This window comes from Oncorhynchus mykiss, chromosome 24 (genome assembly GCF_013265735.2).
Source record: "Oncorhynchus mykiss isolate Arlee chromosome 24, USDA_OmykA_1.1, whole genome shotgun sequence".
Taxonomy (NCBI): Eukaryota; Metazoa; Chordata; class Actinopteri; order Salmoniformes; family Salmonidae; genus Oncorhynchus; species Oncorhynchus mykiss.
Genome location: NC_048588.1, coordinates 22,923,124 through 22,995,212, shown reverse-complemented (window position 1 = coordinate 22,995,212; position 72,089 = coordinate 22,923,124). Strand labels below are relative to the sequence as shown.

The window sequence follows — 72,089 nt, the reverse complement described above, 5'->3', positions numbered from 1 at the left end:
CACAGTCAGCGAGTAGCCCCCCCCCACCCTCCCCCAGTCTGGCTTTCTTACAAACACACACCAGTCCCATGCTGGCCACCCCCTCAACTCCTGCCACTGCTGCCGCCCACCCCTCAAAGGCCCACAGTCCTCTCTCTTTCTGTTATGGACTCTCCACTCCCTAGCCCTCTCTATTCCCCCCTCGCTTGTAATGACTCCTTGCATTACATTCATGATGGGTATGATTTTTTCCATGGTTTGGATTTGAAAGCTTTCAAATAACCTTCTACAACTGAGGAAAGTGTTAATTGTGCAGCTTTGTCTGAGGTTCATTAAGTCTGTCAGCAAATTAAGCTGATTTCATTACATTTTATAAAGTAATTATTACAATAAATCAAAACAATATTATCTTCTAATGTCCTTGGTAAAAAATATAACTGGCTTGAGAGGAGATGTTTTCCATTGTGGGTGTGAGAGTTGTGGGTGGGTGAAAAGAGAGTGGATCAGATATGGATGTCTTAAATGAAGGTAAAGTGAACACAGACACCAACACACTAACACACTAACGCACACGCACACGCACAGCTGCATCATGGAACTGCTGCTCTCAGCACCCCACTCCCACCCTCTCCCTGAGAAAACAGAGTCAACCCTTTTCGTTCTTCACCAAAGCCCCATTGCTTCCACTCTCTGTCTTTTCTCTTTCTTCTTGTATGTAGCTTGCCTTTCCCCCTTTACTAATGCTTTCAACCCCCAGCCCCTCCCCCTTAATTAAACTACTTCAGCCTCATGTGTGGTCAGTTGTAGCTCTTCTTGCGTGACTTTCAACCATGCAGAGAGAGTCAATAAACAGTGAAAACCCTGCTTATCAAAGCAGGCACTTTCCATACATATTCAGAAATAAGCATGGTGAATCACTGTAGTCAAAGAAAAACACACAACCTAAGGAGCTCTTACTGGAGTTCTCAGCGGCGTTCGCAGGAGGTTGTCTCACTGTATTATTTCTGCCTCTGAGGCTTCAAGGCTAAACATGGGAAACAAGTTTCCTGGAGAGAAAAGTTAGTCAGAGAAAGGTTAAGGATTTTTCCAACACACACTAACATGTGCTATACAACCTGTACTGTGCAGTACATGTGCTGTTGACAAACAATGAATGTCAAATTCTGTACATCAATAAATCAAGGACAATGAACACTGTAGCTGTGATGCCAGGAGTGAACCACACACTACCATCACTTATTTAACAGCCACTGATAAAGGCTATAACAAACATGTTAGCTCTAAGGCACAAACACAAGTCATGGGTTTCTAGTGACCTAAGATGTAGAGACAGACTGTTCTTGAGCTTCCTTCCCATTGACCTTTGACCCTGAACATCATTGGCTCTCTGGCCTGCTCCTGCTGAAGCTGTTGTGATTTAGTGCCCAGTAGTGCTGACTGCTCTTCCTGGGTAATCCAGGGCCTGGCCTGGACCTGGCCTGGCAGTAAATCTACTGTCTCTGTCTAGGGAGATAGGGTTCAAACTGCAGACAGGGTTCTTAGGTTGTATCCTTTGCCTAAGACATTTTCTGGTAAATCGCATTGATTCAACCTGGACTGAATGCAAGTAAAACATTACGAGATATATTTTAATGGACCGTCTTCTTGCCTGTATTTCCTGCACAGGCACTTGTGAAAGTAGAAGAGTTGAGTAAACCTTAGGTTACCTCTGACTGCAGGAATTGCGGTCTCCTTGGCAGAGAGCAGAGCTGAGGAGGCAGTAGACAGCCAGGTCATGTTTGGTCTATGGTCTCTGGTTACAGTGGTCTCTCACCCCTCCACCTCTCATCACTTCACCAGTCTACTCTCACCATCCATCAGCCTCTCAGAGGTGGCTGACCAGGATGCAAGAGTGCAAGAGTTGCCATAACCAAAAATAAAAACATGGACACAGAACAAGCATGGGTGAATGTGTGTGACTGCAGCCTGTGCTAACTAAGCAGAAGAGGGGAAAAAGAAAATAAAGTCATATTCTGCACCTGCTATCCCACAATCCTTAGTAACTCATGGGGAATTGGTTACCTGCTTCTTGTCTTGATTCACAGGAAGGGCTCTATTCAATCCATATTGCGGAAATTCTACGCTAATGCCAAATAAGAATTTAAAGGCATTGTTCCCTCGTTGGCGGAGACGGCATTCATGGTAAACGCTGCATATGTCGGCTCAATCAGAAATTACCTTCCCATTTATATTGCAAAATCTGTAACGCTTCCGCAATAGGGATTGAATAGAGCCCTAAGTATTTTTCTATATTTTTAAGGCTGATTAATTATGTTAATTTATAATACATCTCTATAGCTACCTTACAAATGGTTCCTCAACTGAAGCTAAAGGACAAACCGGGTGACACTTTAAAATGTAAGCCGTTTAGAAAATAAAATGCAAAATGTTCACAAAGTCTTACTTTGATTTAAAACACTAGAACGTTACAGCAGATATTGTCCTTGTGAGGAATTCAACCCCCCGTCTTTCTTCCAATGGCCACACTGAGTTAAGTAATCTGTGACAACCTTTGGCATCTCAGAGGTTAAAGCTTTGTGGGAAAGGACAAGAGCATTTAGAGTTTGTGTGAAGGCAGACATACACAACATGAATGAACTCACACAACATTAATTGACACATTTTCTTGCAATAACACATTAAAATATCTCGTCTGCCTTGAGCCATAAACTAGGTGGGCGTAAACTTACACAAGAAAACATTCCTAAATTGATCGGTCTGCTGGCCGGTGGCTTTGCCAGTGGTTAGGGCAGCCAGGCCGGCAGGGGAGAAGGCCATTGGGACTTGGGAGGTGCTCTGAGTGGTTTGCTGCCCATGAGTGGGCATCTAGATGGACAGCTATGAGCCCTAAACTGGCAACAGATGGTCATAGGCAGAGTTGCATATCATTGCTCTTTGGGGCTGCAGTTGCTAATGGAAATACAATGTTCTCAAGGGAACTCTCAAGAGCTCCTAAAGGTCAGAGATGATAGTCACCCTTACGTTTTCATTTATTTATTTTCTGTATTTAAAATGTCACAACCTTACTGTTGGAAACATCTGAAGGAGTTGATAGACAGGTGATTATGGCTAGATAAGGTTTCAGTTTGGCAAGAACATGGAAACATGTTCTCGTTTCACTGTAGTTCAAAGGTTAACACTGTCTACATTTGGAAACAGAGGTTTCTTGAAGTCATTCCTGGAGTCGTTTGACCTCCAAGCTCTAAAGTTAGTCAGTGGCATATTTTTTGCTTGTTCAGAACACACAAAAAAATCATCATCTACCATGGCTATTTTCAGTGGAAGGCAACATTCCACAAACCCACAGTGTACAATACCTAGAATTAAGCTTGGTAAGTACCACCACTTCTTTCCAAGGAAGCTGAAATCATGCAATCAACTAAGCCATGTTGCCAGTAGTATTTTTCCACAGAATCGTTCTATATGACTAAGTAGACACATCAGCCCTCTCTCACTGTCTCAGTGTGATGTCACACGATGGCACTGTCCAAGATGACACTGTCCAACAAGATGACACTGTCCAACAAGATGACACTGTCCAAACTCCCTCCTACGACCTAGCAGTGCCTGCATGCACCCCCCCCCCCCTCCCCCGCCCAGGCGCTTAGGCCTACATGTGTGTATTTCACAAAAGCCAGAGAGAGAAAATGGGGGGGGAGAAATTAGGAAAAGTTCTCTGGGCCTGCTTCCCAAGCCTGCATTCCCCAGAATCAGGCAGCAATTTAAACAGGGCCCTCCAAGTGACTATGGCCTAATATAAACCAGAGTCAGGCGTCTGGGTACCACCCCGCTGAGTCAATGAAACTTTAAAAGACAAGAGAGAAAATACAATGTAACACATACCATCAATAGTGAGGGAACGTGAGGGGGAGGGTGGAAGGCAGTTTTTTACACGCTGCATAGGAGACAAACTCACCTCAGGTCACCGACTTTCCCATACAAGGATCACAGTGACATATGGACATTCGAGTTAGTGTTGCTCATCGACTGGAAGAACAGAACTTCCCATAACTTGTGTGAGTGCATGTGTGTCTGTCTGTGTATATGTGTGTTGTTGTGTGTATCATGTATATGTGTGTGCGTGTGTGTGACTGCCCAAAAGCAGCTATGTTCCAAGAGAAGGTGTAGGCGACGGAGGAAGTCCTCCTGATTCTCATAGCATGAATGCATATTATAGACTGAACAGGGATGTTGAAACCCCTCACTAAGCCCAGATGAATGTTGCTGGTCTAAGTTTGGCCCTTGGGTGGCCCTCAGTGTTCTCCGTGGGGGTGTGGTGTCTAGTGGAGAGGTGTTGGGAGGGGAAGAGTGGAGGAGGAGGGTCTAGTTTTCAGGTCTGAGCCAGAGCAGACAGTCCTGCTCTTTATCAGTGTAACATGGTGGCGCTAGACTAGAGATTAGTCACTAAACCAACCTGTAGTCTCTTCAGTTATGATAGTGGTTGTGTAATACATAACACACACTAACAGTCTGTTGAGTAGCTGGATCTGAGTCATAACACACACTAACAGTCTGTTGAGTAGCTGGATCTGAGTCATAACACACACTAACAGTCTGTTGAGGTAGCTGGATATGAGTCATAACACACACTAACAGTCTGTTGAGGTAGCTGGATCTTAGTCATAACACACACTAACAGTCTGTTGAGGTACCTGGATATGAGTCATAACACACAGTAACAGTCTGTTGAGGTACCTGGATATGAGTCATAACACACACTAACAGTCTGTTGAGGTACCTGGATATGAGTCATAACACACACTAACAGTCTGTTGAGGTACCTGGATATGAGTCATAACACACACTAACAGTCTGTTGAGGTACCTGGATATGAGTCATAACACACACTAACAGTCTGTTGAGGTACCTGGATATGAGTCATAACACACACTAACAGTCTGTTGAGGTACCTGGATATGAGTCATAACACACAGTAACAGTCTGTTGAGGTACCTGGATATGAGTCATAACACACACTAACAGTCTGTTGAGGTACCTGGATATGAGTCATAACACACACTAACAGTCTGTTGAGGTACCTGGATATGAGTCATAACACACAGTAACAGTCTGTTGAGGTAGGTGGATCTGAGTCATAACACAGTGTAAGTGTTTGTGATACTAGTAATAATTCTGACAGTTGTTTGTAGTAAGAACAAGAGAGGTGGTAACTGAAGAAAGAGAAACTATAGCAACGAGTTGAAAAAGGACAAAGGGCAGAAAAACAACTGAGGGGCATAAGGGGGAATAACATTAATCAATAACCCTGGAGTGACCATTTTCTGAAACAATGCCACCACGTTTACACACTGCTATTATATGAAGTCACAAAGAGGTCATAACCCCTGGAACCACTTGGCCGCATAGACTCCTGTACCAACCACTTGTGTGGCACTGTTGTTAAGTCTCTGAGGCAAGGCGAAACAACAGAAAAGAAAACACACACAGAGCTAACTATCTTTAACTGTACGGGCCGGGCTGGGTGCCTGAGTCTATTCAGTGGGACAAACTCCCTCCCTCTCTCCCTCCCTCCCAGGCTATTCCATTTCCCACATCGCGGGGTTGAGCGAGGAGAGGCAGACTCACTCCATGGCAATCTCCTGGGCCATGGCTGTTGGCTGGGAAAGGCCAGGGCCCACCGTTCTCACATTCTCCCCCTGCAGCACAGCAAGGAGGCTCGGAGCAGCCCAGAGGCAGATGTGTGGTTGGGGACTTGGCCCGTGCTCCCAGCCTCCAGCCCCAGTGCAGAGGAGAGAAGCAGGGAATGGGAGAGCCAACCAGTGCAGCAGGGGTGTGAGTAGTGTCAGGTGATAAGGAGACTAATATAGAACAGGACAGTCATTGACCGCAGTGTACAGACAAGTAAGAGGAGTTTTATCTTGTTACAGCAGCTTGGGTTGACAAGAACAAACTCTTCCTGAAATGTTCATGCTGATGAATACTTGCATTTATATACTCTGCAGACTACAAATACGCCAACTTTCCAAACTAAGACACTGCACTGCCAAAACACTGACAAAGGACAGACGTGCACCCAACAAGAGTACTACTTTAGCTCGAACACCCCGTCCCCCATTCCCCTCTGTGCTGCAAAGTAGATAAGGGGGAGGAGAGAGAAAAGGTCTGTTTTTGGGTCAATGACCTGGCAACCATTAGTGTTTTGCTGTGGAACTGTAATCAGGGGCTGTTAGAAAGGACACTCCTTCCCTGGGCTGGCCAGAGGATGTGCTCCGCTAATCAGACACACAAACACAAACACACACATACAAGCACACATACGCGCGCACACACACACACTGGATCTTCCCTTTCAGCTGTGATTGCACTTTTCACTATCTCTCCCACCTAAGTGGAGCAGTGGCAGGAAACCACCTTTATCAGACACACATCGCAGCGCTACAACACCCCAGAAGACATCTCTGCAGCGCACCACAAAACAGAGCGCTGTGCCCTCACCGGGTTTGAACTAAAACAAAAGCACTCTCTGGGACCTGCACCCCAATGTATTCTCAAGTCTGTTTGGACCGTAAGAAGCTTAAAGAAAATGTAATGCAGCTGTAAACATAAGTGTGTTACACACAAATTAATTTGCAGACTCCCATCTGCATCTCATAACTAAATCTCATATCATTTGAAAACCTACCCTGACTAACACCAGGACCATACATTGGTTGTGTAAACACATTGTGTCAAACCAAACTGTTCTCAACTTAAAGACGTTTGTTTATAGCACAGACTCTCCAGCGATGGGAGCTGCTTTGAAAGTAAACTCTGGGGCTTGAGGAGCTCCAATGAGACGAGTGTGTTGTCATTACTATACTGTAAGTGATGATTGTCAGTATGCTACCAGACCAAAGCCAGAGCTTCATATCTCCCTACACTGCATTGCTTTGAGAGAACATCTGGAGGGACAAAGGGTGTGTGCAGGTGGGGTACTGAACAGCATGCCTTGCTCATAGGAAACATTTTCAAAACTCACTTGGGCTTTTCAATAAATTGACTAAACACAGCTCTCTTGGATTCTTGAATATATCAGACCTTGTTAAATGTAATTAGGGAAGCCTTCCATTTAAGTAATTTACTCCATTTGAGTCATTTAGTCCTTAAAGGGAGTCACACAAAAACACATTAATTAAAACTCAGACCTTGTGTTGGATTTACCCAACCATGGCTAGATCGTTTATGAAGTTTAGTTACTAGCAAGGCTTATAGAAGCAAATTATGAGAAAAAAAAACGACTTAAAAAAACTTTTTTTTCTGTGCACTATCAACTCACTAGCCCACTGTCAATCTGAATAGCTTCTATATCTGCATCTCCGCTGTAACAGATGTGCTGTCACGTTCTGACCTTAGTTCCTTTGTTTTGTCTTTTTGTTTTAGTATGGTCAGGGCGTGAGTTGGGTGGGTTATCTATGTTGGTTTTTCTCTAACTTGCCATTTCTGTGTTTGGCCTGGTATGGTTCTCAATCAGAGGCAGCTGTCAATCGTTGTCCCTGATTGAGAACCATATTTAGGGAGCCTGGTTTCTATTGTGTTTTGTGGGGGGTGTTTTCACACAAGTGTGGCTAAGTCAGGTAGGAGACCTGAGCCAACTCCCGTGCTTACCGTGGAGAGAGAGGGGCCGTGTAGGCACCATGTTATGCCGTGAGCCGCACGGTGTCCCCGGTGCGCAGGCATAGCCCGGTGCGGTACATAGCAGCGCCTCGTATTGGCCGGGTTAGAGTGGGCATCGAGCCAGGTGCCATGAAGCTGGCTTAGCGCATCTGGTCTCCAGTGCGTCTCCTCGGGCCGGGGTACCAGGCTGGTGCGGGAGACTCTGGCAGCTCAGGACAGACGGGAGACTCTGGCAGCTCAGGACAGACGGGAGACTCTGACAGTACAGGGCAGGAGGAAGACTCTGACAGCACTGGGCAGGAGGAAGACTCTGACAGCACTGGGCAGGAGGAAGACTCTGGCAGCACTGGACAGGCGGGAGCAATCGTCGGAAATAGAGGAAAAGAGACAGCCTGGTGCGGGGGCAGCTCAGGACAGACGGGAGACTCTGACAGCACCGGGCAGGAGGAAGACTCTGACAGCACTGGGCAGGAGGAAGACTCTGACAGCACTGGGCAGGAGGAAGACTCCTGGCTGACTGACGGCTCCGGCAGCTCCTGGCTGACTGACGGCTCCGGCAGCTCAGGACAGACGGGAGACTCCGACAGCTCAGGACAGACGGGAGACTCCGGCAGCTCAGGACAGACGGGAGACTCCGGCAGCTCAGGACAGACGGGAGACTCTGGCAGCTCAGGACAGACAGGAGACTCTGACAGCACTGGGCAGGAGGAAGACTCTGGCAGCACTGGACAGGTGGGAGCACCTGTAGGAAGGAGACGGAGAGACAGCCTGGTGCGGTACGAGGCGCAATACGAGGCGCGCCCCCTGGGGTGAGCGGGGTCTCCGCACCAGGCTGTCTCTCCGTCTCCTTCCTACAGGTGCTGTCTCTCCTTCCTTCCTGTCCAGTGCTGCCAGAGTCTTCCTCCTGTCCAGTAATGTCAGAGTCTTCCTCCTGCCCAGTGCTGTCAGAGTCTTCCTCCTGCCCAGTGCTGTCAGAGTCTTCCTCCTGCCCAGTGCTGTCAGAGTCTCCTGTCTGTCCTGAGCTGCCGGAGTCTCCCGTCTGTCCTGAGCTGCCGGAGTCTCCCGTCTGTCCTGAGCTGCCGGAGTCTCCCGTCTGTCCTGAGCTGCCGGAGTCTCCCGTCTGTCCTGAGCTGCCGGAGCCGTCAGTCAGCCAGGAGCTGCCGGAGCCGTCAGACAGCCAGGAGCTGCCGGAATCGCCCTTCACTCCGGAGCTGCCGGAGTCTCCCGCTTGTCCGGTGCTGCCGGAATCGCCCGTCCGTCCGGGACCTGGGGCTAGGGTCCCCAGTCCGAGGTCGGCGGCGAGGGTCGCCGTTCTTAAGAGGCCACGGAGGCGGAGAAAAACTATGGTGTAGTGGGGTCCACGTCCTGCGCCAGAGCCGCCACCGCGGACAGACGCCCACCCAGACCCTCCCCTATAGGTTCAGGTTTTGCGGCCGGAGTCCGCACCTTTGTCACGTGCTGACCTTAGTTCCTTTGTTTTGTCTTTTGTTTTAGTATGGTCAGGGCGTGAGTTGGGTGGGTTATCTATGTTGGTTTTTCTATGATTTGCCATTTCTGTGTTTGGCCTGGTATGGTTCTCAATCAGAGGCAGCTGTCAATCGTTGTCCCTGATTGAGAACCATATTTAGGGAGCCTGGTTTCTATTGTGTTTTGTCGGGGGTGTTTTCTGTTTTCTGTTGTGTGTCTGCACCAGCCAGAACTGTTTTCGGTCGTTTCACTTTGTTATTTTGTTATTTCCGTGTTCATTTAATAAATATGGACACATACCACACTGCACCTTGGTCCTCACCTTCTTCCACCGAGGACGGCCGTTACATGTACATACAGTACATACATGTGCAACACACACCTATGCTCTCTCTCACACACACACATGCACGCACATACACACAAGCTAGCTAGCTACAGCTTGTTTTTGAGAAAAATATGTTGAACATTGCTTTTGATTTAATGGTCTGCAAAGCACTGTGCTATTGTAGAGATAAAACACGTCTGTTGGGTCTGTATGTAAAAACAGTTAATAAATTACAGAGCTACTCCAAGGAAGGCCAGGAAGACATTAATGTGGAGCATCTGTGGCACGTCAGACAGAGGATCAATGTATTTTTAACCAGGGCCAGGTTTTTTTATTTACCTGAGGATGCATAAAGAAATGATTTATCAATCCACCGTTTGGCTCCCCCTCTCCACAGGAGAATTAATCAGCTGTCAGACACATGGCCCAGGCAGACAGGGAGGCAGACAGAGGGAGGAAGGGATGAGAAGAGAAAGAGGGGAGAGATGGGGGAGGAGGAGGGTGGCACGAGTCAAATTGGAAACATATCCTTTCAACATGTCTAATCTACGCATATTATCTGTGAAACGGGCAAGGAGAGGCTGATCCCCATGGTTCAAAGCCAAGCTCAATTTGGAGATGAGACCGTGCAGACACTCCAGCCCAGTTGAGATGAGCGTGGACGCACGCGGCTGCCCACTGCTCCAACCCAGCCCTCGACCCTCGCCCCAGCTCTGTACCTTGTCTCAAGGGCTTTGATGTGCGGCTGGTGTGCCTTAGCTACGGCCCATCACCCTGCAGCCTCTATTTTTATCTACATGGGTCCAGGTGGGATTGGATCCAGATGGGCACCTGATCTCCTCCCCTGGGGTGGGCGGGGTCTCCTGCTGATGGAAGCAGTTAACCCCTTCATCACCAGTATGCAGTCTGAAGAGAGCAGAGGATCATGTGAAGTAAATCATGGACCTCTCTTAGGCTTTTGTGTGTTTTCTTCGAAAATAATATAAAGTGCATTCTTCCAGTAATTCTAGACGTTGCATTATGTGTAATGGGATTGCGTTTTTAATGAACAATGACTCAAAGATCTACCTTGGTGGTCTATGCTAAAGCAAAATCACCACTGAGACCTGTTGAGTGGTGAGTTTGCAGCCTTGACCACATAATGGACCCAGTTTAAGTGTGGGGGTCAAATGTGAGGATCTAGTGGCAGATCTAAAGTACCCTGGGCCCAGGGTTCCGGGGTTAGCCTAACAGGAAGCCTGGAGGATACACCTTATTAGGTCTCCACTTCCTGCTACTTTGAAGCATCCAGAATGTATGGCACTGGGGTTGGGTGCTGTGCTGCGGATCTGATGGATTTCCTCTCCTTCTCCAAAAAACTCAGCTGATTCTTTTCATGAAAAAGTACATAGAGGGAGAGAGAGAAGAAAAAGAAGAGAGAGAAGAAGGTGAATAAAATAACCATCTGCTGGGCCTGGGCACTCCCCAAAGCCCAGCCAAACAGTCTGGAAAAAATCACACATCTTGGCAGTACTATAAATATCCTGTGATCCTTAGAACTCAAATGAAACGTAGGAGGATATTAAATAGATCCCATTGCCTGAAAGCCCCTGTATATCAATGCCAGTAGGTACAGTTCCTCGCTAGAAATAGATGCTCAGTGGAAATAACTCTCTCTGAATCCATCACAGATTCACATCTACCAGCACCTCAAACGGTCTTCAGTTCCTCCAAGCCAGTACCTTTAAAAAACGGTTCAGAAAATGCACAGGTTGAACTAGTCACACTGTAGATACCTGAAAGCATGCACACTGGACGTGTATGGCAGACATTGTCTTGTCAACCGTCATCTACCAAACATTGTCAACATTTGGTTGCTCATTTGAATATTTATTTCAGATCTCATATGCAAATAACTGTAATCAAGCGACGCATATTTGAGCTACCTGAAAAATGTGATGTGGTGAGTGAAATCCAAGTTATAAATGACGTTGAGCCTGGGGTGATACAATGACAAAAACCTCAGTGACAAAACATTGCAAAATCATTAACCATATGGGAAAGATATAGAACATCAAACTTTAGAGTAAACAACCGCATCCAAGTCTATCATGGCTGTCTGCCAACATCAGAGAAGGTGAACAATCTCAGAGTCACACTCATAACAGTCATTCTTCAGAAACATGTCTACACTAAAAAAGAAAATGAACCAATGAAAATTCAGACTAGGAGCCTGTGAGTTTTTTTCTTCAAGTGTGGGCGAGGAGAGGAGAGATGGCGGCTACATTTCTGCAAAATCTGCAAGCTAAAAAAAAAGAAGAAAAAAAGTAACACTATGTCTCTCTCTGATATCTGCGTAGATATAGAACTCTGCAGAAACCATGTGATGATGTCATCATGCATGGTGCATATCCTCCGCAGCAGCGGCTTCGTGCCTGCAGGTTGCAGACTAGTGTGACAGACACCTCACGCTGCTCCGTGCACTCAGCCACATGTTATTTTCCACTACGTGACAGAGCAAACAAGTGGAATGTGTTAAACATACAAAGAAACATGCCAGGCCAAAGAACCACTAGCAATGGGAAAATCTCACAGGGGATGCTACTAGTTTGCTGGGGCAATGCGATCAAACCACACGTTGAGGTTGTTTGTACATTAATGGATAGGATAATCAAACTGTAGAGCTGTATATAAACAAGATCTATATACAGGTACTTCACCCACACAGCTATACACTACAGGTCGTTACAGGCTGAAATAAACAAACAACCATTGAACAATACTGGCAGGATATGGGGTATGAAGCTATAGTTAGACAGATCGAGACCAATGTATCTATACCTCTATGGGTATTCATGTGGTTCTAGCCACTGTGTACTGTATGGAATCATGGCTCCCTCTGGGCTCCAGACACTGTTATCTGTCCCCCTCCATCATAGATAGCTCCTCCTCATTCCGGAACCCTAGACTGGGAAGAGACTGAGGAGAGACTAGGGAGGAGAGAGGCAGACAGGCTCCAGACTTGACAGATGATAGAGTGGCTCTCCCTTTCGTAAGATATCCTACTATCAGACTGCGGTAACTGTAAAGTACATGCACACTTCTGAAGTAGCCAATTTGCTTAACAGTTGTGGAAATTACTTCAATGTTCAAAGCCCTGGCCCAGTTATCCAAAGACTGTACCTATTTAAAAAATATATATTTTTTTTACAATGAGTAGGTCTAATCCTGAATGTCGATTGGTTAAAAGCGCATTCCAGCTGGTGTCTATTCCACTTGTTACCACAGGCTAAATCTATGATGTTAAAATGCATATTTACTCTGTTCCATCTGACTGCGCAATCCACTATCTCATCAACCCAGGCAGGGAAATTATAAACGTCATCTCCACTATAAAAAACATCATTATCTCACATTTCTTTTAGACCAACATTTAGTTTTCAACAGCGGAGGTTTGTATTAACATTGCTGTCTGTCGCTCCGACATTTCCAACATTGTTTCAATATTCAAATTTGATCCCCAACTGTCCCATAATAATGAACGTGTAGGGGTCGGGAGTCAGGACGAGATAGAGGCAGGCAGGGTTTCTCAGCCAGTCGAAATCATGAATCAGCTGGAATCATGTTTATGGATACAAAGAAATGGCAATTGAAAAAAAGGTAAAAGGAAATTAAGTGCAGCTAGTTTGCAGTCTTTCCAGCTTCAATTTGAAGTTATTGTGTTAACTGTGTTCTTGTGTCCTAACGAGAGAGCACATTTTCTATGCCAAGCGAAATCGTGCCTCATTAGCTCATTGTTATGGATGAGGGGGTGCGGTTTGATCGCAGGGGAGGCACTAGTAATGTCTGCAGTTTTCAGTTTGGTTATTTGTTTCAAGTGTATTAATCTATAAATGAATATTTTTGCCAAAATTCGTCAGATTTTCGGCACAACACCGGCCAGAGATGAGACGAACAACACCCGTGCCAGTATAACCTCCATACACCGGCTTCTCGGGCATTATCACTTAAATAATTTAGCCTGACTGGATAAACTGTTGGTGTGCACAGTAACAGAAAAGAATGGGAGCAGAATAAATTAATTTGAAAACACTTTGTGTTAGATTATAAAAATGAAAATACATAAAACATGTTAAACCTCAAATACATCAGTGTAATGTATATAATAATAATATGTTAACATATGATCATAATAATAATGTATATTGCGGTGACATGGATATCTAATAATGGCTGGGTAGATAAATGTCCAAACCTAGTCTTCTATACGTTCATGTGCTCAAAGGAAGTTGATTGAAAACACATTTTATGAAGATTTGATGTAATGACTCATTCTAATAAAGGTAGTATGTAGATAGTCATCTCTGTTTGTGCATATTAAATATGATGGCTGAATAATCACTTACCTTCCAGTCTGGAAGGCAAAGGTGACTTTGGTGCTTCTCCAAGTCATGTCCATAAAACAAAACAAAACAAAGGCCATTATAGAGGAGAGAGAGCGGTGTGGAGGTTGTCACGTAGGCCTACATTGATATACAGTACCTGCCAGATTACTGTAACAAGCTTAATTCTTGATTTATCTTATTTTAGCTAAGCATTCGTGGTGTTGTTGACAACTTGACACACTGGTTCTTAGTACAATTACGTATAGTAATGTGCTGTGGATGAGAACGCTTCAAAATGAAACATTAAACCCTCCTGTTTGTCCTCATGGAAGGCATGCTGGTCATATTGAGTACAAAAATAACAACGTCCTCCACTCCCTACAACGCATGATGATATTTTGGAATTGTTTGGTCAAGTTGCCAAGCTACTATCAGCATGAAAGGCCTCAGATAAACACATTTAATTAGACCTGGAGGTCTAGCACCCACTCTGGAGAGGACAGGAGAGTGTGCAGACTCCAGCCAAGTGCTCCACTACTACCACTACCATACACCAGCAGCAGCCGCCCAGCCGGGCAGGAAACATCTGGGAGGCTCACAGCAACTGATGCCTGTGTGAGATAAGAGCAGAGAGAGTTTACCCCCCCCCCCCCCATCCCCGTCCCCGTCCCCGTCCCCGTCTGTCTGACTGGGCGTTTTTACATCCAGGTGGGCCGTAACCTTGGCTCAAACACCCACAAGTTCCGGGACGGGACAAGCATCTGGATCTGGATGTTGTCAGTGACTTGGGGGCTCATTGTCTGTGGTCTCATTTTGATCCATTGTCAGACAGCCTCTCTGGGGGCCCTTTTTAACAATGTTTTTGCTTATCCAGGTGTTTGCATCATTTCCTTTCATAGTTTAGTTGATGGGGGTGGGGGGTGCAACAAAGAACTAAATATGTATCAATGGTCCACCATTCATGCATTATCCTCATTCCACAGCTCTTTGTTGAGTTTGAATGAATTTGTTGAATTTCTTTATTGAATTCTTGTATCAACTTTGCATTCTTCCTTCTCAATCGTTGAGAAAACACCGCAATCGTTGAGAAAACACCGCATTCCAGCACGTGATGTTTACATTAAACTTTTTGAGTTTTGGAATTAAGGCTCTAAAACATCTTTGGACACCGTCGTCTCATTAACAAAAATAGTAATATTTTTGAATTTGGCTCAGATTAGCTGTCGATCACTTCACAAATGGAAGGCGTCAAAACATTGGAGAAAAAAGCAGACAATATAAAGAAATTGTGTCATGCCCACAGATGAAGCAAAGCCCACAGGGGAAGGTAGGTTCCTGTTTTACTATAAAAAGGCCTCTCTGGGGACCTGAGATCTTAAGTGAGACTGGCTGAAATCTCTGTAATCAGAGACAACTATGCTGCTAGCACTAGCCTTATTCTTTATAGATTGATAAATAAAGGTCTCCTTGCTTTCCAAACACAGACTTCTTTGTTTGGTATATGGACATGACATGGTATAAGCCTATCCATATTCGGATACACTAAATCATGTCATAAAAAAATAAAAATAATCAACCATTAATCATATGCAATTGCGAAAGCTATGTTTTTCCACCCCTGCCACCCCCGTGATTTTCATTTTAGAAAATAATTAGACCTATTTACAGTACATTCACAGAACATATTTTCCATATACTAAGAGACAACAGTATTAAAGTGAATAAAATAGAATATTCAAAAATAAGAGGAGGCTACATTCAATTCAAAGCATGACCTTTAAGCAGAGACACGACCAAATTGATTTATTAGGAGTAGCATGACCAATCAAGTGGATGTTGACTGGAGTTTCCACTTTCCATTGATGTGTGTGCACATAGGCCTACTCCATCCCAACTCATTGTGATCCAGCCAGGAAGATGAGTATAGAATGTAACAGGTCCAGACATGACTGGTGGTCCAGAGGCAGTCTGTGCTCTGCTCTCTCTCTCCAACACACCCTGCCTATAGCCCTGGATAATTAGGAGAGACGACCAAACAGCCCCCAGATGACTGCCCGCTAGCTCACAAACAGGAAGTGGAGGAAAGGACAACGAATGAAAAGAGGAAGGGGGGCTGCGGAATGAGGTGGATGGGATGACGACAAAAGAATAGGAGGAAATCCACCATTATAAATAGCAACCGGAACCACCCCACAGTGGATACGGTGCATGGGGTCAAGGAGTCATGGTCGGTGGCTGAGAGACAATAGGAGAGACTGAGGAGGGGAGAGGGCCGGTGGAGGTGTGGGAGATGGGGGGTGGGCCAGAGAGGGGGAGCCAGAAGCCCCCGGCTCAGCTCCTCATCTTGGGGGGCTATTTACCCCAACCAGCACTCCACTGAAGCATCATCACAACTTTTCTAACCGGACACTTCCAGGAGGAAATCCTCGCCCTGCCTAGCCAGACGTAACATGTAATCATTCTGCACTTTCTCACTATGCGCTGTCTTACTGCATTGGTAGTGATTTGTAAGCAAAGATACTGCCTACACATTGCTGAAGTAGATGGCATTAGCCTGCATCAAGTTGTTCTGTTATATGGACACATTATCTAGTCAGTCATTCTTTTAGAATGATGTCAGTTTATTTAAAACAAAGTTTACTTCCAGTAACTTCCAGTCAATGAGCTTCTGAGGGTACAGAAAGTGAATGTTTTACAGTTGAGCACCTGCTGTCAAGCTCTCTCACTTTTTATTGTTGAATACGTTTGAGATTAAATTATCACTGTGAATGAACTTGAGATCACCACAAATGACATGGCCAACGTACAATCGTTATCTTGAAAGACATGCTCATAGATAAAAAATGACAGGTGCCATTTTGACAAAAATAGCAAAAGGTCTTTGGGCATTTTTCGGATCAAGCTTCAATTACAGCATTTCAATTGGCTCTGACAAGTTCAACTGTGGTACATAAAATGATAATAGTCTGGGAGATAATCGAAATTTCAAACTGGGTTGAAAACTGCCACTGTCAAAAAGACAAATGGCCAGGTCAGAACAGGGGTCAAAACTCAAACGGAATATTCAGTTGAAAACTTGTCCATGCATTTAGCATATATTTGAATGATCATGATTTAATTTTACATTGCAAACTACCTTGGAAAACATCTTATTCTAACTGTGAAATCTAAGTACATTTTTATTTATTTTAACTGTATGGTAGCCTTAATATAATTATGACTCAACTTTTTGACTCAATATCTGATGAAATAAAGATATAAAACTGTAAATCAGTGGTTGGCCGTGACATAATCTTACCTGTCTGACCTGTACCACGTGTGGGATTTAGTGGCTTAAGAATTTTGGGTAAGCATAGCAAATACTTCCTCATCCTACATGTATTTGGCCAACCAACATCTCAATGGCCTGGTTTAAGCAATCAAATATGTCTACAAGGGGGTTCCTTTACTGAGAGGGAGGAGGTTTGGTAACATGGGGAGAGTCTAGGGCAGAATGTAGAGGGCCTTTCCCCTTGTAGCTGTTAACAGCCAGGGTCCTGATCTCCAGGACATTAAAGACACTCCAGGGTTTAGGACTGTAACCAGAGAGTTGGAATAACAGAGCAGGGAACACCGGTGGTGCCTCACGCAGCATGGGCACAACCCAACTCTGTGCTCTTGCAGAGGGTCATGGGGAGGGGTCTCAGGGTGGCTGGGTTAGGGTCAGAGGAGTCCTCCTCCCTGGAAGCGTATATCACAGAGAGACTTTAGATGGGCCAGGAGACCCGGGAGAGAAGAGAGGGAGGGGCTTTTTGAGTTACAGACCCAAACGTGTCAGGCTTTAGCCAGGAGATCAGCGGTTCAAAGGTGGACACGCCGTCTGCCTTAACTACCAAGGCAGGGCCATGCCCAGAGCAGAGCATCAGGCATGCAGGCCAGACCAGGTCATAAATATTATAGCCCTCATACCAACTCACTACTCTCCTTTTCCCCACTCATATTGGACCACAGACACCAGGCCTTAACTCATTTTTTAAAATGTAACCTTTATTTAACTAGGCAAGTCAGTTAAGAACAAATTCTTATTTTACAATGACTGCCTATCCCGGCCAAACCCTCCCCTAACCAGGACAGCGCTGGGCCAATTGTGCACCGCCCTATGGGACTCCCGATCACGGCCGGTTGTAATACAGCCCGGATTCAAACCAGGGTCTGTAGTGATGCCTCTAGCACTGAGATGCAGTGCCTTAGACCACTGCGCCACTCAGTGGCTATAGTTCAAAATATGGGCCTGGGTAGACCCCAGTCCCTTAAAATAAGAAAGCTGTGGTACTTCTGAAGACCAATTAGAACAAAAATGGGCCTCCATGTTAGAGACTTAAAGGAGAAGTTCGCTTTTTTAAAACCAAATCTGGGCCTAAGCAATGATTGTGTATTATATTTACAGGATAGTCAAGTGACCAGTCTAACAATGGAAATACATATGCTCAAAGATGGAAGGCAGGCGGGAGGAGGCGAGATTAGGTGGGACCCTTCTAGCCAATGAGAGAGCAGATACGCATGTGCACAACAGGCCATAGAGATAGATAGAGGACTCATCTTTGTATCTGTGCCACAATTGCGTCTCTGACAGCATTTTCATCAGCTGAACACTCCCAACTCATATGAATCCACACCCAGTTGACTGTTTTAAAATGGTGGAAGCCCTCAATGGCAAGGTCGATGCTAAAACAGATTATATCCATGATGAGTCCTCTATATATCTCTATGACAACAGGCACAACTCCGATTTTTGTATTTGTTTTTCCAAAGTTGACGAAATGCCATGTGCGTCCACTTATATCAGTGTATTTGTAACAACCTAACCATTATGAGACTTGTATTCAATAAAATAAGCCTCACGTAGCAAATTAACAATGACATATTTTGTTAACCAAATTCTTCACTGTCTCATAGATTTTTTGTTGTTGATTTTTTTAGACCTCCATACAAACATTTCTCACTTCGTGGGCATATTTTTGTGGACAAATTTTGGGTGTAGTAAAATCTTTTGCTTCTTCCTCTCTGACCTAACCCATCTCTTTCCTGGCAGCGTGGCCCTTTAACTCACACCTGACATGGAACACTCTGCCAGTCTGTTCCAGGTGATAGCAATTACTGTAAACTCAGATGGTATCATATTGAGTGGTCGCACAACTATTTACAGCACGCGCACAGTTGGCAAAAGAGAAAGTTGTCAAAGAATGAGTCTGATATTCCAAAAAGAACATTTGCAGTATTTGTAAACCACTAACTGCTGAATATATCCATGGTATCCATCAAGATGGGGAGGCTGAAATAAGCATGTCCTCTGTACAAGCCCAGTGCAGAGCAGCGTGTCCCACTCAAATGCAGAGTAGTATAAGTCCGCACTATAACCAGTCTAGAGACTAACACCCTGTCACCCACATAATCTCTGATCTAACCTAGCATGCACCTCCTCGCCTGAGTAGTGCAATGGAAACATTGAAAGGTCAAGCTGGGTGGCGGTTGGTTACTTCTTCAGAGTGTGAATAGGAGAGAGGTAGAAAAGGGACTAGGCGTTATATGTGCAGTGTGTGTGTGCTTATTGAGGTTTCAGCACACACACACACATTTTTTTCAAGCCTCGCACCTTCACAGGGAGCCGGTAAACAAATGCTGTGGATCCCTTGGGTGCGGTGCTCGGCGAACCACAGAGCCTTCATTTGCTCCCTCTTGTCTCAGTCTGCGGGCGTGTATTTCAGTCCTTCTGAAGGCACAAAGGTAACGCACACACACACACACACACACAATCACACACACACACACACACACACACACACACACACACACACACACACACACACACACACACACACACACACAGTACCTTGCAACAAGAGGACCAAAATAACAGGCACCTGTTGCTGTACACCACAATGTCTACAACAAGGGCCAAATTAGAGCATCGTACTAGCAACAACAAATTCAATCACGTGTGCAACGCTGGCCTAGAATAAACTACTTTACGCAAACCTATGATGTGCTTCATGCAAAAAGCAGCGTAAGTATGAACATTGAATGATGTTGAGAGAAAAAGAAGCCTTTTATGATGCTACATGCACTCAATGTCTGAATTGAGTTAACCTATTAACCAGGGTTATTGTAAATGTTAGTAATGCAGTCTGACTTTTACATTATCAAACTGATTTCTGACACAAGGGTTTATTATTCGACCCCTATGGTTAGATGATCAGTGGACATACCATGGACATGGAGTCTCATCCACCAAGTATGCAGAGAGACCCAAGAAGACCTGCCTAAGGGCTATTCTTTTAGTTGCAGGCAAATCACAAGGCCTGCAGTACAATGACCACTGTAGCTATGGTTTGATGAACCTCTTGGCAAGCTCATTATTTCAGAGAGATATATAGATTTGAAATATGTGTGGCCCTTGAGATTCACCTAGTGTTCCAGCTAAGCTGTTGACACTGAGGTAAGACCTATCAATAGCATTACACAGAACTGTAGGTCTTTCTGTTTTTACCTTCAGTCATTTATGACTCATTGTAAACAAACAGATAAGCAGAAGACATGTCTGTAGGTAGTTAAGCACTCCACCACTATTTTGAATGTTCAAAATTAGCACATTAGCAGAAATCAATACCATATAGTGGCCACTGCCTTTGATAGCAATTCAGTTTGGGAGCACGGAGCTATATTTGAAAGCCAAAGTAACCGAAGCAAAATGCGACGCCATGTTGGTGGAAGTTAACCAGAACACCCGACCCTCGCGCACGCTTGTGAGAGAAGTCATGAATACAGCATGGTTGTCTTCAAACTACTATTTTTGTCATTTGAAGCTAAAAGTTAGATTCATCATCGATGAGAGAAGTTGTTTGTCTCATCTTTTTATCCATGCCTTACATAGTTGGTGGCAACTTTTACATTTCTGTTTGAAATGATGACGTTTTGCCACCATCTTGTTTCCTGCTTACAACGATGCCATCTTGGTTCCTGCTTACAACGACGCCATCTTGGTTCCTGCTTACAACGACGCCATCTTGGTTCCTGCTTACAACGACGCCATTTTGGTTCCTGCTTACAACTACACCATCTTGGTTCCTGCTTACAACTACGCCATCTTGGCCTCAGTTTGGCCACTGAAGGGACCAGAGAGGTAAGATTATGTCAGTGAGCTGTTGCTTGCCTAATGCACCTTCACTCTTAATTTATGATTAGTCACTCTAAACAAATATACAAATAACGTAGCCTACCTGTTGAAAGTTATCCACTACACCACTATTGTCATGGGGTAGGTAAATACGTTCTGACTCATTATTAGCCTGCCTGTTAGAAAGTAGCACATTTATTTCACATGGCTCTGACGTTACATCCATATCATGTGAAGGAAGTTTTGGAAACTTCTTACAAGTATTTATCAATATCACTAAGTTGTGTAGTTGAAGTTATGTTTCCTGCTTGGCAATGCTTTGTGCTTTTCACAACTAAAAATGGTAGTGGTTGTCTGAACTTGTCTGGTGAGGTAGGGGCTCCTCTAGTGGTGTGTATGAGAATTGCATCATGAAGCAGGGGGCCTTCAGTCAGATTCCCACTGTTAGGTCCTTTTTTACATGTTGTTTTTACATTACATCTCCAGGGGCAAATCTCAATGACATCCTATAATCAATTTAGAAAATAAATACACATTTGTTCAGTGAGCATTTTATGTGTGTGTGTTATAACAAATGAAAAGCTCATTGGAGGCACATGTTCAGCGTTGTGTTGTGCTGTGCAGGAGGTGGAGAAAGCGGGTGCTGCTATTGTGAATGAGCGTGTTGCTGATGTGAGAAAGACAAAAAACATGGTTTGGAGGAGGGTAGCTGGTGGCTGGAAGGGCATGTGAATGTAAACCCCTACTGAGTCCATGGGAACTCACGAGGGGGAATGGTGTTTTTGAGTGAGCTCAATCTAAACCACATTGTCCAATAAACAATAGAATAACATCAAACCATAAATCTGGACATGATCTCTGCCCCACTATGACCACAACGATCTGCTATCCAATGTCAGTCACTCAGTGCTTTCTGACACTCATAAACATCTGCAGATGGTCTAAATATGGACTGTACCAGTGGTGGTGGTGTGTAGGGTTGTTACATGATGGTTCCCATTTAGGTTATTTGTGGTGAAGCACATTTATGGGTTTTCTCCCCATCAATCTAAAGGGAAAATATAAGACCTAAAAAGTATTTTACTAATCTGAGATTTGCTGGATAGTCTGATCTACCCATAAACCCAAACATACAGTACATCAAATTAAAGCTCTCTTTCTTCGTTGTGAGATAACATGACATTATATTCGGTTCATCTGTTCATTTTTTTTGTTTCATTACTCCCCAACCACCCCACTGTCTGCTGCATAAAAAAACATGAGAACATAAGGCCAGGGGACTTAGCATCTACCTCTCTACTGCCACTCAGATTTATACACTTTCATAAAACTGGCCCAAACAGTCTGGCAGGCCCAAATCTCCCATTCTCACCTTTGGGCCGCTGCCAGGAAAGTAATGGTTACGGCTCACCAGAAAAAGACAACACTTCATTTATTAGTATAAATTAGAGGATCATCAAGTGAAAAAAGTGGGGCAGAAAAAGCAATAAAACAGATGAGTGATATTAATAGAGGAGTAGGAAAAAAGGGAGATATTAGACTTCGATGGACACTAGCTCCGGAAGTGAAGCCCGCCCCCCGCCTCCTCCTTCTCAGAGCATTGAACTCTGGGCCTCATCAGAGCAGAGCTACCTGCCTGCCAGGGATTAGAGCTGGGACCTGTGCTACCCCCCCCCCCCCTCTCTCTCTATCTCTCTCTTTCTCTGTAATGGGAAGCAGCTGGAGCTTCAAGGGTGTAGGAGAACCAGACAGGCCCATTCATAACCCTCCAGTGGGTTTTAATGAAGGCTGTTTCACTACTAGGCCAGGGGAGTGTGGGAGGACGATGGAGGGAGGGTCAACTCCCCCACCCCCATTCCACCTCAACCCCCGTCCGATGAATATGATACCTGAGCCAGATCTCAGACAAGTGACTACAACTTTAACTGAATTTCTTCTCATTTGTTTTCAGCTTCCTCCAATCTTATCATATTCCCTTTCCATCCATACAATTCTATTGGAAAGAAGGTGAATGCCATGAGCAGAGTTGTGGTTTGAGAGTAACAAACCAGACCAATAAATACTATGAAATGCCTGCTGTGTCAGTAATATTCATAGACCCTGAAAACACCTACTGCTTTTCATTGTTCTGAACTGAAACCCCACACTGTGGACTGACTCATAGAGCTGGGGTAGTACTACTCAGTCTCATAAGGACACACACATTTACAGCATCTATCACAGTGTCAAGTATCACTCCACTGAGTCATTGTGTGTTGACATTTGATCTTAATACAAAAAAAACATGTTTCCATAAAATACTTCTGTCAGGAAAAGTTGAATGCAAACTCTGTCGTTGGTCGGCTGTTGTCAGAAGATCAAATCCAGATATCTGTTTCCAAGGTCAACAACCTTCCCCTCCCATGTATGTGTAGTAGTTATAGTGAGTCAGCTGATCTGAAGTGTCACCTCAGCCTTCCAAATGGCCCCTGCTGTTCACTAGCAGCCATCGTGGGCCCTGGAGCATTTCATTTACTGGCTGCTGGGGCCGCAGTGAGGAGTGGGGTTGTAGAAAATTTAACTAAACTTTTATGTGGCCCTACCTACCAGGGTTAATGGATCCCATATGTTGTGTTGTGTTGTGTTGTGGGGGGATAGACGGGGCACAAGAGGGAGAGGGAGATGGAGGCGTCTCAGGGGAGTGTTCTCCATCTTGTTTTCTATCAGGGTGGACAGTGTAACCTGAGCTGCTGAAGTTGCTCTGGAGAAACAACCTCTACACCCTGAGGTCAGATCAATGGAAATGCCAATAAATTACTACTTTGGAAACACAGACACGTACGTATATTCTCACACACACGTCTGCACACAGGCACACACACACATTTGCAGGGTGAATGGGTTAGGATCAGGGTTTGTTGTAAACCTCCCATATTCTCTGCTACAGCAGTGGTGGGTGCTAGGCCTTTTATATTTCTCGCGTAGTAACTCTGCGGTTCCTAACCCAGCCTCAGGAATGCCTTTCTCCAAAAACATATCACAATATGTCACTGCTTTGCCATGTGGTGATCCAGAAGACATCTGATTCATGTCAAACTCTAACTTTCACTAGATCCCTTACAAAACCATAGGTATCACCTAAAAATGTTTCCTCAAACCACAACACACTTGATCTCTCCATGTCCACACTGTAAACCCCAATGTGCTGTCATTACACCAAACTTTTGAGGAAACCCGTTGCACTTAATCTGAGTACAGTTACTTAGTCATTTTGTAGTCATTCCTTAAACCGACAGAGTAACTGTGTATGGAGTCCAGATGAAAATTGTATCAGCTTGAACATACACCCGCACTAAGCCACGCCCCAAATATCATTTGCCAGTGTGCCTTGACTTTTAAAGTGAATTGTGGAGTTATCACTCATGACTGTATTTGTAAAGGACAGAGACATGGTTGTTAAATTCATTAATTTTCAGTCCCGTGGCCTTCACTAAGTTAGTTCCTAGGTGAACATTATCATTATAATTAAACTCTTTATGACATTACATACAGTACCAGTCAACAGTTTGGACACACCTACTCATTCAAGGGTTTTTCTTATTTTTCAAAACAATTTTCTACATTGTAGAATAATAGTGAAGACATCACAACTATGAAACAACGCATATGGAGTCATGTGGTGGTGGCCACCCTTTGCCTTGATGACAGCTTTGCACACTTGGCAATCTCTCAACCAGCTTCATGAGGTAGTCACCTGGAATGCATTTCAATTAACAGGTGTGCAGAAATGTCACGTATTCTCCCTCTCCGGCCTCTAGGTCATCAGGCTGCTGATTATCCTGCACCCCTGTAACCATTGTCTCGCACACCTGTGCCTCATAACACTCACCTGGCCTCAATAACCTCCTTGATTATCTTCCCTATATCTGTCACTCCCCTCGGTTCTTTCCTCAGGTGTTATTGACTCTGTTTTCTTGTCGGTGCGTTGTTTGTTTCGTGTTCATTGTTTCTTTTATTTATTAAAGCACTCACTCCCTGAACTTGCTTACCGACTCTCAGCTCGCTCGTTACAGAATATCACCTCACCTAAGGGAAGCATCAGGGAGTGTTGTTTTGTGTGTGTCAGAGTAATGACTGCGGGTCCGGGAACTGCTACAGGCTCTCATGCCTCAACCAGATCGCCAGGCTCCCCTGCCTCATCCGGCTCGTCAGGCTCTCATGCCTGAACCAGATCGCCAGGTTCTCATGCCTCAACCAGATCGCCAGGCTCCCCTGCCTCATCCGGCTCGTCAGGCTCTCATGCCTCAACCAGATCGCCAGGCTCCCTGCCTCATCCGGCTCGTCAGGCTCTCATGCCTCAACCAGATTTCCAGGCTCCCCTGCCTCATCCGGCTCGTCAGGCTCCCCTGCCTCAGCCGGCTCGTTGGGCTTTCATGCCTCCGCCCGGATTGTCAGGCTCCCCTGCTTCCACCGGCTCCTCAGGTTCTCATGCCTCAGCTGGATCGCCAGGCTCCCCTGCCTCAACCGATCTGTCAGGTTCCCGCGCCCTAGCTGACTCGACAGGTTCCCGTTCCTCAGCTAGCGTGACAGGTTCTCGCGCATCAGCAGGGGTGACCGGTCCGCTCCTGATCCCCCGGGTTCGTCCCCTCTGACGGCGTCCTGCACGTCGGGGAGGGGGTACTGTCACCTATAGGCTGCTGATTATCCCGCACACCTGTCACCATCATCTCGTGCACCTGCGCCTCATGACACTCACCTGGACTCGATCATCTTCTTTATTATCTTCCCTATATCTGTCACTCCCCTTGGTTATTTCCTCAGGTGTTATTGACTCTGTTTTCATGTCGGTGCGTTGTTTGTGTTTCGTGTTCATAGTTTATTTTATTAAAACACTCACTCCCTGAACTTGCTTCCCGACTCTCATGCTTTACAAGAAAAAGTTTAGTTTTTGTATCTTTGTGTAGCCTAAGATTGACGAATCACTCAATTGAAATGCAAAAACACATATCAAAAACAATTAAAAAAAAACTACCTGCAGTAGTGTGCTGGGAAAATAGTTAATTTGTTATAACTTAAATGTAGTTGATGTGACTACTCATTTAGTTTTGAGTCAGTACCGCATAACATTTTTTATTGACTTTGAGTTCAACTTACTAGAAATAGGGCTGAGGCTGTTGAGAAGAGTTCAGCTAGAGTTGAAGATGAGATGGGCCTCTTTTGGTTTTCCTGTACTGTCCAGCTCTGGGGTGAGCTAGCCCCACCTCGGCATTGTGCCAAGAATTCTAGAGCTGCTGGGTGTCTCGCTTGGTGAGTTCCTGTCCGAAGGCTCTTCTCATAGTCGTAACATGACCCCCAGTCCAAAAATAACCGCTGTCACTGCTGGAGCTGATGCTGTGAAGCCAGAGAGGCACTAACGCAGCTTGCTTCCTTCCTGAGAGGATGCTCTCGCACTGATAGCGACTTTACGTAGGCTACCCATTCAGTCTCTCACTACCGCTGCTGACACTCTGAGCCTCTGGTAGAGCCCCTGGTGCCTGCAGTATTAGCTAAAAGTTGTGCACTGTATGAATGTGTGCTGAAATCCACTGTACGTTTGTGATTCTTGTCATTATTGATGACACATCGTGCTGCCATTTAAGACATTTTTATATTGCTTCTCTGGCCAGTATATTGGACACATCTTGCTGCCTCATTGGATAATTCCATTTGATCCCGTTTCTCACTCATTGAGAAGAAAATGTCAAACTAATGAAATATTTAATGTTATACTCTCCAGGTTTTGTTCAGTCGGATTACCTGAAGAAACGTCTTCCTGTTTTTTTTCTGTTAGGATGGTAGATTGGGCTCTGTGGTTTCACAGTTTCTCTCTCCTGTGACCTAGACTCAGCAGCTATATAATGACAGAAAGATATTCAGTCAACACTTTCATCAATGTGCTATGACTTGAGAGAGGGCGAGAGTCAGCCCTTGGATTTTATCACAAGCGCTTGCAGTGGCCTGGGGCCTGGGGGTTGCTGTATCAGAATGAGGGGAGTGGGTGTGGTACAGTAGCTCACTTTGAAAAACTTGACCTTAATAGGCCGATTATATCCACGGGCTCTTCCTTCTTGATCTGCGGAGAGAAGCGTATTTATGCAGGTTTGTCTATGTTGTTTCAGGGAGTTGAGGCGCTCCAGATAGGGCCATTTCACAGCCATTACAGAGTCCTTTGGGTGGCTTGGCCAGCATTTTTCAGACCACTACAAAACCACAGAGTCAAGATAGCACGGAGGTGGAGACGCAAAACCAATAGACGGTCCCCCCCCCCCCCCCCCCCCCCCCCCCCTAGAGGTTCACTTGTGAGGGAAAGGAGAAAAAAAAGAGGAGAAGTCGTGGCTCAATGAGAAGGTCCAACAATGAAATAAATCTGCCCACAGCTTTTGTGTAATGAACATGGATCTGATTTATTTTCTGCATGGCTCTGCAGTTCTGTCTGGGTGCAGAACAGTGCACGCTCTGTTCAGTGCCACACTCAGAGGCCAGGTGTGGGACAGAGCGGCTGAAACAGTTAAAAGTAAATGGAGCGCGGTGGAAATGGATCCCCCTCTAAATTACATGGCCCAGGTTTTTTTTACAGGTTTTCCAGGGGTAGAGAGCCGGTGCTTTCTGTCTGCTTAGAGCAAAGCCACAGCATCTACAACGGTCTGGTCAAACCTTTGAACTTTTTGTCCAAACAAGGTGCTTTTCAGAATCATTAGATAATAGACATGACAGAAATACAACAATGGATCTGTTTTCATATTGTGTGTTTATATTTTCACCTCTAGTGTGTAAAACACTAACGCACACTGAAATATGTGGAATTTGTTTAAAATATCAAATTTTATGACCTTGATCATATATTATAATCTATTATAGATAAAATAATGAACAGGACAAATATACTCTGTTATTTCTAACACAGTAAAACAACATCAAGTCCAAATCAAGTCATGGCAATCCTCGCCGTAGGTCCTGATATGAGGCTGGAGGAAAAAGAACTAAAAACAATCAAAGAGGGAGAAATATCATAAACAGATCTACTGAGATTATCAAGGAATGTAAATATTATGATAAATGCCAAGCTCAAGTGCATGAACTCTTGCGTGGATCTTTTGGCCCATCGTAACCTCCATTTACAGACCTAAATAGGAGAGTACAGTAGAGGAGGGTTGCCAGTTAGAACGGCCAGTTCCCTGGACCTTATAATTAGCTGCCTCCCTCTCCTACCCCCTGGACCTGGCAACACAGCATCCATCTTGGTTGGCTGCCACTGAGGGAAGTGAGGGATAGGGAGCTAGAAGGAGGCCAACACTGAGGAGATCCGGTCAGTCTCACAACAGACCCACATTCCAGACTGTTGGAGGCTGTTGATGATCACCAAAAATCATCCAACTGCTTTTATATGTTTATACTGGGAGGAATAACATTTGCCTTTATTTCAACGATAAGTCTGATGATGTAGAATTAAATAGCCTGGTAGTGTTTCTACCTATGGTTATAACACTGTCGTAAAGGATTGATCTGTATGAACAGTAGTACACTTTCTGAACGTCAACTAAATCAAACCTAAGTGGAGCTCAGGCATAGACCCTGGAAACATGTGTAACCTGCACCACCACAGAAGGCCAGTGCAGTGGGATGAAGACAGGGAAATAAAAGCAGAAAGCTGTGTGCTGCCCCGTCTTTACTCCCTGTCATAGAGGGTATCACCTTTCACAGTCTGTGTCTTTGGGGTGATGTAAACTCTGCAGGTGGCTCTGTGGGCTCATAAAGCCTGTGAGCTGAGAGCTTGTCTCTTCGATGTGGAAAGGCCTGGTGATAAAATGGCCTTGAGGACCTGCACAACAATCTGAATAATTTTAATGAGAAAGATATAGAGCAAACAATGTGTCTGATTCAACACATCTTCAGCACTATATTCCCCCTTTCTACAGTTGTGTAAAGTACTTAAGTAAATATGCTTTAAAGTACTTCTTACTACTTTTACTTTTACTTCACTTCATTCATAAAGAAAATAATGTACTTTCTACTCCATACATTTTCCATGACATCCAAAAGTACTCGTTACATGATAAATGCTTAGCAGGACAGGAAAATGCTCCAATTCATGCACTTACATACTTACTTACATGCACTTAACACATGGTCATCCCTACCGCTTCTGGTCTGGCAGACTCACTAAATACAAATGCTTCGTTTGTGCCCCTGGCTAGCCATACATTTGAAAAACAAGACAATGGTGCCCTCTGCTTTGCTTAATATAAGGAATTTGAAATGATTTATACTTTTACTTTTGATACTTATATATTTCAGCAATTACATTTACTTTTGACACTTAAGTATATTTAGAACCAAATACTTTAAAACTTTCACTCAAGTAGTATTTTACTGGGTGAATTTCACTTTTACTTGAGTAACTTTCTATTAAGGCATCTTTAATTTTACTCAAGTATGACAATTGGGTACTTTTTCCACCACTGTTTTTCTAGAACAGGGAACAGTTGCACAATACTGGAATGCCTAGACTACAAGCCTTTTCATATCTCAAGTTACGCTGTGTTCCGAGGTGACAAATTGCCTCTCTTGGTGAAATGAGTGCAACCCAGAAAGTGCTGGCAGATGCTATTTTTTTAAAGATGTAGCAAAAAATGTTTTTCTTTTGCTTGGGGAGAATCAAATGGAGACAAAATGGGAAAAACTAGGAAGAGTGTGATCTACTTAAGTTCATGACTTCATGTCCTTAGTGTGTGGCTGTCGACTCGCTGGAGATCCATTTAAACCGCATCATCCTCTCAGCAGCTTATTGCTGCCCCCTGTCAAACTATGTGCCTCACTGCAGGCTTGGATCCCTTTATATGTGTTAGACACACTTATCAGGCTTTTCAATAATGCAAAGTAAATCAAACTCACAATGCAGGATGAACTGTTTAGCCTTGTGTTGGAGTACAAGCCCAGAGTACTCAGCCCTGACATTCGTCCTCGTTTATTTTCGACCAGCCATCCTGTTTTCACAGTCACTTGTGCAACTGCAAATGCAACATTTTTGCGATCCAATGTGTCTTCCATTTGGGTCCACTCTGCTCAAATACATTGGCCCAAAATATGTGGCCCGCTGCTCCAACAGCACATCGTTTCTATGTACCTCGCTGGCTCTTGTCTCAGTGACCCTAAAGTAAGTCAGACAGGACCACATGTTCTGAACTCTTTACACACCATTTATGTCATGGCCTCATGATGACACACCGTATCCAGTTCAACAATTGGACCAGTGAGTTGAAGAGATAGTCACCCTGAACTGAATTTGAACTAGTAGCCAGGCCACTCAATATCCCTCCTTACCCATCAGTTTATATTGATCCCAATGTTTGTCTTTATCCATCCTTTCCAGTGAAGACAGATCCCACTAACCTACGTACAAGAGGGTATGTACTGTTTGCGGAAGCCAGCAGAAAGGTTGCCAATGGAAAAGGAGAGGATAAGAAGAGAATCTGTGAGGACAGACAGCTCCTGTACCTACCTGTTGTCCTGTAGTGAGTAGTGACTGGGTCAGGATGTCTGTACTTTACAGGCTACACTACAGCAGTCTGAGCCACAAGCAGACAGGCTGATAATGGAGCAGGGAGTGGCAGCCTCAGCCCAGGGCTTGTGGATGTAGCGTGAGACTCTCTCTGCCAGACCCAGACACGTGAGGATCCAGTGAAAATCTCCATGGCGAGGCACAGCAGACAGTCTGTAAATATTAGCTCTCAGTTTAGCATGTTGTGGGTCGGGGTCACACATCATGGGGAGTGTAAATCAGGCCCGGGTAGCATTATTAGGAGGAGAAGGCTGTGTGTGTGTGTGTGTTTTGGGTGGGGGGTGTTTCTGCATATGTTTGTGTGTATGTCTTTGTGTATGTCTATATGTGACAATGGAAACAGCTTTTACATGTTTGTCTTTGCGTCCTTGTTTATAGGATGAGAACATTAAGTCCGATTTTGTTTTTAAAGAAATGCAATCCAACAAATCGTGAGAGCCACAAGTCTGTAGCCAGATCTGAACCTCTGCACTGACTGTGATTTATTATAGGGACATAAATACACTACAAGACCAAAAATATGTGGATACCTGCTCGTCGAACATCTCATTCCAAAATCATGGAGTTGGTCCCCCTTTGCTGCTACAATAGCCTCCACTCTTATGGGAAGGCTTTCCACTAGATGTTGAAACATTGCTGCAGGGACTTGCTTCCATTCAGCCACAAGAACATTAGTGAGATGTTGGGAGACTACGCCGGGCTCGCAGTCTGTGTTCCAATTCATCCCAATGGTGTTCGATGGGGTTGTGGTCATGGCTGCTTGAGAGAATGCCAAGAGTGTGCAAAGCTGTCATCAAGGCAAAGGATGGCTACTTTGAAGAATCTCAAATATAAAATATAATTTGATTTGTTAACACTTTTTTTTGGTTACTACATGATTCCATATGTGTTATTTCATAGTTTTGATGTCTTCATTATTATTCTAACATATATTTTTGTGGGATTTTAGTTTTTTGAAATCCCTTCTCAAGTATTCCCACAAATAAAAAAAATAGACATTTGATCACGTCTCATTGTAATCAAGGTACGACATGATTTGAGACAGAAGACAGAAAGGCTGTTTGACAATGTGAGAGTGTATATATTAGATGTTAGTCACTGCCTTTGTGGACGTAGCACTGTTTCATCATAACTTGTGATATTAGGCCTAGCTGTTGTGACACTTTAGGATCCGTAGTTAATATTATAATCTGTTTAAACATACCTTCATTTGTCTGACACTCTTATCCAGGGTGACTTTACAAGTGAAGATAAAGGTCTCGTTCATCAACAAATGCACTGCGATTCTTTCCAGGCCTCACTTTGTTTCTTTAGAAGCCAAGTAGTGCAACATTGCCATTTTATTATCCATCCAAAAAGGGACTTTTTTTTGTAGCATTTAAAAATGAAAAACAGCTGAGCAGAACAAGAGAAGAGAGAAGGGCGGAAGAGAGAGAGAGCGAGGGAGAGGAGAGAGGCTGCATCCAAGGCAGAGCAGTCCGGTTGCCAGATGTACTCGCTGCAGCTGGGTGACAGATTCAATGAAATGTAATATCATCCTATAAATACCAAAACCAGCTGCTTCTAATTAATATCAGATGATTATTAAAATGTGCCACAGATTACACCGTGCTTATTAATAACCTTTCTCAGCATAAGGGGGCCTCAAGGACATCCCTTGGGACAGGCTTTTGTTTTTGTGAAGTCTGTCTTATTGCGCTGGTTTATGTAGAGATTTAGAAGGAATAATACGCTGAGGTCATGGATGTGGAACTGACGGCATCTTTCACCGGGGCACCCAGGGTTCCCCCAATAACCCTAACCCTATCCCTGAGGGCCTTCTCTTCTTACCTGCTCAGCCTCCCCTCTGGACCACAGTCAGTCACAGCACAGCCAAGGTTCAACACAACTGACAGGTCTGGTCAGCATTCTGTTCTCTTTTTCTTTCTCCCGCTTTCACACAAACATACACACACACACACACACACACACACACACACACACACACACTGTCACGACTTCCGCCGAAGACGGTCTCCTTGTTCGGGCGGTGTTCAGCGGTCAGCGTCACTGACCTTTTAGCCATCATTGATCCATTTTTAATTTTCCTTTGGTTTTGTCTTGCCTTCCATCACACCTGGTTCCAATCCCATCAATTACATGTTGTGTATTTATCTCCCTGTTTCCCCTCATGTCCTTGTCAGTGATTGTTTGTTGTATGTATTGGTGCTAGTTATGTTCTGGTGCGTGACGGGTTTGCATCCGCTTATTTTATTTTGTACATGTTGGTTTCCGGAGTTTTTGAATTTTTATTAAACTGCTCCGTTCATACCAAGTTCACACTCCTGCGCCTGACTTCCCTGCCACCAGCACGCACCCATTACACACACAGAAATGCACACAATATAAACGTTGCATTTTGTTTTCCATCTATACATTGTGATGTGTTGTTCATAACCAAATGGCATAGATGTAGCTAGGCTGGCTGGTAGAAAGCCACAGAGAAGCAACCCACCCATTTGGCCTGCTTGTGATGATGTGGGCGGCTCGGTGGCACGGTTGACTGGGAAAGTTACAAGCTTTCATTAACGACTTTTAACTTTACCTCTAATTTAATCATACCTTTACTTTAAAAAAACAATCATGCAAACTATGCCTGTCTGAGAACACCTGGATAGCTTTAATTCCATTATTCCTGCTCCTCAAGGTGTGTGCGAGTTTAGGCTACTGTTCTGTTCTGAGACAGTGACAGTATGTTCGTGTAAATGTGCTAACATGCTGTGGTTAAATATAGCAGAGGTCTGGTCCGACCTTGTGCTTTTGATTGATGTTCACTCAAACTGTAGCAAGCCAACGGCTGTCTGGAGACTGTTGCCCCTAGCTGCCTCCCCTATCCAGCTGTTTCCTTCCTCCAAACTGCTGAAACAGTGGCGTAGCTAGGCCCTGGGTTAGGCCAAGACAAACAAACCCCCTCACTCACCCCCCTCCCGAATTGGCTAGCTACTGGTCACCATGCAGCACTTCCTCTTCGGATTGTGTCATTTCCTGTTCTCCCCACGCAGGAGGGTCTGATGATTATTCTTCACTGTGACTAAAGAATAGAGAGAACGAGGGAAAGACTAGGCCACAGTTTCCTGGTTTCACCCCCCCTTTGTGAAACACTCCCAGCTCTCTCTCTCTCTCTCTCTCTCTCTCCCTGTCTCCCTGTCTCTTTCTCTCTACCTCTACCTTAACGCCCTCTCTCCTTCCCTCACAACATGATGTAGAGACCAAACCGCTGTCTGGGGTTTCCGACAGTCCAAGCATCTGTTCACCAGTGACACCCTGAGAAAACCACACGTCACATGTAGCATGTTTCAAACTGCTGCACATGTGCCTTGAATGGAACAGTGTGAGAGTGAAAGGGAGAACACATTGGCTCTGTGAATGACACAGCCGAAGCAATCCCTGAAGATACAACAAAATCAGGATAAAGGAAAACAGATTGAAACATAAAAATGTGCTTTCGGTGTCTTGGGAACATGACATCAAAAGTTAAGTGTATGTCATGCTCTTAGCATTCCCTCCATCTCCGATGACGAATCAAAAACAACTTCCAAATGACTGTTTATCGTCTGACTCCAACAAAAACAACTGTTTAAAAAAGGATCCCAGAACGCAGCTAGGCTGTTGAAAAAATGCTTCTGAAAGGCTGGGCGCTGACTTCAAAGTGCTCCCAAATGAGCTGGCTCATAAACAGTTTGCCCCTGTAGTACGCACTACACAATCACAGCAGAGGGGAGGGTAAAGAAAACTGGGCAGATTGTTTGGAACAATTAGGCTGATGCCAGATAATGCCCATTCGGCCTCCACAATCGGCCGTCCCCATCACCCACTCTGTTTATCTGTAATTGCAATTTGGAAAGAACTCTGTGGTAATTAGACCCAGGGAGTGGTATGAGAGAACACACCCTGCCCTAAACAAGAGGCCAGTGTTTGCACAAGGCCTGCTGAGAGATGCTTTCTAAGAATGAAACGAACAAGGACCCTTGAGAATGATGTCCAAATAAGACCATTCTTTTTTAAATTAAATGTAACCTTTATTTAAGAACAAAAACTTACTTACAATGACAGCTTACCAGGGAACAATGGGTTTACTGCCTTGTTCAGGGGCAGAACAACAAACTGTACCTTGTCAGCTCAGGGATTCAATCCAGCAACCTTTCAGTTACTGGCCCAACACTCTAACCACTAGGCTACCTGCCACCCCAGCAGAAATGCCGGTATCTTTGTCTATCTATCTAAGAGGTCATTCTTTACAAAGTACAACACATTTTTTAAAGCACAATGAAGCTCTTAGTCAATGCAATCAAATATGTTGGAATAGTGCTTCTCCCCCAAGTTACACATAACCCTGGAGACATCATGGAACAGGCAGGTGCACTGAGGGACTCCATGTTCTCAACTCTAGATGAGTAATGTCACGTTGGGCTCCTTCCTTCCCTCTCTTTGGATCAGAACAATAAGGACAAAGTACTTGATGGGAATTGGTAGCCTGTTTAAATATATAATTAAGCTTTTGATAACCCTCAAAGATGGCTCTGCAAAAACAGTCTGGCAGAAAGAGAGACACACACACACACATCTGGAGAAGTCATTGAGAAGTCATGTGCACATACTTTGCCTAAATCAACCGACTGCATATTCCATCAAATAAAAAAATCAAGAAGGCTTCACAAATACTAACTCTAATCATATGCATTCCTTGTATTTCATACCTCCCCATTTAATACATCTTCCTGGTTGAATGCTATTGCTTATGGCCTAGCGATCTACAAGTAGAAATGTGCAGGGCTTGCCTGCCATCTAGTGTTAGGTGGTGGTACTTGCATGTCATCCCACAGGTTGTACACATACATGGGGATGCTAATTGCGATTTCCCCGGCTTCACACAGCACTCGCAGAGGCGTTGTGGTCCATTAGCAAACCTGCTAGTGTGAAATGCAGTGGACTTAGGTGCTAAGAGCTCATCCTGTTAACCTGACAATGTTTAAATCCCTCCACACTCTCTTTCTTTGTATTGTTTCGCTCATTTTTCACTCATATCATTGAGAAATTGCAACTTGGTTTGTTTTCCTGGTCTTTCAGAAGATCACCTGATGGTAGTATTATATACAGTGCAAGTGCTTGTGAACACAGAGAGACTCAGGCCTAAACACAGGCCTGCTGCCCTGCTGGGGTTCTCCTACTGTAAGAGGCTGGGCCATGTTCTACAAAGAGTGTGTGTGTGTGTGTGTGTGTGTGTGTGTGTGTGTGTGTGTGTGTGTGTGTGTGTGTGTGTGTGTGTGTGTGTGTGTGTGGAAACAGCAGGATACAAGGGAGCAGCCAGGGGTTAATATATCTCAACCTCCAACCCACCACCCCTCCCCTCCCTGCACCATCTTCTACAGACAGAAAAAGGTGGAAGGAAGCTACCCTACCTGCACAGCAGAACAAGAGAGAGGTAGAGAGGGAAACAAGATTTAAAACGGTACATGGGGGAGAGGAAAGACAGGAACGCTGGCAGACCTCTCATCTTTAATTGGTTCCAAGTGTCCCCGATTCACTGGTAAAGTAAACTCCCCAGGCTATCCTGTGCTGCATCGTCCTTCCAAAACGCACGCCTGCCTGCCAGCCGCAACAAAAGTATGAACTTAATTTTGTAGTTAGGCAATTTCCTGGGGAGTTGCTCCATGTATTCCAGAGGCAGGTGATATAGAAGATTTGGATATAGGATGAGGACCTCCTGTGGAGGTGTTTGATGTCTCACTCTCAAGGCTTCTTATTGTGTGCTCCCTCTGGCTCAAAGTATAGTTATGGCTTTAGTCAGTCAGCAACACACAAGTCATAATTACCCCCCGATTATGTAAAAGGCAAGATCAATTGATGTGCCATTTTAATAAACATACTTCTTCCTCTTTCAATCCATAACTAAAATCATGGGGAATGTTCACCATGTAGTGTAGCCTAGATCATTGTGTGTTTCAAAGTAAAGTGACTATAATTTTTTTGAAATTGGCAAACTAATTGGCAAAGTGAGTTAATTTGCCTCAGCTGAGAATTTAGGAAAAAAAATGTGATATGTGGCTGTTTCCCCTACTTTAGTTGAATGCACTGACAAAATTGCTCTGGATAGGTGTCTCTGCCAAATACACATGATATCTGAAGTTATACATCAAATACCTGAAAATAGTAAATGACTGATTGCTCCTGAAACAGATAATGCTGGAAAATTCATGAACCAAGTAATGGTTAAAATGCCAACCTGAAGACAACTCACATATTTTCATCCTGAAGTCTAAGCCCAAGGTCTCAGGAGGCTATGAATTTTCACTACTTCTGATTCAACATGTGCCAATCTTCTTTCACTTTGACTGCTTGTCCCCAAACCCTCTAGAAATCCGCTATCCCTGCCTTTCTCTTTCTGGGTGTTCATTGTGACAAGAAAGCTTCACACATAACATAAAATTAGCTTGATCTTGATGAGAGAGAGTGAACTTTGAACAACAGTAGGCCTACATCTCATTCACTCATCAAATCTCAATCTTCTCATCAAAGTGAGAAGTGAGAACCAAAATAAACACAACAATGACTGGGCCTTGAAAAGAGGTGGTGAGCCATATCACAGACCAACAAACAACAGCACTGTTTATTATGTCCCTGTAATGAGACGGCTGCCTTGTAAAGACCTGTGTTTGGCTAGCTGGTATGTTTGGCCTTGGACCTTTCTTTATTATTTCTTTAATTAAGGATCCCTATTAGTTCCTGCCAAGGCAGCAGCTACTCTTCCTGGGGTTCAGCAACATTAAGGCAGTTATATACAATTTAAAATATTACTTGACATTTCATAACACTTCATAACACAATACATTCAGTGTGTTCCCTCAGGCCACTACTCTACTACCACATATCTACAATACAAAATCCATGTCTACGTGTGTGTAGAGTCCGTGTCTTATCATGTTTATGTGTGTCTCTTCACAGTCTCTGCGGTTCCATAAGGTGTATCTTAAATCAGTTCTACCAAATTTCCATCAACATGTTAAATGTGCAACCAGAGGGAAAATAATTCTAGATCACCTGTACTCCACACACAGAGATGCGTACAGAGCTCTCCCTCGCCCTCCATTTGGTAAGTCCGACCACAACTCTATCCTCCTGATTCCTGCTTACAAGCAAAAATTGAAGCAGGAAGCACCAGGGACTCAGTCTATAAAAAAGTGATCAGATTAATCAAATGCTACACTACAGGACTGTTTTGCTATCACAGACTGGAATATGTTCCGGGATTCTTCAGATGGAATTAAGGAGTACAACACATCAGTAACTGGCTTTATCAATAAGTGCATCAGGGATGCCATCCCCACAGTGACTGTACGTACATACCCCAACCAGAAACCATGGAGGCAACATTCACACAGAGCTAAAGGGTAGAGCCGCCGCTTTCAAGGTGCGGGACACATTGAATCATACTACACAGGCTCCGATGCTCGTCTTACGTGGCAGGGATAGCAAATTATTACAGACTACAAAGGGAAGCACAGTCGCGAGCTGCCCAGTGACACGAGCCTACCAGACGAGCTAAATCACCTCTAGGCTCACTTCGAGGCAAGCAACACTGAGGCATGGATGAGAGCATAAGCTGTTCCAGACGACTGTGTGATCACACTCTCCATAGCAGACATGAGTAAGACCTTTAAACAGGTCAACATGCACAAGGCTGCGGGGCCAGATGGATTACCAGGACGTGTGCTCCAGGCATGTGCTGACGAACTGGCAGGTGTCTTCACTGACATTTTCAACATGTCCCTGATTGAGTCTGTAATACCAACATGTTTCAAGCAGACCACCATAGTCCCTGTGCCCAAGAACACAAAGGTAACCTGCCTAAATGACTACAGACCCATGGCACTCACGTCCGTAGCCATGAAGGGCTTTGAAAGGTTGGCTCACATCAACCTCACACCATTATCCCAGAAACCCCAGACCCACTCCAATTTGCATACCGCCCAAGCAGATCCACAGATGATGCAATCTCTATTGCACTCCACACTGCCCTTTCCCACCTGGACAAAAGGAACACTTATGTGTGAATGCTATGCATTGACTACAGCTCAGCGTTCAACACCATAGTACCCTCAAAGCTCTTCACTAAGCTAAGGATCATGGGATTAAACACCTCCCTCTGCAACTGGATCCTGGACTTCCTGACGGGCCGCCCACAGGTGGTGATGGTAGGTAGCAACACATCTGCCACGCTGAGCCTCAACACTGGAGCTCCCCAGCGGTGCGTGCTCAGTCCCCTCCTGTACTCCCTGTTCACCTATGACTGCATGGCCATGGCACGACTCCAAAACCATCATTAATTGCAGACGACACAACAGTGGTAGCCCTGATCACCGACAACAACGAGACAGCCTATAGGGAGGAGGTCAGCGACCTGGCCGGGTGGTGCCAGAATAACAACCTATCCCTTAACATGACCAAGACTAAGGAGATGATTGTGGACTACAGGAAAAGGAGGATCGAGCATGCCCCCATTCTCATCGATGGGGCTGTAGTGGAGCAGGTTGAGAGCTTCAAGTTCCTTGGTGTCCACATCAACAACAAACTAGAATGGTCCAAACGCACCAAGACAGTCGTGAAGAGGGTACGACAAAGCCTATTCCCCCTCAGGAAACTAAAATGATTTGGCATCCTCAAAAGGTTCTATAGCTGCAACATCGAGAGAATCCTGACTGTGTCCATCACTTTCTGGTACGGCAATTGCTCGGCCTCTGACCGCAAGGGACTACAGAGGGTAGCTCGTACGGCCAAGTACATCACTGGGGCTAAAATGCCTGCCACCCAGGACCTCTACACCAGGCAGTATCAGAAGTAGGCCCTACAAATTGTTAAAGACCCCAGCGACCCCAGTCATAGACTGTTCTCTCTACTGCCGCATGGCAAGCGGTACCGGAGTGCCAAGTCTAGGACAAAAAGGCTTCTCAACAGTTTTTACCCCCAAGCCATAAGACTCTTGAACAGGTAATCTAATGGCTACCATTAGTGTTTTTCAATTGGGCCGACTAACCAGTGCTCCCGCACATTGGCTAACTGGGCTATCTGCATTGTGTCCCACCCACCACCCGCCAACCCTTCTTTTACGCTACTGCTACTCTGTTCATCATATATGTATAGTTACTGTAACCATATCTACATGTACATACTACCTCAATCAGCCTGACTAACCGGTGTCTGTATGTAGCCTCGCTACTTTTATATCCTCGCTACTGTATATCACCTGTCTTTTTACTGTTGTTTTATTACTTTACCTACCTATTGTTCACCTAATACCTTTTTTTGCACTTTGGTTTCGAGCCTGTAAGTAAGCATTTCACTCTAAGGTCTACACCTGTTGTATTCGGCGCACTTGACAAATAAACTTTGATTTGATCTGTTTTTTAAATCTGATTCTCCTGCTTGTGTAACCGGTGCTATACTGCACCGCTGTAACTCTGCGTTGTGTGTGGTTGATTGAGACTATAGACGTGGACTTTGGAGATCAGGTAGTCTTAATTAAGCAGAACTCACTCTGCATCCTGCATCTGCATCCAAAAGGAAATAAAACATTTGTAGAGCACATATGTTCTGCGAATCGTCGCCTCTTTCTTCAACAGAAGCACAATACAAGGGACTGGGATCATTCGAGGAGCTAGCCATCGTTCACACCTGCTAATACCTTAGCTAGCTATTATCCGCATGTTGAATTCAGAATTTTGATATCATCCTAAAAAGTACAATTACAAGTGCATCTTAACAATACCATCCCCTTATGAGTTATCTCTAATATACATATACTTTGTACTGAAAATAATCAAACTTTTCTGAAGACAGAAAAAGCGTGCCTACCTCTCTGTGCATCAAAATTATTTGAGCATGAGCACGCAGGGCAAAACATAAGTACACACTCCCCTTCTCCCAGGATGCAAGCATGCATAATAACGAATCAACACGACACATAAACTTACCCCACCAGACATGCCACCAGGGGTCTTTTCACAGTCCCCAGGTCCAGAACAAATTCAAGGAAATGCACAGTACTATACAGAGTCATGAGTGCATGGAGCTCCCTTCCATCTTATATAGTGCAAGTGAACAGCAGATTTACATGCATATTATTAGTTAACTCTCTGTGTACAATTAAGGGCCAGCCGCGTTGCCCTGTTCTGAGTCTCCAGGACCAGGGGGCTGCAGCTGGCCGAAGATGAGCTGAGATCTCACTCAGAGAGAGAGAGAGAGAGAGAGAGAGAGAGATCCTCCAGACTCAATGTCATCAGACCCCAAGCCCCCCCAGTGTTAAAGGGCAGACCACCATGCCTCTCTCCTGTAGCCTTGTCCCCTCCAGCCCCCTCTCCCCATGCAGCCAGCCCTCCCCATGCAGCCAGCCCCTCTGTCCTCTCCCATCCTGTTTTCAGGCTGCCAGGTCTAGATAAGGTGTCTTGGCAGGGAGTCGGAGCCTCGGCCTTCGCCTCGCTGAGCGGGAATCCAGGAAGCTGCGTCCACACCACACCGCATGAACAATAGGCAGAGAGGAAGCAGTAGGAATAAAAAAGGAATGACAGGACAGGAGAGCAGAGAGGCTTTAGTGAATCCCGGACCCAGACACTATTCTAATCCACTGGCACACAAATCATTCCCAAAATACAACTCAGAAACAAACTATTTCATTTCTAATTGTATTGTCTATGTCCTTGCTGCATAGTATACTATTATCTCCACATGCCAAGTGGAATTAATATACTAGATAACAGGTTCCGTTTCAACATGCAGTCATCAACACAGCTACTGAAAAAGTCTGCCTGTTCTGGATGGCTCTATGAGGGTGGGTGCTGCTTCTCAGTTCTAGACGTACAGTTAAGTCAGAAGTTTACATACACCATAGTCAAATACATTTAAACTCAGTTTTTCACAATTCCTGACATTTAATCCCAGCAAAAATCCCTGTCTTAGGTCAGTTTTAAGAATGTGAAATGTCAGAATAATAGTAGTAGGAATTATTTATTTCAGCTTTAATTTATTTTATCACATTCCCAGTGGGTCAGAAGTTTACATACACTCAATTAGTATTTGGTAGCATTGCTTTTAAATTGTTTAACAAAGAGTTGCAGTCTGTTTTGGAGTGGGTGGCCAGTAATACACTGTTCCTGAACATCTCTAAAACTAAGATCATTGTATTAGGTACCCGCATTCCCTAAGTTCTAAACCTCAGCTGAATCAGGCAATGAATGGTGTTGCTGTTGAACAAGTTGAGGAGACTAAATTACTTGGTGTTACCTAAGATTGTAAACTGTCATGGTCAAAACATATAGATTCAATGGTTGTAAAGATGGGGAGAGGTCTGTCCGTAATAAAGAGATGCTCTGCTTTTTTGACACCACACTCCACAAAGCAAGTCCTGCTGGCTCTAGTTTTATCTTATTTTGATTATTGTCCAGTCACATGGTCAAGTGCTGCAAAGAAAGACTGAGTTAAGCTGCAGCTGGCCCAGAACAGAACGACATGTCTTGCTCTTCATTGTAATCGGGGGGCTAATATTAATAATATGCATGTCAGTCTCTCTTGGCTAAGAGTTGAGGAAAGACTGACTGCACCACTTCTTGTTTTATAAGAAATATGAATGTGTTGGAAATGCCAAACTATTTGCATAGTCAACTTACACACAGCTCTGACACATACACTTACCCCACCAGACATGCCACCAGGGGTCTTTTCACAGTCCCCAGGTCCAGAACAAATTCAAGGAAATGCACAGGACTATACAGAGTCATGAGTGCATGGAGCTCCCTTCCATCTTATATAGTGCAAGTGAACAGCAGACCTGTTTTCAAAAAACACATAAAGCAACAACTCACAGCACAATGCCTCTCCCAATATTGTGTGTATGTACTGCCATGTATGTGTAACTGATAGATGCACACACAAACTACATGTTAATGTTTTTAAATGTATGTCCAGGGTTTTTAATTTGAATTATTAGGATACCCATTTGCTGATACCAAAGGCGACAGCTAGTCTTACTGGGGTAAATGTATGTCGGACCCCAGTAAGACTAGCTGTCGCCTTTGGTATCAGCAAATGGGTATCCTAATAATGCAAATTAAAAACCAGACAAGGCCTCTCTCCCCAGTTCACCTCTCCCCCATCTCCGCCACCTCCGCGACACACCACGCCACTGACGTAATGTCTGTATTTATAATCTGAGTCTGAGGGGAACAGATCTCCCACCCTGCCTTCACATTCCCACTGTTGATGGAAACACGTCTGGAGCATCCCATGGGGATGAATGCTAACTACCCTGCACCCCCCCAACCTCCACTTCTACACTGGGCTAGACTAGACCAACACTGGAATGTATGGAGTTGCTGGTTTTGGCCGACAAAGCCCTCATCCCACAGACCCTTCAGTTTTGCTAAGGCAGTGTGTCTATTGTATGTGCTGCAAACCAACAGCATGTGGGAGTGAGCACCATGGTCTACTCGGAGGGGTTGAGACCGCAGAGACAAGGCTGGTCAGCTGTGGGGGAGATGTGAGGAAGCCACTAATTTGGGGTTAGAGCAGGGAAACCACAACAAGTATACAAGATATAATTCAAAACGTTCACGAGCTTAAATGAATGAGAGTGGCTACACAGACAGGCCTTCCCAGTGGACATCCAGTCAAATCGAGAGGACATAATATCATTACATTTTCTGCCACTCATTCTTGCTGAAAGCATTGCAATGTGTTCAAAGTGTTGTCTTACCCTGAAAACCAGTCAACAGACTGAGATGCTATACAGGAGACCACTGGAGACCCAATGATTACTATTCTATTCACTGATTATAAAACAACCTACATAACCTTTTTGTGGTTCCTCTTTCCTTTTCTTAGCATTTTCAGTATTATGAGAGCACATATTCACATTCATAGTATTATGTTTTTAAATCACATTCTCTATTTGATGTCCCTATCAATTACATTTTTATTCGAAAAAAGCAATACATTGTCAAAGTTGAAACACACAATCCACCCATTTGAAATAAAGGGTCGCGGTTCTTTGCATACCTTAGATGTTCAGTGTGTTGTGTTGTTCACTGTATTGACAGCTCCCAGTATTATTGTTGTCTTCAGAGGCTCGGCTGTCCCATCCCAACCCACCTCCATGGCGCCTCACCAGGGACAGAGTCAGCCAGGTTTAATCCCTGAACCGTAACTAAATTCAGCAACACACCTATCAAAACTCTTTTAGGATCACAGGCTAGAGGTCCAACCATTTAGAGGTCCAACCATCTATCCCCCCTTTTCTCCAATGCTTTTCTTTCAAGGCAGAAATAAATAAATACATAAATAAATGAAAGTGGGATAATCCTCCCTCTTTCCAAAAAGGAAATTATTGTATTTGAAGTTATGGCAGCAGAGCTTCCTGAAGTGGGGGAAATGCACTAGATTTTTATGCTTGTGTCCTGATCTAAGAAAAACACAGAGCATCCTGGCAGACAGACAAATATATCCCCCTCCGCCCCCCTGCCACCCTTTCAGCCCCCACCTGCTACCTCAGTCCCACTATATGCATTGCAATTTATGTCAGGAGGAAAAAAAGGCTGGAAAACTCCAAAGGTTTCCTCTGGCCAGAGAAGTGAGGGGAGGAAATTGCATTGATTTAAGCTCAGCTTCTTTTGGCATCTGTCCTTTTTTTGTTTTCTTTCCCTAAGTGAGAACGTTTGTTCCAGGCCGTTTGGTTTAGACACAGTAGTGTAACATGTTTTTTGTGTGTTTTTTTTTATATATCCATGGCAATGGTAAGAGGATGTGACAGAGGCTGCCTGGTTTAAACCAGCTAGCGTTGTTTAACCTGAACTGCTACCATATAGAAAAAGGTGAACAGTCTTACAGAAATACACACACGTACTAGTTTGTTCATTCATGAGAGGGTTTCAGGATGTAAGACTCTAAATGCACAAAGGTTTATACAAAGGCTTAAGTTGTAATAGCATATTTATTTTGTTTCATTATTTGCATATCATTGTAAATGTAATGTTTGTGACTGTCCTTGTCTATCAGTGTTTTGACACTCATCACGTTTTGTGTGTACCCAAGGAAGAGTAGCTGCTGCTTCTGAAAAAGGGGATTTAAATAAAAAATCATTTTCTGATGATGAAAAAAGTGAATCTGTCCATTCAGTGGCGCTGAGTAGATAATGGACCACTACTCTCCAGTAACCTTTGACACCCATTTGTGTTACCACTGTATATGCTTCCTAAAATGATAAACTTTCTCGAGTTAGTGACACTTGCTCGAGTTAGCCTTTGCTAGAGGTTTGTGAGACTTCCTGACAGTAACTCAGTCCATCTATATTTTTTTAGGTTTCTTTCCTCCCTTCTTCTATTTGTGGCATGGGAATGTAGTGCAGGGTAAGATAGTTGACCAGAAGAACAGTGGAGGGACGCCAGGGCTTCACATAGGGACGATTTGATGGTCCCTACCCCGCTGAGTTCACAGCCCATCGCCCATTCCCTGCAACCTCCTGGGTAATCGCTTCATTTCCTTGTGGCGTAAATCCTGCAGTTCGCCGCACTCACCACAAATGGGGGACACCCACAGGGCCGTTTCAGCATGCCCATCTGTTTGCCTGCGATTAAAAACAACAACAAACTGTTTTGCACCATTGTTGTCCCCACTGCTTCTTGTAAATGACACAGAACAGTACACAATGGTAATGTCAAAGAATGGTTGACTGATGGAATTTCTCTCTCTAAGTAAACAGCACATACAGGTGGCCTTGGAGATAAAACAAAGAAACAATGGAAGCAAGAGGATATTTGACCATCTTTTGCATTATATCATTCCAGTAATGCATGATTTGTCATTTACATTCAAATCATTTCCTTGACCAATGTGTCACACCAAACCTCAGTCACTGCCTTATTGGAGGATCAATATAGGATTTCAAAATGTTTCACGGACTTCACTCTGTTCTAAGCCGTCCCCATATCTCCTCTTTCTTACTAGCAGCTTTCCTGGGTGAAACCCTAGCCTGCTATTACAATCTGACGGACTCGGGTTGACATCTCCCAACACACTGGAACGGTTAGAAGGGGCTTGACCCCCTGACCTCCTGACCTCACCTCTACTAACACGTACATGCAGCCTCCCTGAGATGCCCCCAGGGAAGACATGGGGAGAGGGGTTTGGGGGGGTCAGAGCTGAATGGGCCCCTTACTCCTGGTTTGGACCTTTTCACCACACACACACGCACACACACATGCACATGCACACACACACACACACACACACACACACACACACACACACAGTGTTGTCTGACAGCTCTGCGCGGCGCAGCAGACCCAGTGGTCCTGGGTTCTTGGAGGGAGGATAAGAAGCCCTCTGTCATTCTTTCATGGCCTGAATCACATTCCCTCTGGTCTGAGGTGGCGTGATAGAAATGGCTTTGTAGTGAAGAGCTGTAGCCCGGCTGTCAGAACATGAGGTGCAATTGAATACCGAGGCTTCATTCCATATCAAGCCAGCTCTAGCTCTAGTTCCAAACTTCTTCCAACTACCTGCCTTCCAGCAATCCATGTTCTCCCTTGATCCCTATCTTTGCCTCTCTCACACAGATCTCTCCTCTGCCCCCTCTCACTTTCTCTCTCTCTTTGTCGCTCTGTCTCTCTCTCTCTCTCTGCTCCGCTCCGCTCCTGCATCCCAGCAGTCTGGATTTCCTTACCTCAGGTTATAATAGTTAGACTGTGAAATCATCCATACCGCCCTCCTCCCCCAGTCACTTATAGCAGATCTTTAATATTTATGGATGCAAAGCCAGGGGAGCGGGTGGGGGTGAGGGGCTGGTCTACTGCTCCCTGCATTTTGTAAGTGGACTGGCCTGGGTGGTGGTGGTGAGCAGGGCAGGCAACCCGAGGCCTAGGCCCCCATACTGAAGTGATTAAGGCACAGGAAGCTGAACCTGACATTGCTGACACTAGGCCCCACCGCCACATCCTGCCTGCAAAACCCTCGCCACACTGACACTTGATTCGCCGTGACAACCACTGGCTGATTTACATCTTGTGATGAAGGGAGCTGGGGTGGTATTGACGTGGAGGAGCTATAGATGAGAAGACAATCGTAGAGGATTGCATTACTGGCAGGAAACCCAGACAAGGAACAACCGTCTTTGTTGGCCGCTTCCTTTATTGTGTTGCTCCTTGCTAGTGTGATGTTCGGGTGTAAACAGGAACATACAATAAGGACCGCCAATTTAGGCCCGTTCTCCAGAGAGCAGGACGAACAGTACCTCTACTTTATTTTGACAATCCATCACTCACAACCATAGTCACTGATGCAGTCCGGAGTTTTCCTGTTAGGGATACAATTATTTCCTCATAAGCATGCTCAAACCCTGGTCGTCTCATGTACATGAGCCTCTCTGAGAACGTGAAGCTGTGAGACAAATTCCCTCTGACTCTAAAATATGCAGTAAATATATATTGTACGAATACGCAGAGAGAGGGACCATACTAGTTCCTCTGAATATGATTTTATGTCGCAATGTGTCTCACTTTCCTTCCTTCCTGAAGCAGTAGGTTAAATGATAAATGTTTGCGTTAAATATGTGTCAAATGTTCAAAAGCATGTGTCCAGTTGTATTATACGTCAGCATTCCACTGAAACATTTACATTTTGCTCTCAATAGGAAGCATCTTAAGTTACACTACCGTTCAAAAGTTTGGGGTCACTTAGAAATGTCTTTGTTTTTGGAAGAAAAGCACATTTTTTTGTGCATTAAAATAACATCAAATTAATCAGAAATACGGTGTAGACATTGTTAATGTTGTAAATGACTATTGTAGCTGGAATATCGACATACACTTGAAGTCGGAAGATTACATACACCTTAGCCAAATACATTTTAATTCAGTTTTTCACAATTCCTTACATTTAATCCTAGTAAAAATGCCCTGTCTTATGTCAGTTCGGATCAGCACTTTACTTTAAGAATGTGAAGTGTCAGAATAATAGTAGAGAGAAGGATTTATTTCAGCTTTTATTTCTTTCATCACATTCCCAGTGGGTCAGAAGTTTACATACACTCAATTAGTATTTGGCCTCTAAATTGTTTAACTTGGGTCAAACGTTTCAGGTAGCCTTCCACAAGCTTCCCACAATAAGTTGGGTGAATTTTGGCCCATTCCTCCTGACAGCTGGTGTAACTGAGTCAGGTTTGTATGCCTCCTTGCTCGCACACGTTTTTCCAGTTCTGCCCACACATTTTCAATAGGATTGAGGTTAGGGTTTGTGATGGCCACTCCAATACCTTGACTTTGATGTTCTTAAGCCATTTTGCCAAGGCCAGCATCCCAGAGTCACCTGTTCACTGTTGACGTTGAGACTGGTGTTTTGTGGTTACTATTTAATGAAGATACCAATTGAGGACTTGTGAGGCATCTGTTTCTCAAACTAAACACTCTAATGTGCTTGTCCTCTTGCTCACTTGTGCACTGGGGCCTCCCACTCCTCTTTCTATTCTGGTTAGGGCCAGTTCGCCCTGTTTTGTGAAGGGAGTAGTACACAGCGTTGTACTACATCCTCAGTTTCTTAGCAATGTCTCGCATGGAATAACCTTAATTTCTTAGAACAAGAATAGACTGATGAGTTTCAGAAGAAAGTACTTTGTTTCTGGCCAATCGAACCCACAATCGCTGATGCTCCAGATACTCAATTAGTCTAAAGAAGGCCCGTTTTATTGCTTCTTTAATCAGTACAACACTTTTCAGCTTTGCTAACATAATTGCAAAAGGATTTTCTAATGATCAATTAGTCTTTTAAAATGATGCACTTGCATTAGCTAACACAGAAGTGATGGTTTGCGTATAATAGGCCTCTTTACGCCTATGCAGATATTCCATAAAAATCTGCCATTTACAACATTAACAATGTCTACACTGTATTTCTGATCAATTTGATGTTGTTATCTTAATGGACAAAAAATGTGCTTTTCTTTCAAAAACAAGGACATTTCTAAGAGACCCCAAACGTTTGAATGGTGGTGTACATGTAGGCCTAGATCAAAGAGTGTATTCTAAATGGACTGACCAAACTGCAATCTTCTCAGATCAAAAGACCTTGAAGACAGAGCACTGCTGCCACCTGGTGCAATGGGTTGGGAAGGAGAGGACAATCATGTAACCCAACGGTTCCCAAACCTTTTCACTCGGCCCCCCTTCCATCATTGGGGAACCCCCCCCCCCCCCCCCCCCACCCCTCCCACCCACCCAGTCGAATGTGTGTTAATGTGATATCTGAGTGACTCAAACATTACAACAAAACCTCTTGGTTTGGGAACCACTGATGTAGTCCAAAAGAGATATCAACGCACCAATAAAATGAAACACCATTTACATAATATCAAATTTGCTACATAAACTATTGTCCTTATTGATAAACACAAACATACTTTGCCTTTTTCTAGTCAATCCGTAATTTGGTAATGTGGATTAAATGCATGTTATTTTTTTATCCACAGATCATTTTACAACGGAGACCATTTTCGAGGAACACATTTTTCATTAGAAAAGGGAACATTTTTACATATTGCCTAGTTACTGGAAGGGAAGCTTTTGAGCTCTTACAGCAGAAAAGGTGAGTAATTTTTATGGAACGAGATGTACCAGATGTAATATTAGGAGAAACGATGATGGGTTATAGGGCAGGGGTGTTGGCACTGTACCCTTTTCCACCCTCATAATTTTTTCCCCGTAATAACAGACCATCAGTGTTGCCATAGGATACAAAAACTCTAGACGATGTGTTTATTATGGTGCCTTGGGGTTGCAGACAGGAGCTTTTAATCCAAGTTTGTAGTTTGTCTGTCTGTCTGTCTGTCAGGCAGTTTTTTCCCCCTCTTCCATATCGTCGTCCTTCCAAGTTACTTCCTATAGCTTCTTTGCCATAGCTAAAAAGATTCATTGAACCATATCTTTGAACCATATCTTTGACCAAAAGCATTCTCACAAAGACAACCCTTCAGTTCAGAGAGTATTCCCTTCTTGCAACTCTTCATTGACTGATAGTTATGTCCTTTAATTTGTTTATGGCACATGAATACCTCAACTATTTGCTATGCATTACCATTGGACCAATGGTACAGTTTCATGCTAACCCTCAAGCAATGTTCCATTTCGAACAATAAAGACAAATTGATTTTCCATCAAATTGACAAAAAGTTCCAAAACTAGGATTCAAAGAAATGTTTAGTGATTATCCCTACCTGTTCACCGGACGTGCTACCTGTTCCAGACCTGCTGTTTTCAACTCTCTAGAGACAGCAGGAGCGGCAGAGATACTCTTAATGATCGGCTATGAAAAGCCAACTGACATTTACTCCTGAGGTGCTGACTAGCTACACCCTCGACAACTACTGTGATTATTATTATTGGACCATGCTGGTCATTTATGAACATTTGAACATTTTGGCCATGTTCTGTTATAATCTCCATGCTGCACAGCCAGAAGAGGACTGGCCACACCTCATAGCCTGGTTCCTCTCTAGGTTTCTTCCTAGGTTTTGGCCTTTCTAGGGAGTTTTTCCTAGCCAACCTGCTTCCACACCTGCATTGCTTGCTGTTTGTGGTTTTAGGGTGCGTTTCTGTACAGCACTTTGAGATATCAGCTGATTTAAGAAGGGCTATATAAATACATTTGATTTGATTTGATGACAAAATTGTATCCTATTTATGTCTTGCCAGTTACACTAATCATCAAGGTATTTTACACTCTAAAAATAGTCCTTACTTAGTCCTCATTCTGACCTCTGTGTAAATTTGAGATAAATACAATCTGGTATGGGCATAACTAAAAATAATGCTAATTCATATCCTGTCCAACAAACCATATATTTATTTTACTCTCCCCTACATTCCTCCTGCAATACTCTCGTATTTTTATCTCTTCTCTCCCTGTCAGAATATCTTTAGCTCTTCTCTTTGTCTGTAGCTTCCTTTGACTCCCGTCTCCTACTGAGTGTGTTCCATTTCACTAATGCAGAGGTGAAGCCAGCTCGACTAGAAGAACAGGATCTCTCCGAATACACAAGGGGCCACAGAAATAATCGAAACACTGCAGAACCAGATAGGAATACAAACTCCAGTTAAGAACAAAGGAAATGGAAATCAATCATAAAATATGCAGATTTTCTTCTTTTTTTTAAAGAGCAAGATGCAAATCCCCCTTTGGGACTTCACCCTGCAACGCTTTGCCATGTTAAAAAAATATAAAGGAAAATATGAAATGCAACTTTTCAAATAAAGTGGCAAACCATTACACCTACTTAGTGTTGTATGTACAAAAATGTTTGGAAGCAGTCAGTTGCCAACATACTGTAATGCACCAGGCACACACTCGGTGATTGGCTATGAAAAGCCAACTGACAGTTACTCCTGAGTAAGTGCTGACCTGCTGCACCCTCTACAACCACTGTGATTATTATTATCTGACCCTGCTGGTCATCTATGAACATTTGAACATCTTGGCCATGTTCTGTTATAATCTCCACCCTGCACAGCCAGAAGAAGACTGGCCACCCCTCAGAGCCTGGTTCCTCTTTAGGTTTCTTCCTAGGTTCCGGCCTTTCTAGGGAGTTTTTCCTAGCCACAGTGCTTCTACATCTGCATTGCTTTCTGTTTGGGGTTTTAGGCTGGATTTCTGTATAGCACTTTGTGACGTCAGCTGATGTAAAAAGGGCATTATAAATACATTTGATTGATGATGTTAGACACCCTAAGGCAGAGGTCATATCAGTCGACCTCTCTACGTGTTCAAGGCAAGTGCGGGGGCACCAGAAGCAGGGAGGAAAATGTTCAATGCTAGCCTCATTGTGGGTGGGTAGTGTCTTGTTTAGTGCATATAATAGTAGGGGTTTGAATGGGGTGCAAATAGTTGTTCTCTCGTAAAGGAAACAGCTATATTTGTCAGTCTGGTGACACTTGAGGAGCTTGAGGAAGGTCTCCATCTTGTGCGGGTCCTTCTTGAAGCAGCTGAACAGAGTGTAGTCCCTCAGAACTGACTCCAGCACCTCAGGCTGCAGGTTGTAAGGAGTCACGTCCTGCTCGTAGTAGGAGGTGGTCAGCATGCCCTCATCCAGCATCTATAGTACACAGGAAGGACAGGACAGAGTAGACAGAGGGATGGGGGATGGGGGAGGAGAGAGGGAGGGAGGGGGAGAGAGGGAGAGGGGTGAAGTCAAGGAAATGAGCCATTGATAGAGGACTACGAGATGTGAGCAAATGAGTGCTCATGGATTTACATTATGTGAACATGCATTGGGCTTAAGAGGACAATGCGTAATGACACTGAAGTACCTTCCTGATGTGGACCACCACTCCTTTCTCCAAACTAAGGAGTTTTTCCGACACCCATTTGGTCTTGTTGAGTAGTGTCAGGAACGTCGTCATAATTATCCAAGGTAGTTTGCAGGCTCAAACCATGATTGGACCAGCATTAGGACTGAGTGGAGGAGCCACTTGTCCTGCACAACACAGTTTAGGGAGCACAGTTTGAGTTTTGTGACTATTGTGTACTGAACAGTACTGTATATTAGAAATAATTGATTTGCATTTGTGCTATTGTGCAGTTTTAGTATAGTCATGTAACTGGATTCAGCTAAAGCAATTATATACTAACCTAAAAATAATTACTCTCAAATCACAGAGGCACAGAGGCAATACCTTCAACAGTAAAGTCATCAATATATCTGACAGAAACATTACAGTGCTAAAAGTACAAGGAAAGGGTTTTTCTGTACTCAATTAAACTTTTTGGCATTCAGTGTAGAATGCAAGGTCAGAAATTAGCCGAGGGGGATCTGGTCTTCAACTCGCAGTTAACGGACTGAACAATTATCGTCTCCCTGCTCCAAACTCACAGCGTTGCACTTGCCATTTGTACAATGTAGAGGATTAATTATAAAGATGCCTGTTTGAGCAATCCAAATCTTCCCACCTCAACCTTTATACGAGTGCTGCTGCTTAGTTTCCAACTCACAGACTTAGCTGACCTTAAAATCGCTGAAGGGTCCGCCCCTTTTTTTAAAATGTTGCCTAAAATGACATACCCAAAACTAACTGCCTGTTACTCAAGCCCTGAAGATAGGATATGCATATTATTGGTACCATTTGAAAGCAAACACTTTGAAGTTTGTGAAAATGTGAAAGGACTGTAGGAGAATATAACACATTAGATCTGGTAAAAGATAATACAAAGACAACCTTTATTTTGTATTGTCTTTTGTACCATCATCTTTGAAATGCAAGAGAAAGGCCATAATGTATTATTCCAGCCCAGCTACAATTTAGATTTTGGCCACCAGATGACAGCAGTGTACATGCAATGTTTTAGACTGATCAAATGAACCATTGTATTTATGTTCAATGTTGTATCAAGACTGCCCAAATGTGCCTTTGTTTATTAATAACTTGTCATGTTCAAAACTGTGCACTCTTCTCAAACAATAGCATGGTATTCTTTCACTGTAATAGCTACTGTAAATTGGACAGTACAGTTATATTAACAATAATTTAAGCTTTCTGCCAATATCAGATATGTCTATGTACTGGGAAATGTTATTGTTACTTACAACCTTATGTTAAATGCATTAGCCTATGTTAGCTCAACCATTCCATGGAAGGGACACCGATTCTGAAGAAGCTTTAAAGCTAAAGAGCCCTGGCTGGATCACAGTTAAAAGTGGTCTGTTGTTCAATGGTATTGGATTAGTGCGTTTGAAAAAAAATCCCCATTAACAGCATGTCCTAATGCTTTTACATGTCCTAATGCTGCTAGCTCGCAATGCTACACTGCTCATTGGTAAGTGAATGCTCCTGCTACCTGCTCTCCTTAACTTGACCGGTGTTTTGGCTTACTGCCCCACAATTTACTGCTTGTTTCTACAGTACCAACTTGTGAGCTGGTCATCTCCCGCTTGCATGGTGTATGTGCAGCCACGATCCATACAGTGATCAAATCCTCCACTTTCTCTCTGTTTGCCATACTGGTCGTGTGACAGGTGTTTGTTGCTTGTCTGTTTGCCATTTCATGGGGTGTGCTTGTTTCAGGAGATGGGGTGCGGGCAGTATTTGCAAACCCACTGTAGCTTATAGCAAAGTACATTTAGTACATTCCTGTCAAGAAGAGATACATGCAAGCTCAGTTAGCCTAGCTATCCTGTAGTTTCAAATGGAGGTCGCTAACGAATGGTTTCAATGCTGCAGGAGCTGTGTTTCTTTTGCTCTATTCCGGGGCAATGTGGACCTTCCGGACATTCAATGTAGCAACTGTTTGCTTGCAGAGGAGTACAGAGGCGAAGTGGCTACTCTTAGCAAACAAGTAGCTATCTTACATTAGCTACTGGGGAATCCACGTCCATGTACTTTCCCTTTCTCTTCTACTCCAGTTGCTGGAAAATGGAGTTAGTAGGATGCTTCTGAATGACTTAGTGGATGATTCCTTTTCTTGAACTTGCCAACCAGCCATGGAGGCACATCACCCTCCATGGAAGTCGAAAGTAGCGGCCTTTGGCAATTGGGGCCTCCTTGGCAGTGGGAAGCCTGGACTGGATACAGACTTCAAACAGCTTTGCCGCCCTGGATTTGGAGGTTCCGTCACCTTCATCCCTGGTGGCTTTCGCTTCAAGATTGGATCCGGAGGTACCTTCGCCTTCATCCCCTGTCCTGACTTCCTCTCTGGTGGCGTCTACATGAATGAGGCTTCACTAGTTGTGGGAGGCTCGAACCGGATGCCATGACTTGTGAACATGCGAGATTCCGCCTCTCGCAAGTTCTCGATGGGTCTTCCGAATCATGCGAGGCGTAAGAATGGGCAGATTTCCTATTCCGTTTCGCCGGCTATTTTCCCGATGAAACCGGCAGAAGTGTGAGAGCCTGGCGAGCCGGCTGAGACAATAGGAGCCTGACAATCTGGCTGAGGCATGAAGGCCTGTTGATCCCGGCTGAGGCGTGGGAGCCCGATGATCCGGCGGAGCCTGACGAGCCGGCTGGGTGTAAAAACCTGATGATCCGGCTGAGGCCTGACGGGATGGGCGCCTTCCGAGCCAACCGGGGCAAGAAACCTCTCGAGCCAGGTAAGGCGTGACAGCCCGATGATCTGGCTTAGGCATCCCCGGTTCCATCGGTGGCGGCCCCCGGACCAGACGTCACCACCAACTGGAAAGCCAGCACTCCCCCGATGCTTTGCTTGGTGGCTTCAGCATTCTGTAAGGACCTACGCTGGAGTAGAGAAGCAGGTACGGGGAGTCAAACATTTAATCAGGAACAGACATGAAACAAGACAGGGAATGGCATCAGCGCACGGGTATACAAGGACAAGCGGGGAACAGACAGATATAGGGGAGGTAATGACATCGGTGATTGAGTCCAATAATCGCTGATCTGCGTGACGGGGGAAGGCAGCTGTGCATAATGATGGTGGCAGGAGTGCGTAATGCTGGGGAGCCTGGATCCTTCGAGCGCCAGTGGGGAAGAGCGGGAGCAGGCGTGACCGTACCAACCAGGTATGCACCAAGGTAGGATGCCAGGTGGCACCCCTAGGGGGGGACTCCCCGTACTGTCACACCCTGATCTGTTTCACCTGTCTTTGTGATTGTCTCCACCCCCTCCAGGTGTCGCCCATCTTCACTATTATCCACTGTGTATTTATACCTGTGTTCTCTGTTTGTCTGTTGCCAGTTCGTTTTGTTCATCAAACCTACGAGCGCCTGTTTCCAACTCCTACTGTTTTCTAGTTCTTCCCGGTTTTGACCGTTCTGCCTGCCCTGACCTTGAGACTGCCTGCCGTTCTGGACCCTTTTTACCTTCTCTGCCTGCCTTGGCCTGTCGTTGCCTGCCCCTGTTGTCTACATCTGGGTCAAACCACAAACGTGATACTATTAATAGTTTTATATCAAGCTATTGTTTTGCTACATGTGCTCATCAGCATAGGGGTATTATAGTAATTATAGTAGTCAATAGTAATCCTTTGCACATTTACTAGAATTCTACAATTAGCTTTCAAAGTTTGGATCCAATTAGGAAACATGTTGTGGCTAGCTCATCCTGTTCTATTATCCTGTGTCACTATGGATACTCCTGCTGTTTTAAGCCTGATGTCTAAACTAGACTATCTGGATGTCTGGGTGCATGACACTAGACCAGGTGTTTTGGTTATCTCAGAGATCTGGCTGAATAATTTCATTATGGATAAGGACTTTGCCATTGCGGACAACAACATTTTCAAATGTGATAGACAAATAAGTAGGGGGATGGCTGTTTATGTAAGATCTTACCTTATGGCATCATGCTTTCTTAGCATCTCTGTCCCAACACTGTGTGAGCTCTTGGTTATAAAAGAGTCCATAAGTCAAAATATGCATATATTTATTGCTGCGGTTTACCACCCCCAGCTACTTTGGCGGAGGCTGTTGATATTATTTTGGATTATTTAAAACCCTTTCTGGTGTGTTAGGAGATCTAATTCTTGATTTGCTTACACGTGTCTCAGATCAGTTTAAGAATAACTGTCTTGACTTCAACTTGACTTGTCTGATAATGGAACCCACTCAGATGAAATAACCTAGAAAACTCCTCATTAATTTACCTTATCCTGACTAACCATTCCCGTAAGTATTTGGTTAGTGGTGTTTTTGCTGATTATATCAGTGACCACTGCCCTATGCTTGCATTAGTTACCAAATTGAAAAACTCTGACCCTCGTATAATTGTGAAAATATTTATTTTGAATTCTCACCCGTGGCAAGCTTTTTTCTACTAGCTGTATACCAGACCCTGTTTTGGCACTTACATTTTTTCTCATCCATTTTACCTCTCTGGCTGATAAACATGCCACTCAGTGTCAAAAAACTAACTAATCCATGGTACTCTCCTATACTCTGACTTCCTCTTGATTACAAATCAAGGCTGGGCCAGTTGCCATGATGGATGATCAGTCAACCTCACATGACTTGTGAAATGGTAGTCAGACTTTTTATTTTCGGCAACTCACAGAAACAGAAGTTCTTGCTGCCTTATTAGCTATTGACACCAAAAAGTCATTAGGGGCTAACAATTTGGACCCCTCTTTGCTTAAGAATGCAGCACCTCTCATTGCTGGCTCAGTAACACACATTATTTATTTAACTTAAGTATCATGGAATATTCCAAAAGTGTGGAAATAATATTTTGCACTACCACTCCATAAGGATAGTAATGATCTTGATAATTGTCAATCCATTCCCAGGCGTCCTTGTCTTGCGACCCCAAGGTTCTATACTAGGGTCACTACTGTTTATAATCTATATAAATAACATTGGTATTGCTGTGGTGGTGGTGTGGGGGCTGTGCTTTGGCAAAGTGGGTGGGGTTATATCCTTCCTGTTTGGCCCTGTCCGGGGGTGTCCTCGGAGTGGGCCACAGTGTCTCCTGACCCCTCCTGTCTCAGCCTCCAGTATTTATGCTGCAGTAGTTTATGTGTCGGGGGGCTAGGGTCAGTTTGTTATATCTGGAGTACTTCTCCTGTCCTATTCGGTGTCCTGTGTGAATCTAAGTGTGCGTTCTCTAATTCTCTCCTTCTCTCTTTCTCTCTCTCGGAGGACCTGAGCCCTAGGACCATGCCCCAGGACTACCTGACATGATGACTCCTTGCTGTCCCCAGTCCACCTGGCTGTGCTGCTGCTCCAGTTTCAACTTCCACCTGACTGTGCTGCTGCTCCAGTTTCAACTATTCTGCCTTATTATTATTCGACCATGCTGGTCATTTATGAACATTTGAACATCTTGACCATGTTTTGTTATAATCTCCACCCGGCACAGCCAGAAGAGGACTGGCCACCCCACATAGCCTGGTTCCTCTCTAGGTTTCTTCCTAGGTTTTGGCCTTTCTAGGGAGTTTTTCCTAGCCACCGTGCTTCTTCACCTGCATTGCTTGCTGTTTGGGGTTTTAGGCTGGGTTTCTGTACAGCACTTTGAGATATCAGCTGATGTACGAAGGGCTATATAAAAAAATAAATTTGATTGATTGACTGTAAAAAATACATATGTTAATTTGCATCCAAATGAAACAGTATAGTATTCCATTGCTCCATAGATTGGCCAAGCCTTTTCACATTTTAAGTCTGATTGTTAAGCACTGCAGAGGTCACTATTGAATCTAAAGTTATTGCCAAATGCAAGCAAAACAAAATGCATGATTTTTTTCTAAATCCCATAAACTGGATTTAAATGAAATTTGCAATTAGTTTGAACGGTACAAAAATTGGGTGAGTTACTTCCTACAATACAGTATCTTTGTATCTGGCTTGATGATAAACTGTAATTTTAAAAATATGTCACTGAGCTGGTGAAGAAGTTCAAAGAAGGTTTATTTTACAGAAACAAAGCATCTATGACTTTTGTTAATATCTATTTTAGATTATGGGGATATTATTTATAGGCATGCAACAGCATCTACACTTAAACCACTGAATGCTGTTTTCCATTGTCCCCTTAGGTTGATTACTGATGACGGTTATAAAACTCCCCTTTGTGTTCTGTATCAAAAAGTAGTTTGGGCCTCTTTGTATGTAAAGAGAGAGCAGAATTTTCTTGTGTTTATCTACAAAGCACTCATGCAGAAACATCCTATGTATCTGTCATCATTAATTCAATTTAGACTTACAAATGACCAAATCCGGTCTAAGGCTTGGATAACACTGGAGGCCCCTTCGGTCTCCACAGAGTTGGGTGAAGCTGATTATTTTTATTTTTTTAGCCCTGTATGTGGAACAACTTCCAGAGCTCTCTGAAATTAGATGTTTCGGTCCCCCTTGGTCAGTTCAGAGTTGGACCTCTGTTGATAAACGTGTCTGTTTTTCTTAATGTGTTTTGTGATATTGTATATTGTATGTGTTTGAATTATTTAAGCAGGGCTCATCTGTAAAAGAGACTCTAGTGTCAGTATTTCTTCCCTGTCAAAATAAAGGTAGATAAAACACAAATAATTCTAACAATGGTGGGAACAAGGTACGAGAATAATTAGGCACAACTAATATTCAATCGGGTGAAATAATCCACCACAGAAGACAGGGACTGAAGACTCACTCATATGTTAAGTGACCATAACTTCAAAGCTACGCACTGTTTCTATGTCCCGCCAAGGCTGTTTTGTGCTATGGGGCTATACATAGAGGCACGTGTGTGTGTGTGTGTGTGTGTGTGTGTGTGTGTGTGTGTGTGTGTGCGTGTGTGTGCGCGCGTGCGTGTGTGTGGAGTCCCACAATCATGCACACAATCATAGAAGGAAGACATCTCAATCACCAGAAATTAAGACAAAAGTCCAAACAAACACAGAGAGAGAGAGAGAGACATCCCCAGATAGCCCTTTTGACAACCCACAACCACTGAGGACACACAAAAGCCTGAAGGTGTGCACCTCTTTGACTCAAATGGCAAATACATTCAAGAAAATAAACTTTTTCCCAAACACAAAGTGGCTAAACACTGGTGCCCCAAAACTAGGCATTCCCTGGAGCTATTGTCAGAGAAAAGACTAGGGTCCCCCCCAGAAACATCATAATTCACACAGCCGCAAATGACCTGAGGGGCTAGCTGGAAAGGGTGGCCACAGCACTCAAGGGAGTGATTAAAAAAGCTTATTCCACATTCACCAACACACAAGTGGTTATCTCCACCCTGCTACCACCATACAGAGGGTGAATGCAAGCATTTCGCGAGACTGTGCCTCAAAACCTAATGTCTACTTGGCCCACCACTCCACCCTGGACTTGAACAGCATTTATGACCAGGTCCACCTCTACAAGGCAGCAATCACAACTTTTGCCAGGACCCTGAAGGACGTCAACCTCAACCGTAGCCCCAGCACCTCACACAGGAGCAACAGAGCAACGGACACCCCAGCCAGACCATCGAGACACCCTCCCAGACTTGCAAGAACCTCTCCCGAAGTACCTGCACCGAGACCACAGCATCACCAGCCACATCCCAACCAGCTAAGACCCCCCCAAGAAAACCCTGGCCACACCGTATATAAGCCCCCCCATGTTAGACATATGCCCCTTCTGCCCACCCCATGCCCCCCCAGCAAGGACCTCGACATGACAGCAGGACACATGCCCAGGTCATTAGCAGAGCAACAGGCCCAACCCCCACTATTTCACCCGCCCAAGCCCCATCCTGCGACACAAAACCACACAAAAACAACACTAGACACTATGGAACACAAAGTTTTTACTATCTCATCCTGGAATATACAAGGTCTGAGGTCATCTGTCTATGGCCTAAAGAGCAGGAACCCAGACTGGTTGCCCTCTAGGTTGCAGAGATCTGGTAGTCCCCATCCACCAAACTACCAGGTGTGAAACAGGGGAGAGACTTAGGGGGTATGCTAAGTTGATATAGAGCAGACCTAACCCACTCTATTAAATTAGTCAAAACAAGAACATTTTACATCTGGCTAGAAATTAATAAGGAAATTATCTCAACAGAGAAAAATGTCATCATGTATGCTACCTATGTGTGCTACCCTAGTCTGTGGCGACCTAAATGCCAGAACTGGACAAGAACCCGACACCCTCAGCACCAGAGGTGGGACCAAGTCATTGTTTTACAAGTCACAAGTAAGTCTCAAGTCTTAGCACTCAAGTCCCAAGTCAAGACAGGCAAGTCCGAGTCAATTCTCAAGCCAAGACCGTCAACTATCAAGTCAAGTCTCAAGTCCTAAACTTTGAGTTTCGAGTCCTAAACAAGTCATAATGTGCTCTTCACCAAATGTAATACCATTTCATATTTTTAACAACAGTAATAGTTAGTATATTACATTTACACAAATCATGAAGGCTTTTAAATATATCTATATATATATATTACTTTCCAAATAAACATTATATTTCAGTGGAAATACATGGGTAGCCATGAGAAAGACCGCCCCAGTAGTGTTCGACTATCGAGGATTGCTATAGGGTGCAATCGGGCAATGTAGGCTTGTACACAATCACCCAACCGACTCTCTCTCTCTCTCTCTCTCTCTCTCTCTCTCTCTCTATCTCTCTCTCTCTCTCTCTCTCTCTCTCTCTCTCTCTCTCTCTCTCTCTCTCTCTCTCTCGTTACAGTAGGCTAATGTATGTCAATGGTTTTAGGAACAGCAGTAACATCAGGCAGGATTTAGGCTTCCAACTGCTTAGCCAGTTGTAGCTCAATATTGGGTGCAATGATCAGGTTCCCGCACTGACTGACTGTGTGGAGGGTCCTTGATTTAACGTTACAATTGCCTAAATGATACTCCAGTAAAGTAATAAAATATATAACTGTCGGCTATTTTAGCCACGAATTACCGTTCTTTGCGCAGCTTCTAATGTCAAACAAAGTTGGAAATTGTTGCGCCTCCGTCTGTAATTTTCTTCCCGCATGTTTTGCAAGTTGCAATCCATTTTTTGTTGATACAGCGTCATCTTTATATCCAAAAATAATAATTTGGGGTTATCATCTTTCGAAGGGCTCCAGAGATGTATGGGAAACCACTGCTCCACTCTTTTTGGCCCTATAACAAAGCACAATCAGCTAAAACATATACACTGCTCAAAAAAATAAAGGGAACACTAAAATAACACATCCTAGATCTGAATGAATTAAATATTATTATTAAATACTTTTTCTTTACATAGTTGAAGGTGCTGACAACAAAATCACACAAAAATGATCAATGGTAATCAAATTTATCAACCCATGGAGGTCTGGATTTGGAGTCACACTTAAAATGAATGTGGAAACCACAATACAGGCTAATCCAACTTTGATGTAATGTCCTTAAAACAAGTCAAAATGAGGCTCAGCAGTGTGTGTGGCCTCCACGTGCCTGTATGACCTCCCTACAATGCCTGGGCATGCTCCTGATGAGGTGGCGGATGGTCTCCTGAGGGATCTCCTCCCAGACCTGGACTAAAGCATCCACCAACTCTTGGACAGTCTGTGGTGCAACGTGGCGTTGGTGGATGGAGCGAGACATGATGTCGCAGATGTGCTCAATTGGATTCAGGTCTGGGGAACGGGCGGGCCAGTCTATAGCATCAATGCCTTCCTCTTGCAGGACCTGCTGACACACTCCAGCCCCATGAGGTCTAGCATTGTCTTGCATTAGGAGGAACCCAGGGCCAACCGCACCAGCATATGGTCTCACAAGGGGTCTGAGGATCTCATCTCGGTAACTAATGGCAGTCAGGCTACCTCTGGCGAGCACATGGAGCACATGGCCCCCCAAAGAAATGCCACCCCACACCATGACTGACCCACCGCCAAACCGGTCATGCTAGAGGAGGTTGCAGGCAGCAGAACGTTCTCCATGGCATCTCCAGACTCTGTCACGTCTCTCACATGTGCTCAGTGTGAACCTGCTTTCACCTGTGAAGATCACAGGGCGCCAGTTCGAATTTGCCAATCTTGGTGTTCTCTGGCAAATGCCAAACGTCCTGCACGGTATTGGGCTGTAAGCACAACCCCCACCTGTGGACGTCGGGCCCTCATACCACCCTCATGGAGTCTGTTTCTGACCGTTTGAGCAGACACATGCACATTTGTGGCCTGCTCGAGGTAATTTTGCAGGGCTCTGGCAGTGCTCCTCCTGCTCCTCCTTGCACAAAGGCGGAGGTAGCGGTCCTGCTGCTGGGTTGTTGCCCTCCTACAGCCTCCTCCACGTCTCCTGATGTACTGGCCTGTCTCCTGGTAGCGCCTCCATGCTCTGGACACTACGCTGACAGACACAGCAAACCTTCTTGCCAGAGCTCGCATTGATGTGCCATCCTGGATGAGCTGCACTACCTGAGCCACTTGTGTGGGTTGTAGACTCTGTCTCATGCTACCACTAGAGTGAAAGCACCGCCAGCATTCAAAAGTGACCAAAACATCAGCCAAGAAGCATAGGAACTGAGAAGTGGTCTGTAGTCACCACCTGCAGAACCACTCCTTTATTGGGGGTGTCTTGCTAATTGCCTATAATTTCCATCTGTTGTCTATTCCATTTGCACAACAGCATGTGAAATGTATTGTCAATCAGTGTTGCTTCCTAAGTGGACAGTTTGATTTCACAGAAGTGTGATTGACTTGGAGTTACATTGTGTTGTTTAAGTGTTCCCTTTATTTTTTTGAGCAGTGTACCTGATCAAATACAAATCTTAGAATCAACTATTAAAGACTACCAGAACACACAGAACACATTCTCCAAATATAGAGTCTGCCATGCAAATTGATGGAAAGTGGTGCTGGGGAAAAAACATACGACAATTGGCAAAAAAAATCAAATTTCTTTCCACAGGGCCGAGGGGTGAGACAGGGATGCAGCTTAAGCCCCATGCTCTTCAACATATGTACCAACAAATTGGCAAGGGCACTAGGACAGTCTGCAGCACCCGGCCTCACCATACTAGTCTGAAGTCAAATGTCTACTGTTTGCTGATGATCTGGTGCTTCTGTCACCAACCAAGGAGGGCCTACAGCATCACGTGTATCTTCTGCACAGATTCTGTCAGACCTTGGCCCTGACAGTGCATCTCAGTAAGAAAAAGATAATGGTGTTCCAAAAAATGTCCAGTTGCAGGGACCACAAATTCAAATTCCATCTAGACACCATTGCCCTAGAGCACACAAAAACTTTACATACTTTGGCCTGAACATCAGCAGCACAGGTAACATCCACAAAGCTGTTGTCACGACTTCACCGAAGTCGGTCCCTCTCCTTGTTCGGGCGGCGTTCGGCGGTCGACGTCACCGGTCTTCTAGCCATCGCCGATCCACCTTTCATTTTCCATTTGTTTTGTCTTGTCTTCCCACACACCTGGTTTAATTTCCATCATTACATGTTGTGTATTTAACCCTCTGTTCCCCCCATGTCCTTGTTCTTATCTGTTGGTCTCATGCATGTCTCTCCTGCATGATTTGCTGTACCATATGAACTTGTTGCCATCTGATGCAAATTTAAATGTCATAAAAAAACAACATTGCAGACCTCTCCCTGTCCTCTGCCGTGTCCTGATTGTATTACCGCTAATGATATCTGGAAATGTGCATGTACCACCTGGCCCATCTACAATTCTGACTTGTGCTCTGATATCTGTTCACTGATTTCATCCGTCGTAAAAGCCTGTGTTTTCTGCACTTTAACTCTAGAAGCTTATTATCTAAAATGTATGAATTGAAAGTGTGTGTTATTACAAATCCCATAAGGGAACACTCCAAACACCCAGAAAAGGCTATTATCCTTGATGTTATCCTCAACAATAATAATCCTGACAGGTATCAGTCTGGTGTTTTCTGTAATGACTTTAGTGATCACTGTTTTACAGCCTGCTCAGTGAAACAATTTGTCATAGACGTTTGCTAAAAACTCTAATGAGCAAGCATGACCTGACCTGACCTGACCTCTATAAATTGGTAAAGAATCAGCTTGATCCCCCTCTGTCGAAGACACTTGGCCCTTATTTTTTTATATTTAAAAAACACGCCCCCATTAAGAAAATTAGATTTAAAAACAAGTTCAGACCCTGGTTCGACTGTGATCTGGCAGAGTTACTCCACCTCAAGAATTTGGCATAAGTCTCTTCACACACATACTCAGGTTGACTCACTCTTGTTCAGGTAAATTAGAAATAAGTGCACTCAGGCTATACTTTAAGGAGCAGTTCTCTCTCTGTATGTCTAACCCAAAGAAGAGGAGTTGCTGGTGCGCGATGAGACAAGGATATCCCTACCGGCCAAACCCTCCCTACCCCAGACGACACTAGGCCAATTGTGCATCGCCCCACAGACCTCCCGGTCGCGGCCGGCTGCGACAGAGCCTGGGCGCAAACCCAGAGTCTCAGGTGGCACAGCTAGCGCTGCGATACAGTGCCCTAGACCACTGCGCCACCCGGGAGGCCCATCTTCCATCCCTTCTAATGCAACTACCCCGATGCTCCTCCCTCTTTTCCCCTGCCCCGCTACAAATTTTCTCCCTGCAGGTAGTCACTGAGTCTGAGGTGCTAAAGGAGCTCCTGAAACTTGACCCCCAAAAAACATCTGGGTCAGATGGTTTAGATCCTTTCTTCTTTAAAGGCACAGTCAACTTAGTGTATGGAAACGTCTGACCCACTGGAATTGTGATACAGTGAATTATAAGTGAAATAATCATTTTGTAAACAATTATTGGAGAAATTACTTATGTCATGCACAAAGTAGATGCCCTAACTGACTTTCCAAAACTATAGTTTGTTAACAAGAAATTTGTGGAGTGGTTGAAAAATGTGTTTTAATGACTCAAACCTAATTGTATGTAAACTTCTGACTTCAACTGTATCTTTACTTTTACTCCAGTATGATAATTGGGTACTTTTTCCATCAGAGTATGTTGGATGGGTAGGAACATGTCCTATGCAAGACACCATTCGTTTGTCTCACTCATGGCCTGTTGAATCCATATAAAGGTCCTTGGTATCCTCAAAGATGATAGTAGGAAGACCACTGTCCTGACATAATGAACATGATACAAGGTACTTTATACCCCTTCAGAGAGAATGTAGAATATGATCAATAATATTATGATGCGTTTAATAAAATTCCTAGAAAGATATTGGATACATCCTTTTGCTAGCAGTAGGTATATTGCTAGTAGTTATTAGATTCAATAACTACAGATAGATTGGTTCTGTGTATTTTTAAATCTGTGTGTGTGTGTCTTCAGTACTCAGTCTTGCAGGGTGATGTGTGGGCAGTGCTGCTCTGGCCCTGTCTGCTCTCCCTGGGCGTCCCTCTAGATTGTAAGAACAAGCAGGGCAGCATCACACACTGTGCCTCCATCTCCCAGGAGAAACTACTGGAATGGGTCATCCAACATGCCGAGCTCATCTACAGCGGCTCTGAGGAGTCCTGTACTCTGTTTGTGAGTACCACACAACCCCTACGTACTTCCCGCATTTCCAACATACCTCTAACATCACTCACAGAATAAATGTGTTCATTCATATCTGTGTGCAGACTGTAAGCTTAGTGTTTCACATTATATGTGCCCTGTGTTTTGGGTAAGTCCTATTGAAATAATTACCCTACCAATCCCTTTGTTATATGCTCAACCAATACAACCAACACATTCTGGCTTCAAAGTAGTTCTCCAACTCTCCTCAGACAAAGAAGGATTAGAATCAATACCATCCTAATAACTATATACTGTGCATTCATATTGTGGTTTTCTGTAGCAGTAAAGCCCAGTACCTTTCGGTGTAAGTAGTAAAAAGTACATTATTTGGTTTAGGAATGTAGTGGAGTAAAAGTAAAATTTGTGAAAAATATAAATAGCAAAGTAAAGTACAGATTCTCCCAAAAACAACTTAAGTATAAATTTAAAGTATTTTTCCTTAAATACTTTACACCACTGCTGGTCACATTGGATCAAAATCAGATGAGAGAGGACCTTATCTGTTTCAGAGACTTTGTCTGGTGTATTTGTTGATTGTTGACAGTTGTTGAGAGATTCCTTCAAATTTCTTCCATATGCCTAATGATACCCCATAATACACCAATTTACTAGATACTATGGTAAAGGAGATGTCTGAAAACTCTATTATGGTGAAGAAATCCTAGTGAGAACCAGTCCGCCTCCCCCAGCAGCCAGAGCTGCCCATCTTACAGTAATGACTCTGTTTGGTTGTCATTGGCAGCACACATTTAGAGCGTGGATAATTCTTTATAAAACTAATCCCGTTGAAATAAAGCCAGGGTAGGTGGGCGTAAGACATCATTAAATCTGGCATATAACATTTTTGTCTCTGATTACTGAGTGTCCTACATACAGTGTTATGGTCCCCCAAACCCACACCATTAAATGTGTTAATCCATTCTGATAAGTGATCTGTCCTGTCTGTCGATTGGAAAATGAAATCCCCTTAGTTGGCGTCATGCACATTTTAGTGGATCCAATTTCTCTGATCTTCGAAAGAGTGGCATTTTTAGACTTAAAAAAAAACGAAAGCATTTTTAGACCATTCAATTACACTGTAATCTAAGATTTTTATTACGAAAACATTACAAAAACATAACTGTCTTGATTTTCTCTGAAGTAATGGTGAGAAGAAAACAAAAAGGAATTGTGAAAGCAAACTTTCTGATATCTCGGTGTAAACTTGTTTTTACATTGCATTGTTGTTTTTAGCTATATTGATTATGTATTTGGGATGTTTGCAGTGTATTGTGAATGTGTTCATCTTTAAAAATAATCATTGTGCACTAAAATTACAATAAGTTAACTTGAGTTAACTGATTAACCTCTGACATCCCTTTTTTCTAGGATTAATATCTACAGAATGAATTGTTTTACTTCAATGCTCAAGATCAGCTTGTAGCATTCCATTTACAGTACTACGTCAATCCACTGCATGTACTGTGCCTTCAGAAAGTATTCACACCCTTTGACTTTTTCCACATTTTGTGGTATTCAAATTGATTTAATTGAGATTTTTGGTCAACAATCTACACAAAATACTTTAATGTCAAAGTCAAAAAATGTAATCGAACATTTGTTTAATAAAACACTAATATATCTTGATTAGATAAGCATTCAACCCCGAGTCAGTACTTGTTAGAATCACCTTTGTCAGGAATTACAGCTTTGAGTCTTTCTGTGTAAGTCTCTAAGAACTTTCCGCACCTGGATTGTGCAACATTTGCCCATTATTCTTTTCAAAATTCTTCAAGCTCCAGACAACCATTTTCAGATCTTGCCATAGATTTTCAAGCAGATTAAAGTCAAAACTGTAACTCCGCCACTCAGGAACATTTTCTGTCTTCCCGGTAAGCAACTCCAGTATGGATTTGGCCTTGTGTTTTTGGCTATTGTCCTGCTGATAGGGGAATTAATCTCCCAGTGTCTAGTGGAAATCAGACTGAAACAGGTTTTCCTATAGGATTTTGCCTGTGCTTAGCTCCATTCCATACATTTCTATCCTAAAAAACTCCCAGTCCCTAACGATTACGAGCATAGCCATAACATGATGCAGCCTCCACTATGCTTGAAAATATGGAGAGTGGTACTCAGTAATGTGTTGCATTGGATTTAACCCAAACATAACACTTTGTATATAGGAAAAAAAGGTAATGCTTTTGCAGTTTTACTTTTGTATTGTTGCAAACAGGATGACTGTTTTGGAATATGTTTTACAGAGAATTGTATGTGTGGGTACATAGATGAGGTAGTCATTCAAAAATGAGCCGGGTGGCACAGTGGTTAAGGGCGCTGTACTGCAGCATCAGCTGTGCCACCAGAGACTCTGGGTTCGCGCCTAGGCTCTGTTGTAACTGGTCGCGACCGGGAGGTCCGTGGGGCGACGCACAATTGGCCTAGCATTGTCCGGGTTAGGGAGGGTTTGGCCGGTAGGGAAATCCTTGTCTCATCGCGCACCAGCGACTCCTGTGGCGGGCCGGGTGCAGTGCGCGCTAACCAAGGTTGCCAGGTGCACGGTGTTTCCTCCGACACATTGGTGCGGCTGGCTTCTGGGTTGGATGGCACTGTGTTAAGAAGCAGTGCGGCTTGGTTGGGTTGTGTATCGGATGACGCATGACTTTCAACCTTCGTCTCTCCCGAGCCCGTACGGGAGTTGTAGCGATGAGAAAAGATAGTAGCTACTAAAAACATTTGGATACCATGAAATTGGGGAAGGGGTCAAATAAAAAAAAAACACACAAAAAACACTATTATTGCACACAGAGTGAGTCCATGGAAACTATTATGTGACTTCTTACGGACGTGGTTCCTGCACAGGAACACCTCAGCGGAAATTTCAGAGCACCCCCTATAGTACTATAGTATAGTACTCGATAAATCTCAAACTTTCATTAAAACACACATGCAAGGTACTGAATTAAAACTTCTTATGGAGGTGGTCCCTGCACAGGGATAGCTCAGCGGAAATTTCAGAGCGCCACCTATAGTACTTTACTTAGTACTCGTTAAATCTCAAACTTTCATTAAAACACACATGCAAGGTACTGAATTAAAGCTACACTCGTTGTGAATCTAGCCACCAAGTCAGATTTGTAAAATGCTTTTCGGCGAAAGCATGAGAAGCTATTATCTGATAGCATGCACCCCCCAAAATACCAGCACGACACGTAAACAACAGATTTTGCGGTAGCCGGCGCTACACAAAACGCAGAAATAAAATATCAAACATTCATTACCTTTGACGAGCTTCTCTGTTGGCACTACTATATGTCCCATAAACATCACAATTGGGTCTTTTTCCCGATTAAATCCGTCATTGTATACCCAAAATGTAAATTTATAAAGGCCGTCTGATCCAAGGAAAATGCAGCTTTACACGACGCAACGTCACTTTTAAAATGAACAAAGTTGCCTATAAACTTTTACAAATCACTTCAAACGACTTTTGTAAACCAACTTTAGGTATTAATAAACGTTAATAATCAATCAAATTGATCACGGGGCGATCTGTATTCGATAGCAGCAAGTCTTGAAATCACCTCCATTTTTTTCACTTTCATAATTTCCTGGGTGCACCTCAAGACAGGATGCCTATACGTCATCCCACCAAGGATAAACGTGCAAAGAAATACCAGTATTGGCGACATCGTGTGGAAGCTGTAGGCGTTGTAAACGTAACCGGATCTATTTTCTATCGCCTTAGACAATTCAAAGACTGGCGGATTAATTTTTTTTTTGTGTTTTTGGTCAACAGTTTTCCCTGGGATTTTTACTCCTAAACACGCTCTGTTATAGCCACAGACACGATTTTAACCAGTTTTAGAGACTTCAGAGTTTCAGACTTCAGAGTTTTCTATGCACACACACTTGTCATATGCATATACTATATTCCTGGCATGAGTAGCAGGACTTTGAAATGTTGCGCGATTTTTAACAAAAAGCTGCGAAAATTCGCAGCCTCTTTAACAGGTTAAGCACATTTACTTCTGAACTTATTTAGGCTTGCCATAACAAAGGGGTTAAATACTTATACTAAAGACATTTCAGCTTTTCATTTTTTTGTAATTTCTAAACATTTTGAAAAACAAACTTCTACTTTGACTTTATGGGGTATTGTGTGTAGGCCAGTGACAAAAAAAATGCATCTATTATAAATTCAGGCTGTCACACAACAAAATGTGGAAAAAGTCAAGGGGTGTGAATACTTTCTGAAGGCACTGTATATTGTACATCTACAGTATAGCGGCTTAACTCCCACCCCCAATGTCCCATGAATCTTTACAGTAACATTTTATACCAGCATGTTTGGGATAACACATATAATAGCATATGAAGATCCTCTGTATGATAAGTGAAACACAGGGGAAGGTGTTGTATTTGCGGTCTCCATGCATACAACATGCATGAAGTTCAGGTTTCACATTTATTTCCCACGTTTATTTGATTAAATCTTACCTGGGGGGTCAAGGAGTGAGCAGAGTGCCTTGTGTAATCAACAGCTGGTCACACATTCCGTGAATGAGAGATGGTTCAGGAAGGAATTTGAAGATGCAGAAGACTGTAACAATACATTGACAGATGTCACCAAGGTGTCATCTATTCACACTTCTTCTTTAAACACCTGCAGCCCACTTCACCTGTCCACCCTATCGGTGTGTCAGAAGCTTGGTTTCCAGCTTCTATTTTCTGTTCTTCTTTGTTCTCTCCAGTAATATAATATTGTGTTTAAGAAAGAGTATAAGAAAACAAATTACACATAAGTTTGGACACACCTACTCATTCAAGGGTTTTTCTTTATTTGAACTGTATTCTACATTGTAGAATAATTGTGAATATATCAAAACTATGGAATAACATATGGAATCATGTAGTAACCAAAAAAGTGTAAAAACAAATCAATAAATGTTTTACATTTGAAATTCTTCAATGTAGCCACCCTTTGCCTTGATGACTGGCAAAGTGGGTGGGGTTATATCCTTCCTGTTTGGCCCTGTCCGGGGGTGTCCTCGGATGGGGCCACAGTGTCTCCTGACCCCTTCTGTCTCAGTCTCCAGTATTTATGCTGCAGTAGTTTATGTGTCGGGGGGCTAGGGTCAGTTTGTTATATCTGGAGTACTTCTCCTGTCCTATTCGGTGTCCTGTGTGAATTTAAGTGTGCTCTCTCTAATTCTCTCTTTCTCTCTTTCTTTCTCTCTCTCGGAGGACCTGAGCCCTAGGACCATACGTGACATGATGACTCCTTGCTGTCCCCAGTCCACCTGGCCGTCCTGCTGCTCCAGTTTCAACTGTTCTGCCTTATTATTATTGGACCATGCTGGTAATTTATGAACATTTGAACATCTTGGCCATGTTCTGTTATAATCTCCACCCGGCACAGCCAGAAGAGGACTGGCCACCCCACACAGCCTGGTTCCTCTCTAGGTTTCTTCCTAGGTTTTGGCCTTTCTAGGTAGTTTTTCCTAGCCACCGTGCTTCAACATCTGCATTATTTGCTGTTTGGGGTTTTAGGCTGGGTTTCTGTACAGCACTTTGAGATATCAGCTGATGTACGAAGGGCTATATAAATAAATTTGATTTGATTTGATGACTGCTTTGCACACTTTTGGCATTTTATCAACCAGCTTCACAAAGTAGTCACCTGTAATGCATTTCAATTAACAGGTGTGCCTTGTTAAAAGTTAATTTGTGGAATTTCTTTCCTTCGTAAGACCAGGCACCACAGGCTAATAGGGATATTTTTTCTTTACTCTCATCAGACTGAAACTTTACCAGTTGAAAGAAAACATAAATACAATATATTATTGTGTTATATGAATGGCAGCTTCATTAAATAATACCCGCAAAAACACCAGTCTCTATGTCAACAGTGAAGAGGTGACTCCGGGATGATGGCCTTCTAGGCAAAGTTTCTCTGTCCAGTGTGTGTGTTCTTTTGCCCATCTTAATCTTTTATTTTTATTGGCCAGTCTGCGATATGGCTTTTTCCTTGCAACTCTGCCTAGAAGGCATCCCGGAGTCACCTCTTCACTGTTGATGTTGAGACTGGTGTGTTGCGGGTACTATTTAATGAAGCTGCCAATTGAGGACTTGTGAGGCATCTGTTTCTCATACTAGATACTCTAATGTACTTGTCCTCTTGCTCAGTTGTGCACCGGGGCCTCCCATTCCTTTTCCTATTCTGGTTAGAGCCAGTTTGCTGTGTTTTATTGCTTCTTTAATCAGGATAACAGTTTTCAGCTGTGCTAGCATAATTGCAAAAGGCTGTTCTGTGAAGGGAGTAGTACACATCGTTGTGCGAGATCTTCAGTTTCTTGACAATTTCTCGCATGGAATAGCCTTCATTTCTCAGAACAAGAACAGACTGATAAGTTTCAGAAGAAAGTGTTTTGTTTCTAGCCATTTTGAGCCTGTAATCGAGCCCACAAATGCTGATGCTCCAGATACTCAACTAGTCTAAAGAAGGCCAGTTGTATTGCTTATTTAATCAGGGCAGCAGTTTTCAGCTGTGCTAACATAATTGCAAAAAGGTGATCAATTAATGATCAATTATCCTTT

At 43.9% G+C, this 72,089-nt stretch overlaps 1 pseudogene; it reads right to left on the bottom strand.

Moving 5' to 3' along the window:
• Positions 1-25,354: 25,354 nt before the first annotated feature.
• On the bottom strand, positions 25,355-53,582 carry LOC118944002 (annotated as a pseudogene).
• Positions 53,583-72,089: the final 18,507 nt, after the last annotated feature.